Below are 72,089 nucleotides of genomic sequence, written 5' to 3'. Positions count from 1 at the left end.
ACCGCCGTACACACACTTGTCAAAACAGTGTAGGCGTCCTTTTCATTTTTATTTTTATTTTTAATTTTTTAAGCTCGATTTCAATCTTAGGACAACAAAAAAAGAAAGTAGGACGGAATGCTGTTTGTTTGGGGGCGTTTGTGTTGTTAACGATACGTCATAACGTTTTCAATTACAGCTCTTTTGTGTTTGACGTATCGTTATTTGGACATTTGATCGAGACAGGGTAACAGAAAGGAATGACAACCGCTGCCACCAATTATCTAAATGTTACCGACAAGAGTTACGGGTCGTTTATATGAACATTTCTATAGACAGTACAGCACATACCACGGATATCTGAGGCAACAGTCGAGGAGTACTGATTGGGACCAGAAACACGTTTTTGCTGTGTCGTTAAAGGAAACAAGACACATTAATGGTGAAAATGGGAAAAAGAATTGTGATCATAAATTCCTGTGATGTCGTTAAACAAAAACAAAAAGGTTGTAACGGTGTTGCAGTGCCTTCAATGCAAATGGGAAACACAAATCGTGACCGTGTGTTCGGTGTGTTAGATTTTCTGATTTCCAATCTCGTGATAGGTCCTTTTGTTGTGTTCTACTGGCGAGGGACGTGGGAACTGCTGGACATGCATCTCCTCCCGGAATCTCCCAAACTGAGCAATTGGGTTTCGTTAATCATCGGCGTCGTCATAGGCGTGGCATCAGGTCTCCTCCAGTCAGCGTTTTGTCGGGTTTCTCTCCGGTTTTCACCTGCAGTGTTTGTCATATTTTCTCGGGTATACGGCTATGTTCTTGCTTTTGGAGTCGTCAACCACTGGAGAGGTGTATGGCTGCTCCTTAATGCATACACCGGAAATAGCTGGCTCAGCCCTATGTTGTGTTTTGTGATCGGTTCCGGATTACTATTTGCCTTTCGTTCGTATCGGAATGTCCTAACGCCACCTGTCGTTGTTGGTCTCGACATATTTCCCGAAACGTATTTCACAATATCGACAAGATTCAAGCAAAAGGTAAACTATATATATATATATATATATATATATATATATATATAAGCAAAGGGTAAACTATATATATATATATCGCTTAGCAAATACACTGAAACAGTTACTTCATGAATGTCCGATACCAATGGATACATCCTAGATGTTCCGAAATGTCGGTAACCAATTTATTATTATTTAATTCGCAATTCTTGGCAAAGAAGGTTATAATCATTAAAGGGCCACTTACGACACACACACACACACAGCCACACAAACACACATCCACACACACAGCCAAATTCTAACATTGTCCGTGACGTCATTTCACATCATTTCTTCTTTTTCTTTTTTTTTCCTTTCTCGTCAAAGGCGATCGGTCACCAATTCGTTCTCGATCTCCTGTTCTCCGTTCTCGTGATCGCCTCGCTCGTGGTCGTCGTCTGGCGCGGACTCTGGGAGCTGCTCAACATCTACCTCTCCCCCGACGACGTCGTCATCAGCGGCTGCTACTCCCTGGCCATCGGCTACGTCCTCGTCTGTCTACTGGCGCTGGGGCAGCGGCCTTTGAAAGCCATCTGCAGAAAGCTGGGAGACGCCACAACGATCGGCAAAGTGGTCTTTGAAGATTTCGTTTACCTTCTTTACGCCACCGTCGCCATAACTCACTGGAGAGGGTTCTGGCTAATCGCCGATGAGCTTATATTCCCGACCAGTCAGAATCTCAGTCTGTGGCTAACTCACTCGGCAGGATTCGGAGGTCTTATGTTGATGTTCGTGTCCAATTCCGCGATGTCGAGAGGCTGTGTTTTCGACGGTGATCTGAAAGATGGGGCGGAAGTTACCATGGACATTTCGTACCTGACTTACATGATCAGCTGGTGCAAACATAGCAATTCAAAAGAGGTGTGTATGTGTGCCCTTTATTTAATTTTATCTGTATCATGTATATATACAGTAGAATCTCGTTGGCTCGACCTCGGAAGGGTCGAACACGCCGCAACGCTCGAACCAAAAACGAAGTCCCGAGTTTTTTGTCCGGTAAACCCTTATATTAACTGATGATGAGTCGAATACGTCTAGAGTCGACTATAAGCCTTCCCTCGAACTAAAGTATCGGTCCCGTCTGTGTTATGAGCTATATTTCCCTTGAACTGGTGATCCATCAAATATCAAATGGAAAACCACCGAAAAGGACTAACAATATTACGCGCTTTCACAGTTGGTTATTACAACCTTTGGATTATAATAATTTAGGCGGAACGAGCTATAAATAGATCGGAGAATCGCGACAAATGCCAAGCAATCCTTTCTTTGTCATACCTGTCATATTGTGTGTTCAGCCAGCAGCTATCGGTAACAGTATTTCAAGTACAGCTAGTGTCACGTTGCCTTTCCGATGAACCGTGATACCAATCAAACAATTGGCCTCGGCGGGAACCGTTACTCTGAACACGTCTACCAGACCAGTTTTCAATGAAACTAGGGGCGAGGTACTCAGCTGTCATCACTTCAACCACCCATTTAATTAATACCGCATCACACAATCGGAGTAATTTCTAATAAATCCTTTCACTCTGATATTTTGTTATATAACACATTGATAAAAAATTTAAGTTTGCAGTTATCAACATAATATGTATCTAATGCTTTCGAGACGTTTCACCCTCGCTACACATTCGGCCCCAGACGTTTCGGCTCCATAACCCTAGACGTTTCGACCCCGGTTATTGTTGTTTTATAAATCAAATTATTCAGTCGCTTGTGTTTTGTTACTAAATTTTATCGTATGTATTGTAATTTCTTTCTCTCGTTGTCTTTCTTTCTTTCTCTCTTTTTGTATGTATGTATGTGCGCGCAATGAATGTTATTCGACAAATTAATGTTACAAATTTGTATTTTATTTATATTATTACCGGTGTATGTGACCATCTAAAGTGTTACTATACCAATTACAGCATGTATCTGTATACACGAACACTAAATCGCCGTATATTGCATTAGGGTCCGAAACGTCTGGGGCCGAACATGTACTGGGACCGAAACGTCCTGACACCTATCTAATTCAACTTTCTAACTGATGTTACGGAAATATCCGATGTTGACCGAATGGTTCGGTCGAACTACCTGATGGGTCGAACACTTTCTCGAGCACCGACGGGGTTCGAGCCAACGAGATTCAACTGTATATATATATATATATATATATATATATATATATATATATATATATATATATATATATATATATATATATATATAGAGTATGTATATGGAGAGAGAGAGAGACAGAGAGAGAGAGAGAGAGAGAGAGAGAGAGAGAGAGAGAGAGAGAGAGAGAGAGAGAGACAGACAGACAGACAGACAGACAGACAGAGAGAGAGACGGGGGGGGCTCGTTGTAAGATAAATGATATCTAACCGCTACTCGTGTATAGTTCTCTCTCTCTCTCTCTCTCTCTCTCTCTCTCTCTCTCTCTCTCTCTCTCTCTCTCTCTCTCTCTCTCTCTCTCTCTCTCTTTCTCTCTCGCTCTCGTAAAAAAACAAAAACTATCATTATAATCACCTTTGAATTCGACATAACGTTGTATATTTGTTCGTGTTAAACAGGTAGTAGTGTCTTCTAAATAAAAACGCATCTATATTTTTAGATTCCGGGAATGGAAGCTGTCGAAGAGAACTGTGAATCAACCAAAGTTTAATGAGCAGGACTCTAAACGTTTCGCCACACACATGTATCTGTATCTGACACACAAACCAAAGACCAACTCCAGACCGCATCTAATGCTTGGCATACACTAGTTGAGTAACACCGACGCGACACTGGAGTCAGCACTAGTCGCAGAATGTGCGCTAGCGCACTCAAACTGATTGAATTGAACGTTTATTTACATTCAAACCGACTGTACTGTTTTTTTATTTACACTTAAGACAACGAAACTGAACTTTTATTTTCTCTCAAAAAGACCCAACTGAACTTTTATTTACACTCAAACCGACTCAACTTAACTTTTATTTACACTCAAACTGAATCAAGAGACATTTTATTTGCTCTCAAACCGAATCAAGCGAAAAAATTGTTTTCACTCAAACCGACTCAAATGAATTTTTATATTGCACCCTAGCCGTAATTCAACGGCATATGAAGTACACAGTTCAGTGAAACCCTACTAAACCGGACACCCTTGTACCAAGTAAAATGTCCGATTATAAGAGGTGTCCGGTTCAGAGAGGTTATGTTCTATACTGATATTTTAAAAAGGGACTGTGAGAAAATGATCGGTTATGGGGGAATTCCGGTTTACAGAGAGTCCGGTTTTCATAGGTTCCAGTATATAAGTGAATAGAGAATAATTAGTTAATGACATAGGCTATGTTTTATCTCAGTTGCAATGCACGTGCACGCCGTTATCCATTAAATAAACAGAGAATAATACATAAGTGGCCGTTGGATACCATTTATCTCACAAACACTTGTTTTAAAATGTATCTAACGAGCGAAAGCGTGTTTGATATGTTTTTAAACAACCAACTGTTAGATACATGGTATTATATTTCTTACATATCCTCTAAAAGGGGTTATGAGCAAATTTTAACATCGTTATGCACTAAAAGTTATGTACAGCCATTGCACTTGTAGGATGACTTACGCGTCACAGACACACGCTTTTTAGGTTAACTATACGTCACAATATAATCGATTTCCATGTTTTCTTTTTATTGGACGTATGTCATTGGTGACCTGGTCATCACCTAGGAGCAGCCAGTGGTACGTCTTGAAAGTATGTGTCATAAATAATGCATGCTGTTCTCACCAATGGGTGTGTAAGAAACCACATTAACAGATCATTAATTATATATGTTATATTTCTCTATACAATGTGTTTTACATTTATCGGACATTTGACAATCTAATCCTGACAATATCTCACTTTTAATGTGTTTTTACGTCATTGACCATTAAGGATGTCTTATCAATATGCAAAAAATTAACTTGGCAATATATAAACCCAAACCAACCCAAATGACAATTTTTTTTAAAAACAAGTTCAAAGTTTGTTTACATTTAAGTTATTTTCATGCTTATATCCAATAGAGGTTCAAGCACACTCTCCTGGGCGCACACAAGCTATCTGGTCTGTCTGTCCAGGACAGTAGGTTAGTGGTTAGTGAGAAAGGAGAGGGTGTAGTGGTCGTGCACGTCCCACTGAGTCGTTAAAACTCGCTCTTGGTGGGAACCGGTATCGGGTTGCGAACCCTGTACCTAGCAGCCTTAAATCCGATGGCTTAACCACGACACCACCGAGGCCGGCTTTTCTTTACAAATCAATGTACTATGAAATTGCATGGGTTAAATCTTCTTTCATTGTTTTATATACAAGTATGAAAGTAACTGATGCAACAGCCAAACGTATGCACGGTTCAGACTACCAACTGCCAGCACAGAGTTGGCCAACGTTTTGCTCCCACGACTTCTACAACTGTCCGGTTGCTAGTCTGAGCGCTCTTACAACTCGATTCTCGTCGTATAACTCATTAGTTATTAATCAGATCGCACCCGTCGTAAGTCAGGAGTTGGGGAAATTACAACGCGACCGTCGAGTGGGCACACTTCGTCGTAACAGCATAATGCTAGGTACTGACTGTCAACTGTCAGCAGAAAGTTAGCCATCGCGACGGATGCATTGCAATTTCCACAGTTCCCGACATTTAAAAACAAAACTTGCATTTGAGTTGGTATGGGTTTAAAACTTAATAATAATTTTATAATATTTATATGACATTTGACAATCTAATCTGGACATTATTAACAGAACAATGCCTATATTGCAATGTATTTGCACGCAGCAGTTAACCATTAAAGATGTTATATTGCCATAGTGCAATGGGTCATATTTCTCTATACAATATATTTTACATTTATCTGATAATTTAATCTTGACATTTGACTGGATAATTAACTGGACACTATCTAAACTGCAATGTGCTTTCACGCCGTTGATTATTAAACAGACCACGTTAATATATTATTAGTGTTCAAATTGTCATATTTATATATACATTGGATTTTACATTCCATTGCTATCACCAATCATAGGACTTGCTGTGTTCACCTCGAACTTTGACCAAGCCGGAAGTTATTTGGTTTAGTACTACCTGTAGTCAGATGGCTTGACCACTGCACCACTGAAGCCGCTTCTGGTATCAATTACGCTTTGAACGTATTGGTTATCTCCTTTGACGCACCACCGGTTTACTCATATCCAATATCACTTACATGAACATGTGTCGCCGATTAATTGAAGAAGATACTCCTTGAATGTCGTCCCATATAACTACTGTTACACACTAATTCAACTATTACATGATACGCATTCCGTGTGTCCGTGTGTCCGTGTGTACGTTAATCCTTTCTGTCTTTATTTTTATACAAGGGGCGGGACGTAGCCCAGTGGTAAAGCGCTCGCTCGATGCGTGGTCGGTCTGGTATCGATCCCCGTCGGTGGGCCCATTGGGCTATTTCTCGTTCCAGCCAGTGCACCACGACTGGTACATCAAAGGTCGTGGTATGTACTACTCTGTCTGTGGGATGGTGCATTTAAAAGATCCCTTGCTGCTAATCGAAAAGAGTAGCCCATGATGTGGCGACAGTGGGTTTCCTCTGTCAATATATGTGTGGTCCTTAACCATATGTCTGACGCCATATAAGCGTATATATGTGTTGAGTGTGTCGTTAAATAAAACATTGCCCTATTTTTATACAAAGAATAGGGTGCAACATCGCTATGTAATAGTGTCGGGGTTTTTTCATTAAGCGACAGTACTATTTCTAAACATACAAGTTTAAAGTTAATGCTTGTTTTGTTTAACGACACCACTAGAGCACATTGATTAATTAATAATCGGCTATTGGACGTGAAACATTTGGTAATTATGACATGTAGTAAACCCGTTACATTTTATTATTAGCAGCAAGAGGTCTTTTATATGCACTTTCCCACATACAGGAACGTGCATACCACGGCCTTTGACCAGTTGCGTTGCACTGGTTGGATTGAGGAAAACCAAACAATCAGTTCAATGGATCCACTGAGGTGATGTCCTGTGACGTAAGCACCTCGGGCGAATAGACAACCGACTAAGCTAAATCGCGCCCATACACGTTTAAAGTTGTGAGTAAAATCCAAAATAAACAAACCACATGCCCGTAGCATCAGCTTTAAGGAAGGAACGGAATGGTCTATTTAACGACGCACTCAACACATTTTATTTACGGTTATATGGCGTCAGACACATGATTAAGGACCATACAGATATTGAGGAAGGAAGTCCGCTATCGCCACTTCATGGGCTACTCTTTTATATGCACCATCCCATAGACAGGATAGCACATACCACAGCCTTTGATGAACCAGTCGTGGTGCACTGGCTGGAGCGAAAAATACTCTAATGGGCCCACTGACGGGGATCGATCCCAAACCGACTGTGCATCAAGCAAATGCTTTACCACTGGGCTATGTCTCGCCCACCACCAGCTTTAAAGTCGCAGGCCTTAATTTCATCCTGTGAAAATGGACACTCTACAAACCTGTAATGTAGTAGTGTTTGGATAAAATGCTCCTACTGGCAGTAGCTAGTGGCAATTTCCCTATTAGCTCAGTTGGTATAGCGCTGGACTCTCGTAGTGAAAGTTTGTGGTTCGAATTCCCTCGGTGGAGGTTGATTTTTCTGTTACATTTGGAGCCGACGTAGGGACTGGGTGTGTTCTTAATACAAGAATACAATTATAACCCAGTGGGAAGCAGGTTATTTGCTCGTAGCCCACAGCTCCGAGACAGTGTGGTAAAACGACCGTTTCTGGAACACTTTCGCCCATTAACTTAACATGCGAGAGGTGTCACTGTCTCACCAAGAGGGGTGGTGGCATCACAGCCCAGATGAATTTTGATTGGCTTACTACTGGCGATTTCAAAAACGGGGAAGTCCCATACCACGCCAACTAACCAGAAAATACACACACACACACACACACACACACACACACACACACACACACACATAATGTACACCAAGTAACGGGTAAACAATAAGAAACCATTCCATAAACACTAAGTTCACTACCAAGACATGAGTAGTTAGAAAAATGTGTTTAGTTATTAATGGTTTGAACTGCGTCAAAATGAAGATGTATTAGCATAAAAGATGGCTACTGCGATATTAATAAACAACATAAGATAGAAATACGTTTTCACTATTTATTTCCTCATGTTCACCACGAGTGGATCACAGGCGATGGGGATACTGCGCCCACCCTTACAATATATTGATCTAATTCTATGCATGCTTCTATACAATTATTGTAGCATTTACAAGTGCTCAACGTCAGATGCCTTCACCCACGAATTAAATGTGTTGGGGCCAGTTCAACCATTTGACATAAATTTGTTCGGTCCACACACACTTGTCTTTAGATTCTTCTCGACTTTCCAGAGATCGTCTTCGTTCACATCAATCTTTTGGAGTTCAGGCTGGTAGAATGTTCACAGGATTTCAACTCCATTGTAGTCCTTCTCTCGATACAGAGGTAGTCAGCCGTGTAATAGGGTTTGGCTGATGGTGAATATATATCCTGTCCACTTCTCGCCATATTCCATAGTGAACACATTTGTCAGATGAGTGAGTCTCACTTTATGTTTTCACTTCCTCTTTGGGCCAATACATTTTCCATCAAATGTTAGATTCTTTCTCAGCAATGACTTTGTTTGGAGCCATACGATCGTCCTGTGACAGGTGGAGTTATAGCTTTTGGCAAGACTGTTTATACGTGAAGTGCCAGTATACTCTTGTAATGGTGGTTTTTAAAACTCTTTCTGCCACAGCCGCCTTGGTTTCGTTGTTGGTGAGTAGATGTTGGATGTTCCTTTGTTTGAAGAGTCTCTTGACCTCGATCCATGCGAATTTGTTTTGGTCGTCTCCCTTCTTGAAATACATCTTTCAAAGCTCTAGATACTGTCAAGCCTTTCTTATCTCTCAGTGGTCTCAACCATAGGTGTTTGGAGAAAACGTCGATCACCACCAACACAAAGGTATAACGTCTGTTATAACTGGCAAATTTGACCATGTCCATGAGGTCAGCTGACCACTGGTCATCGATTCTAGTACCTACAATTTTGTTTCTGGCAAACTTTCTTCTGATTGAGCATTGTAAACTATAAGGTCCTTGTCTTTGTAACCATTTTCTGATATTGTTTTTGCCGATGACGTACATCCCGGCTCTTCTGACATATCTATACAGTTTATCTGGACCAGAAAAATTAGCTGGGTTGGTTGGATCATAATACATTTCTTTCAAGTAATTTCCCCACATAAATCTAACTCTTGAGTATTGTCAACGATTGTGATACTTATTTACAAACGAGACGTTTTAAGCAGAGTCTAGTTGGTATATTGATCATCAGATTCGCCTTCCTCACTCTCTGATTCCTCATATGGTATGTCAGTGTGGGAAATAACTTTCTCACCCACTGACTTCAGTAGTGGTTTAATTCTTTCGTTGAGTGCAGTATACTCTGTATGACGTTCCATTTTCTCGATTCTAGTTAGAATCGGTTTCATCAGAGAGGATCCTGAGAAGCCCTGAATAAATAGTAGTGTATTAGCTGATGCATTCATATACGTCTGCTCCCATGACTTCACTATCTTTTGATCCACACATTGTGCAGACCTTCTCTTGTCCAAATACTTTTGACGGTATTCAGCCATCTCCGCTTTATAACAAGTGTAGGTGAGCTGCCATAGATAATCCAGCCCAGCTGTGTTCCACTCACCATGGGCGTCGTCATGGCTTTCTTCATGTTTAGCTCTTTTTGAAAGAGGTTCCCCACCATTTTCTGGACACAAGCATGCATTTCTGGGAGCTCTTCTTCACACGTCTGCTCACTTTGAAGGTCTGAATAAGAATGAGACATCTCTTAACTGTTCTCCCCTTTCATATAATTGTTCATCTCTTCGCCAGTGTCAGGAATTTCAGTTATTTTGTCCAGAGCACTGGGTCGTAGCCATTCAGGAGCAGGGGTCAAAGGCTTCAGACCGATAAAGAGGTGATCATATGGTTTATTTCACTGCATCTTCGTACCGATGCATAAACATTTCAGTATGTCCTGGATACATATGTCGGGTAAACATCATGACTTGTTGCTTGTCGATGGGGTTGTCAAACAGCACCAGGTAATGAGAGTTTCTTCTCTGAGTCGGGTCTTTGCTGTGATACAAGTTCTGGTTGATGGCAATCACCGATAGGTTTCTGTGGTGACTTCCTTCTGTGAACATGTCAGTGATGCGAGAATCTTTGCCAGTTGTTGACATCAGGTTGTCCAACATGATGATATTTCTGATTCTGGGATCCAAATAACAATATTTGTCCAAGTCATCGGGTATGCCTTGAACAAATTCGACCCTTACATTTGTCTTGACAATATAATACAGAGGCTGCCAACGTTTGTAGAGCCATACGATGCGTTTTGGAGGTGGGGAGATGTTCCCATATCTCAACAGTCTGTACACCAGGAATGTCTTTCCACATGATGTTGGCCCTAACGTGATCATCGTAAAAGGATGTAGTAACTCTTGAGGAGGAGGATGGAAATGAGGAGGAGGAGGCGGAGGGAAATGAGGAGGAAAACGAGGAGGAGGAGGAGAAGGAGGGAAATGAGGAGGAGGAGGGAAATGAGAAGGGGGAGAGAAATGAGATGGGGAGGGAAATGAGGAGGAGGAGGAGGGAAATGAGATGGGGAGGGAGAGAAATGAGGAGAAGGGAAATGAGGAGGTGAGGGAAATGAGGAGGAGGAGAGTAATGAGTAGGGGAAGGAGGGAAATGAGGAGGAGGAGGAAAATGAGGAGCAGGTGGGACGTGAGGAGGGAGTGGGGAGGAGGAGGAGTTAAATCAGAAGGAGGCGGAAAAAGGGGGGGAGAGGGGAATGAGTAGGAGGGGAGGGAAATGAAGAGGAGGGGAAAATGAGCATGTAGTAACACTTGAGGAGGATGGTGGAGATGAGGAGGAGGAGGCGGAGGAAAATGAGTAGGAGGAGGGGAATGTGGAGCAGGAGAGGAGGGAAATCAGGAGGGGGAAATGAGGATGTTGTAACACTTGAGGAGGAGGAGGGAAATGAGGAGGAGGAGCGAAATGAGATGGAGGGAAATAAGGAGGAGGGAAATGAGATGTTGGAGGGAAATATGGACGAGGAGGGAAATGAGGACGAGGGAAATGAGAAGGGCGGGGAAAATTAGGAGGGGAGGGATATGAGGAGGAGGAGGATGGAAATGAGGAGGAGGAGGCGAGGGGAAATGAGCATGTAGTAACACTTGAGGAGGAGGAGGGAAATGAGGAGGATGAGGAGGGAAATGAGAAGGAGGGAAATGAAGAAGAGGAGGAGGGAGATGAGGAGGAGGAGGGAGATGAGGAGGAGGAGGAGATGAGGAATGGGAGGGAAATGAGGACGAAGACGGAAAAGGGGGGAGGGAAATGAACAGGGGGAGGGAAATGAGGAGGGGGAGGGAGATGAGGAGGAGGAGGAAGAAAATGAGGAGGAGGGAAATGAGGAGGAGGGTAGGGAAATGAAGAGGAGCGGGAAATGAACATGTAGTAACACTTGAGGAGGAGGAGGAAAATGAGGAGGAGGAGGAGGGAAATAAGAAAGAAGGGAATGAAGAAGAGGAGGAAGGAAATGAGGAAGAGGGTAATGAGGATGAGGAGGGAACTGCGGGGGAGGGAAATGAGGAGATGGGAGGGAGATGAGGAGGAGGAGGAGTGAAACGAGTAGGAGGAGGGAAATGAGGGGGACGGAAATGAGGAGGAGAGAGGGAAATGAGGAGGAGGAGAAGGGAAATGAGATGGGGGGGGGGGGAAAAAGGAGGGGAGAAAGGAAATGAGGAGGGAGGGGGGGGGTGGATGAGAGGGAAATGAAAAGGAAAGGGGAAATGAGGTGGAGGGAAATGAGGAGGAGAGAAATGAGAAGGAGAAGGATGGAATTGAGGCGGGGAGGGAAATGAGGAGGAGGAGGAAATAAATGAGAAGGAGGAGGGAAATGAGGAGGAGGAGGAGGGAAATGAGGAGGGGAGGGAAATGAGGAGTAGGGAAATGCGGAGGGGAGGGGAATGAGGGGAAGGGAAATGAGGAGACGATGGAAATGAGGAGTAGGAGAGTAATGAGGAGGGGAGGAGGGAAATGAGGAGGGTATGGTAACGAGTTGGAGAATGAGGGAAATGAGGAGGATGAGGGTGAGGATGAGGAGGGACATAAGGAGGGGAAATAAGGAGGAGGGAGGAAATGAGGAGGAGGAGGGAGATGAGGAGGGGAGGGAATCGAGGAGGAAGAGCGAAATGAGGAGGAGGGAAATGAGGAGGAGGAGGGAAATGAGGAGGAAGAGGGAAATGAGGTTGAGAATGAGGGAACTCATGAACAGGGAAATGAGGAGGAGGAGGAAAATGAGGAGGAAGAGGGAAATGATGTTGAGAATGAGGGAACTGATGAAGAGGGAAATGAGGAGGAGGGAAATGAGGAGGAAGAGGGAAATGAGGTTGAGAATGAGGGAACTGATGAAGAGGGAAATGAGGAGGAGGAAAATCAGGGGGGGGGGGGGAATGAAGAGTAGGGAAATGAGGAAGGGAGGGAAATGAAGAGGAGGAGGGAAAAAAGGATGAGTGAAATGAAGAGGTGGAGGGAAATGAGGAGGAAGAGGGAAATGAGGAGGAGGGAAATGAGGAGGAGGGGGACATAAGGAGGGGGAGGGAAATGAGGAGGGGAAATGAATAGTAGGAGGACAATGAGGAGGGGAGGGAAATGAGGAGGGGTAAATGGGGAGGAGGAAGAGACAAGGGTAAAGCAGATTTATGTCTCCTCATATTATCTTATCTGGTAAATAACTTCCCACATTCAGGACAGGAGTTCTTCTCCATGTTGTTATCATCTTGAAGAAACATTCACAAATGAATAAATATTGATGGTTCTTCTCCTATTTATAATGTTTATTGCAACGTATTCTGTGTAATTCTCCAGTGACCATACATGTGAGTGGTAACACCATCCTCAAGGATATACCTCTTGTCATCAAAGGGGGAGAGTCCCACTTTGTTGAGTTGGATGGTGTACAGTTGGTGGTCATGGCTACTGATCTGTGCCATGTGAGACATTTGCATCTCCTTATCAAAGAGACAATGTTTATAGTGTTGGTGTCTAGTGTGATTTGTAATGACACTTTTACTTATTCCTTTGGCTGTCTTCTTTTCTATTTTGCTTACTTCAGACCAACAAATCCATGAATAGGAATGCCATGCATTTCGTCTTTCATTTTACCTAGCACCTTCTTGTTTGTGGTATCGTAAAGTGGATGGCTAGTGTCATAGTCAGAGGTTTCAAATTGGTGACGTTCTTCCAGGATATATTGGTTAATGTTTTGTTTTGGGGTTGTTGTTTTGTAATATTGTAGCACTATGAATCAGTGTCAGTAAACAGGAGTTGGACTATTGATTGTAACATTTGCAACTCCCATAAAACAATAGTTTCTTTCTTAATCATTTAGCACTCCCTTGTAAAGGCTGCAGTGTAAATGTTTCAGAATTTCTAACTAATCTGGCAACATCAAAACAAAGGAACCTACATGTAGCAAAGTGTTCAATTGTACTTTCTGCTACAATGATGACCTCGTAGCATTCGATAATTACATGACGATGGCAGCAGTTCACCTTGAGTTAGGAACCGAAGTTAAAAATAAAGGCTTAACAACGAAAAGTAATCCTGTTCTTGATCTTTATATAGGTATTCAAGTTGAAACTGGCTTACATATATATCAAGCAATATTATTCTGTTATTTTTGGCATAGAAGTTGCTTTATTATGCTGGTTATTTGCAAGTATTTCTAAACGTTTTACCGCCAACATGTAGATGCCATTTTGATAATATGATGCATCAGTGACCAAAATTAAATGTGATGTAATACCTTATGCAATACTTTTTTTTCTGAAACTGTGTGAGGAAAACACCTGTACTCTTTTAATGGGCGGTGATTCGTGGTGATACTATTTTTAAGATGGTAATGCGTTTCGCGAAAAAATTCATATAAAAGATCCCTTGCTACTATTAATGGACAATGTAGCGGGTTTCCTCTCTTAGACTATTTGTCAAAATTACCAAGTGAATAATAAATCAATGGGCTCTAGCGGTGTCGTTAAACAAAACGTAGTTCTAAGGTGTATGTACCTTTTCTGTTGCTAAGGTTATTATAAGCAATTGCCGAAATATTTAACATACACATCGGGTAAATACCCTTAACTCTTGTTGTGTGGTAGAATTTCATTACCTTAAATAATAATAATAATAACTGTCGTAACAAAAATACAATCTGCAAACTAGTCGAAAATTATTGTTTCAAAATATCAATTTTTAACTTCCAGATGCCAGGAAAACGCGTTTTAGGCTTTCAGATTTCATTTTTGTCTGGGGGAGCATGTCCCAGCAAATACCTAGTCGAACATTTGTAATTTAAGTTAATTTAACAGATATTGGTAGAGATTCCCCTTTGGTGTTGCTGTTATTCGGCTGAAACAAAGCTTTTTAAATGTGACGCATATCCTTTCCTTAATTATATTATAAATATTATTATTAACATGTGTTAAATCCCATATATAATTTAGGCCAAGCTCATTTAGTTCCTGTTTAATATTCATTAACCAGTTATCTTCATATATATTCATTACCTCGTACAGACATTTAGCATTAATAACAGGGCTTTGCATTCTTGTTCAGCAGCTCGTTCTGTGTACGACTAAATGTACCATTATAGAAAAACTATAATCCTAAATAAACAAATTCATTTACTACCTCTAATTCGTAATCATTATGTATCCCCTGCTAGTTCATGACAAAACACGACTCGGGTTTCGAGATTCTTTTCATTCCCCATAGGGAAAAACCTATAAGGTTTATAAAATATTATAAGATAGTATTTAACAGTTCAAATAAACTATACAACAAATTTATCTTGTATTTGTTGATATTGAATCCAGTCTTCATATTCTGGTGGTATACGAATGCGTTGTTACCTTGCCTCCAGTTGCTCTGGTATTTCCACTGATTCGTTTGAAGCACTATCAGCTACATCATCTTGATGCTGTATATTAGCATCCGGTCCAGAGTCATGGACGGTTTTTAAATCCAATTTGATATCATCTTCCCTCAGAGATGAATTCTCTGGGGTAGATCAGAATATAATCAACAACAATTAGACAAGTTTTTAAATCCATTTCACCCATACATTTCTCCATCAGTCCAAAACGTTACAGGCGCATTAGTTAGTCCATATCCCATTCTGTTACATTCATAAATATCTAACTTGCCTCCGAAAAAGCTGTCTTTTCCTTATGATCCGATTCTTCCATTTCAACTTATCAATATCCGGAACGAAGATCCAACTTGGAATAATAGTTTAAACCAACAAGAGTGTCAACAACATCATTAAAATGTGGAAGCATCTAACTACCCTTACGTTTTCGTGAATTCAAAGTTCTAAAATTCAAACAAAATGATAATGAGCAAATACACTATTTGAAGAATAAGGACTACTTGACTCTAATAATCCCTGCGTCTAACATGTTCTTCACATTCTGTCTCACTTCACCATACATGCTCAGTGGTATTCTCCTATATGGCAACTTGGACGGTCACTCGTCATCAAGATGTATTCTATATTTGACAAGATCAGTCTTACCAAGATCATTTGGACCTGTCGAAAATGCATCTTTCCATTTAAAAGAACCTGTTTAACTTGCAACAACTGATCTTCACTTAGGCTACTGCTATCTATCTTTATTCCAAGTTCTTCTACCACGGATGTAACAGAATTCTGATCTTCATTGGGTAAATCACATTCTCATGTAATACTACCAACTACCTTGACTTCCTGAATACTATCAAGTTCTGTTCTTGGTTTAATGATAACAGGTTTCTCAGACATATTATAAATCTTTATTGGAATGCTAACACTTGTCTTTCACTGACTCGACTTAACAACTCTAGGACAGACTGTATAGATAGAACTATATGTAAGAGTCTCTGTAACCACATCAGAAATGTTATGATCAACGTCTTTCGCCATTCCACTTATGATTTTAGTTTGATAGGGATATACATGTATCGGTTTCCTATTCAGTGATTTGACAGTGTAAGTATTGCAAATAATACTATCCATGGCCAGTTTACATGCTCTAGGGACATCCAAATTAACCACATCCTTTGAACTAAACTCTGGACACAATCTGATTACATTAGTTCCAATTATAACAGGACAACATGCAGTAAAATATGTGTTATAGACAACTAACAGTGGAACACTGAAGTCTGCATCCGATAAAAATGGAATACCAATGGAACATTCTATGTAGCCTGTATACTTTATTGAAGATCCACCTGCAACTGGCACTGGAATACCCAATTCGTCAATATTATGTAAGTGTGGTTTCTCTGTTAAACTGTTAAAACTTTTTTTTCTGAAATGGTAGTCACCATGGATCATTCACTGTCAATCAGAGCTTTAATATACTTTCCCTGCATATAAATCATTCATTCATTAGACAATCTAATCAATCTTTCTACAACGGTTTGACCTAAGGTATCATCCTTGGCCTCCCATTGGCCCTCATCAAAGGTCACTACTCTTTTGGGTTAATGTGACCCCTTGCATCACCAAAACCTCTACTTTGATGCATAGAAAAATGTCGATCCTGGCCAAAATGTCGTAGACTATTTCGCTGGTTGAAATTTTCTCTACCATGCTGGTAACTGAAATTGCCTCTACCAATACCATGTTGATTACAGTTTCTTCTACCATAATTTCTGTAATAAACGTGTGACGTAATAATTCATTTTTAGCTCCTCTGTCTAAATATCCACTATCAATGGCAATTTGTAACATTGATTCAAGTCTACATCAAAAGTTGTAAAATTGTCATCTGGTTTCTGATAGGAATTAAAAACGTCTTGCATAATCATCTCATTTGTAGAAATAACACGTCAAATTTGCACAAGATATCCTTCACACCAGCCCTTTCTCCTAACGGAATCAGCATTTTACGAGCAGTTCCCTGTAAAGATCTTCTAATTGCTTGCACCAGTATACTATTACTCATATCTGGATCAATGGATAAGCACAGGATCTCAAATCTCCATTCTTTGTATGTAACATCACCTTTCTGGTGTAGATCATCCCCTGAAAACACTGGAATCTTAGGACCGTATGTCGATTTATTAACATTACTTCCATTTGCTAAGCTGAAACCATGCATCTCATCTCTATTCTGATTAAACACAGTCTCTTTTACAACTTCTATAAGTGGTGTACGTCTTGCTAAAGGTGTCCTTTCCTCCTTAGTCTTACCATCATATCTTCCACTAGCCTCTAATAGTTCAGCCATGTCCTGCATGGACGTGCCATGAACCATTATGTTTGCAAACAAGCAACTGTAATATCAAACTCCAATAGAACTAGGTACAACGCTAAAACAGTACAAATAAAACAATAGAACTGTATATCCGCCAGTCTCAACTACTTACATAACAATATATACAATAACGTCAACACTATCCACAACTATATCATCAACACCTAACCATCTATAGCCAAGATGACAGAAATATAAAACTGTCTTACAACTGGGTTTTATATAAGGGGAGAAAAAAATCAAAGGACAGTCTCAATCTACAACCAAGTAATTGTATACTAAGTCTACTTCAAAGAGAAAATAAATTCCACTGCTCGATCACAAGTATACAAGTATCTGTCTTTATCTAATGCAAGATAACCAATCACCTGTGCATGGTTAGAAAGGAAACTGTATGAATGAACAGGGCCTAACTAAAAGAAAAAGAAATTAAACAAAATCATCTGCACCTAACTGTAGCCTAAGCCTTTCCTACAAATAATATCTAATATTTACAAAATAATATAAAGCTGAAAACCAGAAACGTTTCACTATGAAAATGAATGGCGAGAAAAAGAACCCACTAAAATGCACCAATGACTGAAACACAAATGTAAAAAACCCAAAAAAACTATACAGTATGTAAATAATTAAGCAAATAAACAAAAATAAACCAATTAAATGAAGAAAGGAAAAACAAATCAAGAAAAAAAAATCAATTCATGTAGACAGGTAACAGTCTACACTAATATCCAAATACCCCTAACAAGAATGTTCTCAATAATAGGCCTATATAAAAAATATCTTATTATTAAATGAGAATATAATTTAAAATAGTTATTTCAATTTTCAATGGAGGGGGAAAACACCGTAATCATTTCATGTTAATATGAAGTAAAATATCCACCCCCACCCCCCACCTCCAACAAATAAAAGCAAGAAATTATTCAAGAACAATTTCTGCAGAGTGCGAGAAAACAATTAATAGTGTACACCCAATAACAGTCATAAATACTTGGAAATGTTTGGAATGTTCCGGAAATCAGACAAATATGTCCGAGGATTAATGATGTAACTATTCTATGCAAATATCACTTGCGCAAAAACTAAAATACCAAGTCTAATAAAATAACATAATATTCATCATAATTGATATTGATCATCTAAAAAAAATAGTTCAAATAAAACAAGTATATACAACATACAACACATTCTATGCACGCTGTCAAATGTCAATAGATGTGGGTCATCCGCACGTGCACTTCTCACAATTCTACTGTTCAATCCCACAACAAAAGTACAGAACACCTGTAACGTTGTTCCATTACAGTTCCAAGCAGAATATATATCGACTTTGCAATCAACGCAGACTGTTTAATTAGCAAGGTAGCAAATGTCACACCGCACGACACATCACACATCGGAAACTACCAACAAACCCGCCGTTTTTCCGAAGGTTCCCTAATGTTCGGCATTTTCACACAGCGAGTTGACGGTCGAAACGGGGCTTGGTTCAGGGCTGAATCATCGGTCCTGGCTGTGATGCTTGGTCTCTCTGGGACGAAAACGTTGGGCTCCAATTTGTAACCCCTGCTAGTTCATAACAAAACACGACTCGGGTATTGAGATTCGTTTATTCCCGTAGGGAAAATATATAAATATATGAATGGAACACTTTTTATAAGGGTTTTCAACATTATCACAGTAGTACCAACAGCACTACTTTTCCAGACCCCACTTCCCCCATTCTACATTTTATCAGTTCGTCTTCGTTGTTTTTTTGGAGCTGCTTTCTATTCATTTTGATCACTCTTTACAGTTTTCTGTCGTCCAGCATTCTGTCGTTCACGAAAACATACGCATTAATAAAATGTTCATATAGATGGCCAGGCGTTTTATGAACAGTTGTCGGCAATTGAGATACAAATTTTAACACTTCGGCGTAAGGATCTGTAAAATAATCGTCCGCCATGTTTACATCTCAGACTGTATCCGGTAGCCTGCATGTGGCGCAAAGGATGTTGGGATGTTATGATGATGGTCAGCTCAAAACGCCGGACTTGGATGTATAAAGCCCCAGATCAAGATCGGCAGTATCAAAACTAATTTCCAAATCCAACCAAAAATTCTACATTTTATTAAACTACAAAAGGCGTACGTACTTTTGGATCGCTGCTATGTTGACCATAGTTTACAAACAGAATCGTGTACGTCATGAAAATGATTTTAAAAGTATTTGGTTTTTTTTTAATAATTCTGAGTTTGTAGATTTGTTTCGTTTCTGAAAATGATTGTAAAACGTTTTTCAGATTATATTTTTGTAAATAATTTAACATGTTACCTTGTTGATCCGTGTATTCTCGTTTTAATGTGTAATGTAAGCGCTTATATATGTTTTTGTTTCTTTAATACTACACATATTTAATAAACTATCAATATTTTCATAAATTTTGTCAATAACATCTTTGTTATTTTCATCATTCCATTTTACACCGGTGGTTGTCTGTTCGTCTGAAATCTCGTCCACGGAATCCTTGATTGTGTAAGAAATAGTAAAACAAATGGGCGAATGATCAGAGAAACAATTACACTTGCCAGACTCGAAATATTGGATTAAATCAGTTATTTTAAATTTTATAACTGTTTATCCACATTTGATTCAGAAAATTAAAATTTATCAAACCCTATGTAAATCATTATTATGAATCGGGGGTTTGACGGAAAAAAACGAATGTAACTTTCTAGGGGAATTCCCTTATTTGTGTATTGATACAGTTGTAAATCATTGTGGAATAGAGTTCGATTGTGTTTTTTAATATAGTTTTGTATAATGGCAATATTAATGCATTTTGAATTATAACAATTGAACGTTATATTTTTGACGCCATCCACACAGTGTGTAAAACGGTTTTGGTGTTTGTCAACGCATGAACGTCAAAAATATAATGTTCAGTTATTAAATAAATTCTAAAAATCAGTTTCTTTGAGTTGATATGGTAGTGACCTGCACACGTTCCACGGTCGACTGGATAGAATGGACAGTCATACCAGGTGCTGGTTGTATCGTATTTAGTTTCGTCTCCATCTCTAACCTTCCACTGTATGGTAGCTGCAAGAATAAACAACAACAAAACAATTAATTATATAAATATATCAATAAATATATAAAATCAAATCAAATAAATAAATAAATAAAATAAAAAATTATAAATATATGGATACATATATAAAATCAAATACAATAAACACATATAAATATAAATATACATAAATTAATAAATAAATAGATAAATCAATCAATAAATCAATAAATAAAAAAAAAAAAAAAAAAATATATGAATAAATAAAATAAAATAAAATTAAATTAAATTAAATTAAATTTAATTAAATTGAAATTTTTTAAAATAAAATACAAAACAAAAATTAATAATAATAATAATTAAAAAAATAATAATAATAAATAAATGGAAAAAAACAACAACAAAAAAACAAAAAACAACTGATTTAATTGTACCTGAAAACTGCAACCTCGACAGACTCACAAATGTTTAAGTGCCAAACACGTCCATAAACTGGTACATCATAGCCGTGGAGAAGTGCATATAAAAAAAGCATGCTGGTTTTCTTAGTACGACAAGCCTGGGGATGTAGAGGTTCCATATATTTGTCTTTCGACCAAGAGTATTAGATACAAAACGGCCGTAATTTAACATGTGATGAGATGTCGTTCGAGAAATTTTATAAAGGTAAATTTTGTTTTGTTTAACTAGAGTCGTAGAACACATTGATTTATTTAATCATCGGCTATTGGATGCCAAACATTTGGTAAGATTGACATATAGTCTTTGAGATAAAATCTGCTAAATGTTTACCATTAGTAACAAGCGATCTTTTATATGCACCATCGCACAAACAGGATAGCATATACCACCGCCGTTGATACACCAGTTGTGGTCTAATGGCTGGAATGAGAAATAGCTCAATGGACCCACAGTCGGCAATCAATGCTAAACCTACCACGCACCAAGCGAGCATTTTACCACTAGGCTGTGCCCTGTCCCTTGTCGATCACGAGTGGAAATAAACCACATTCAGACACAAAACAACCATAACCTATGTGCTATGGTGCCGTATAAACCACATTCAGACACAAAACAACCATAACCTATGTGCTATGGTGCCGTATAAACCACATTCGGACACAAAACAACCATAACCTATGTGCTATGGTGCCGTATAAACCACATTCGGACACAAAACAACCATAACCTATGTGCTATGGTGCCGTATAAACCACATTCGGACACAAAACAACCATAACCTATGTGCTATGGTGCCGTATAAACCACATTCGGACACAAAACAACCATAACCTATGTGCTATGGTGCCGTATAAACCACATTCAGACACAAAACAACCATAACCTATGTGCTATGGTGCCGTATAAGAAGTAATGCTTTTCTTACCAAACTTACCATTTCTTTCGAATTCCTATCCCTGAACCACTTGACGATAACAACTGCGTACGAAATGGACATCGTAACTCCCGCCCCATTCATCTGAGCACCATCTATCAAGATGTCTTTTGACAGCGCTGAATTAAGCGTGCAGGTGAGTAGAAGCCCTCCAGCTCCTATCGCGTGATTCAGCCAAAGACCAAGCTTTTGATCTGATGGGAAGAAAACCACGTTGAGGATCAACCAAAGCCCTCTCTTGTGACATATGGTCACGACGGCCTGCGCAAGATATATGACGTCATCAAATATCACCTTCCCAATCATTGTAGAGTGTTACAGCTTCTTGGAGATGGTTTGTAGAGGTTTCTCTGCGATCTGGATGAGGAGCACGAGGGTGTAGGAAAAGATGAATGCGCAGTAGCCACTCTTGAGGGAGTCGTCTGGAAACAGGTAGAGGTCGAGAAGTTCCCACAGTCCTCGCCAGGTGACGATGACGAGAGATCCAATAATGACGACGCTGAACAGAACGTCCAGGGTGAACAGAACATTACTTTTCTGAAACAGAAAATACAGGTGTATAAAGTTTGTTTTGTTTAACGACACCACTAGAACACATTCATTTATTAATCATCGGCTATTATATGTCAAACAGTTGGTAATTTTGACGTATAGTCTTAGAGAGGAAACCCGCTATATTTTTTATATTTGTAGCAAGGGTGTTTTACCACTGTGCTACGTCACGCCCCCTAAATATATAATTTATTACCCCAGCAGACATTCATAATAGGCCGTGGGCTGAGCCCAGATATCGTTCATTTCATTCAAGTTACCTTGGTTGCTACTCTTCATTCTTTGATAATTGAAGACTATGTATTGCAGTATACTAAACCACATTTTTCATGCGAAAACAGGTACGCGAAAAATCATTAAAAATCAATAAAATTAATGTTTACCAGTACTACCTCCCCTTAAACTCTTTTGTGTTCTCTGACATAATATAATTAGTTTTAGACTTTTCAACCAGTCAAATATTTTGTACTTGTTAAGCCCGGTGCTGAACTAAAATGGCAGCCCCCAGTACATGTGTGTGTCACTTACTAAAGAAAGAAAACCAATCGAAGATTCACGTTTTTACTGCCAAAACGTGGCAAACATTTGTAAGTTGTGCGAATCAGTGGGTATCTTTAGATAGCTACGAACAGCACTGTGCTGAAAACACATAAGCAAAGCTGTAAATGAGCATAATGATCAGAACGGCCTTCACTTGAAATGTTACCAACGTTTCACTGATAAACAGAGACTGGCTTACGCTGAGAGGCGCAGGGAAACGGGTAGTTTGAAGAGAATGCATGAAAGTGATAGGGATCTTGATAGTTTGGAACCCCAAGTAAAGAGAACAACAAGATCTGAAAATGAAATTTTTGCTGACCAATCAACCCCGTGTTACACACGAAAATGTTATACTGACAGGTTCTCAGGTAAAAGGTTTACTGAAAAATTAGTATCATGTGAGACTGCATGTAACGGTGTATCACAGAGAGGATTTGAAGTGCTTTTAATGTTTTAATTTTTTTTTGTGAACATGTAATTGAAAAAAAAGATTTAAAAACTGTAAAGAAACTTTACCAATGTCAAAATTACATTCATCATTTGTCAGAACTGTTATGGAGACCGAACAGCTAGATGCATCAGGTTACACTAACCAATGTTTAAAACGGAGGATTTTGAAGAGATATCCAAACATTAAAATCTTGCAAGGTAGTCGAAAAAATTAATGTGAAGTGGTGGTTTTTATCATGAAGTTCTCATAGATAACTTTGAACTGAATGGTTTGTCATCTGAACTGAATGAAGAATGTGAATCAGAAATTGCAGATATTCCGCAAATTCATTCATCGTTACAGTCTGATTTACGACATGCATTTTCATTCTTCATCATTCATAACTTCTTAGCATAGTTAACTGGAATCTCGTGCGACACCACATTTGAAAACCATGTTCAAGTAGGCAGAGATACTGAACGAAAATTACTTGCCATTTGTCAAGACATCATTCACTTAGGAAGCAAAGGAAGGAAACATGTGGCACTGGTAATGACTGTAAGACATTTGACAGGTTCTTCCACTCTGCTACAGGTATTAAACAAACTTGACCACAGTGTTTCACATTCTTCCATTCTGGAACATGATACAGCTCTTGCATTGCGTCAAAGTCAAAATAATGATTGTATACCACAAGGTTTTACCAAAAATATATTTACTACTCGTTTGGGACAATAATGATTTTGAAGAAGAGACATTAACTGAAAAATTTACCGCACACAATACTAATGGAATCATCATACAATCATCCAGAGAAGACTTACAAGAAATTAAAAAAGGCTCACGAGCTAGTATTCCCTGAACTTCCTGAAGAACTCTTGACCATCCTACATTGGATGTTAATGAATATGTCGGTGTCAAGAAGCAAGGACCCACACTGTCTGCTGAACATATCAACTTGCATGCGGTAGCTTTGAAACATGTACAGGTAAATATGCTGGTATTACATTAGACAACTTTCAATTAATTTCAGGAGCAGATCAAGTATAATGAATTGGGGACTTGACCAATGAATCATCGTTTGTACATTTGCATATACATATAGTAAGGCATATATTGAAAGGCATATATATGAGAGCCTTACTGGCAGTAGGTTCTCTGAATGTATATATATTTTAATTTTTATATTTTATCTAATTCACGTTATTAAAAATGTTCAATGATGAAAAATACCTTTAGTATAAATAAAGATACAATTTTGATTTTCAAAATGCTGACAAGATTTATTTTAAAATGTTGACTATTAGTGGATTTACAGGCTTGTTGGATGAATATGGAAGAGTGGAAGAATACATACGTATAAATTATGTTGGATGTAATAAAAGTGACAATACTTTGTTAAAAATGTTTTGTACATGTACCTGGGATATCTGCAGAAATGCGTTTGTGTGTGCATATATATATTATTATTATTATTATTATTATTGTTATTATTATTATTATTATTATTATTATTATTATTGTGTTTACTTTCTTTCAGGAAATATACCAAACTCTAGATATGGCCTTTTATTTCTTTACTTCAGCAAATTACCTGAAATTCATGATGGGGAGAAACTACCAAGATGGACTTGCTTCAATTCCATACTGTAGAGCTGTGTATCTCAACAGCCCCAAAAGAGCAAGGTATCTTTTGTGTAAATAAATAGTTAAAATAATACTACAAAATATTCGGTTTAATATGAACAAGTATATTCCAACAATTTACATTTTCTAATATGCATGTTCATGAAACTAATATTTAAACTCAAAAGATGGGGAGGGGGTTATATCACAACAGCTGTTTGTAACTTTCCGTTTGCCGCTGTCCGTTACCATATTCCTATGTAATCAGGTCTTTAATTTAACTAAGTCATGCAAAAAAAAAACCCCACCTCAATCTTAATTTTATATTTTTATTTACAGGTTGGTTATTTGCCTATTATTGATGCAAGTCCATTTCAGATGTCAACAATCTCCACAATACTTCATCACAGCATAGCCATTGCTAATAGATTAGAACTAAACAATTTGGTTGTTGTCTTTGGTCAAGCCATATATGCAAAGGCACAGCAGCTGCGTTGGCAAGATCCTATTTTTCAGCAACGTCTGATTATCCGATTTGGGGAATTCCATTCTTGCTGTAATTGGAAAAAAGGTTTGCTGATGCTGGCCTGCAATATGTACTTGTTGAATTTGGTGTTGTAGCAGAAGGGTATGTAAATGGTGTTCTTAGTGGTCACTTCTACAACAGAAGCATCAGATGTCATAAATTATTGACCGAGGCCATGCATCGACTTAGACTGCCTTTTTGGATCAACTATAAATCGACTGGCAGATGATCGGGTCAGTGTCTTGGACATAGCAAGAGATATTAACACTTCTTTTCCATCTTCATTTATTGACAGAGTGCAAAGCCAGAATACTCGTCGTCTGTTGATAAGTGTAGACACTTTCACAGAATCAAAATGTAAGAGCTGTCCAACATTTGTTTTCTGGAATTCATATCTGGATCTTGTTGAAATCTTGCTGCTCTTTATCAGGGCCACGAGTGAAGGGATTTGGTCCTTACACCTGTCATGTGTGCGATATATGATTCCATGCTACTTTGCATATGATTGAGTGAATTATGGTAGATGCATGCCTGTATATTGGATGAAAATGATGGATTTGGAAAGAACACACCCAGAAGTCTTGCCTTTCCTTCAAGACGGACAATGTTCTGTACAACAGCAGAGTGATCATGTGTTCTCCAAAACCGCCTGTGATCAGGTAATAGAGCAAACGTCAACCGGAATAAATTTAAACAAGGGGGCAGTTCATCAATGGATATTAAGTCATCACGCTCGAGCTGCCATTGGTAAAGAATGTTTCGTGATGGCCGGAATAGAAGAAACCTCTAGAGGCCACAAAGATGTGGACACATCTAGAATTCAAGTTGATGAAGCTGCTGTACATAGTGTGACAAAAACTATCACATCAATGGTTAACCCCTTTGTCTGCCACGACGATGACCAGATCTTGAGTCAACTACTTTTCATTGGTGAAAGGTACAAATGCAGAAGGATTGACTTTGTTGTAGATACGTATTCTGATAAGAACATCACAATGCATTAACGTGACCGACGAGCTTCCTTAGGATGGCAAGTAATTCATATCTATAGTGCTGATCAAAATACACCTAAGCAATTCCGAAAGATCATATCATGTGGGGGAAAAAGAGGCCCTCATTGAGTTCCTATTTCCACAGTGGAAGAAACAAATTCTCAAAGAAAACGTCTGCAGCGTTGTCACTCATGGCACAGAATGTCACTGCATTAAAAACATCACTGGTGCCACAGTAGTACAGGAAGCTCCTGAACTTTATTCAGATCATGAAGAAGCTGACACCAGAATGTTGCTCCATGCCAAACATGCAGCTCAGACAAGTGACACTGTCATTATTAAGAGTTCAGACACAGATGTAATCCTGTTAGCAATTGGACATTCCTTCTCCATTAATGCTGAACTATTTTTGCTAGCAGGAACCCTCACAGATTTAAAACTGCTCAGCATATCAGCATTCATGAAACACTTTGGGGAGAACAAATGTACAGCACTAGCAGAATTACACATATTTACAGGTTGTGACTCGGTTAATGCCTTTAAAGGAAAGGGAAAAGCAAAAGCACCTGACGTTGATGCTCAAAAATGAATCCTTCACCACAACCTTTTGCACATTACGCCAGTCGTTGTTTCTACCTGAAGATGGATGTATTGGGCTGGAACCTTTTGTTTGTTTCTTGTGTGGTCAACCCCAGTGCACAAGTACCAACCATGTATGATACAATATGTTTCACACTGGCTTAAGTAATGACAGTGTTCTCCCACCCAACAGAGATTCTTTAAGACAACATTCACTCCGAGCCAACTGCCAGTGTACTATCCATCGCTTGAGTCTTGATGATGAAATATGTGCACCATCACCACTTAACCATGGATGGACAGAAGAAGACAACATTCACTCCGAGCCAACTACCAGTGTACTATCCATCCCTTGAGTCTTGATGCTGAAATGTGTGCACCATCACCACTTAACCGTGGATGGACAGAAGAAGACAACATTCACTCCACTCCCCTTGAGAGCCCAACCACTTACCAGTTCACTCCGAGCCAACTACCAGTGTACTATCCATCCCTTGAGTCTTGATGCTGAAATGTGTGCACCATCACCACTTAACCATGAATGGACAGATGAAGACGGCCATCTTGCCTTCACATGGATGACACTTCCGGTGGCCCCAAATGTTATAATTAACAATGTTCAGTGCAAATGCAAAACATCTTCATGTTCCACCAACAGAAAAAAAGACATGTTTTATTTAACGACGCACTCAACACATTTTATTTACGCTTATGTGGCATCAGACACATGGTTAAGGTTCACGCTGATATTGAGAGAGGAAACCCACTGTCGCCACGTCATGGGCTACTCTTTCTGATTAGCAGCAAGGAATCTTTTATATGCACCATTCCACAGACAGAATACCACATACCAGTCGTGGTGCACTGGCTGTGACGAGAAATAGGCCAATGGGCCCACCGACGGGATCGATCCCAGACCGACCGCGCATCGAGCGAGCGCTGTACCACTGAGCTATGTCCCACCCCGTTCCACCAACAGATGTTCATGTCATAATGCCAGACTTAAACTGTACTGAAATGTGTTTGTGTCAAGATTGTTTGACATATTATCAAGGGTAATAGAACAGTTTTCAAGTAGCCACCTTTTCGACATGAACGAAACCATTTTCTAGGCCTCCTAGAATTTACAGCCCATGACCTATAATGGGGAAAATAAAAATCATAATTTCTCACCGATAAATTATCATGCATTGGTCTAACGAAAATACTATTGTATGATTTGGCGATTTGAAGCTTACAAACCAATGTCCTTGTCGGCACTAAATATGACGTCATCGATTTGGCAAAGACACAATGACGTCATATAGTTTAAAGAGTTTGCGTTTACGGCTGTCTGTTTTTGGTGTTATATTTATAACACAATGCCATTTTAATGAATTTTATTATAGATTTTGTACCAGAATAAAGACAATTTTCGTTTTAAAAATTGTCTATGAACATGATTAAACTACAAAGTTATAGCAATACTCAGAACAGTGCATACAGTGGTTTATATAGTTTTTATACATGTACGTACATGTGTGTTGAAAATAAAGGCTTTTGGAGAAAAAAAAAATAACTCAGGTAATAAATAGAATAACAAACACGGTACCATTTATTATCACATTTATGTCCCTCTTGAACTAATTTTCATTTGTCACTCGCTAAAGCTCCTGACAAGTGAATATTATTTCAAGTGGGACATCAATTTGATAATAGCTGGCAACTCGTGTATTATCCTATATATATCTTCTATACTTGTTATAATAGCTGATAGTTGATTGGTTGATTGATTGAATGAATACCTGACAGAATAATTGATTCAGTTTTTGGTTGGTCCATTGATTAAAACCAAGCGCATAGGAACTGAAGACGGGAGTGGAGCACTTGAGGCACCAGAACATTTAGGAGAAAACGAAGTTCGAGACAAAGAAACATATACAAACATACTTCGCATCATTGAACATTCTTCGCTAAGTAAAACCTTCAAAGCCAAGATTCTTACCACTTAACACAAATCAAAACATTAATTATTTTATGATGGTTTACACGTCAAGTGTACTGGACAATATCACAGTGGCCCCCTGTGGGTACACTGCCCCCACCCCACTCTCACCCCCACCCGCTACCGACCCTATTCGAGCTGCTGGCGCTGTCTTGCACTTTCTAGCCCGGGTCGTTCCTTCTCCCACCCACCCGAAACCCTTTCCTGTCTTGGACGAAGGAGCCGATGTCGGCCTACACCTGCACCTATGACAGGCGTGCACTACAGCAGCTTGTTCTGAATGTGCACATTACGCCCTATGACATGACCTGATCAGACACACTGGGGCAAGTTCGAAACCATTTTCCTGAAATGATAGTATTGCTACTTTACCTTCTTTTTGAATATTGTTGTATGATGAAATGAGTTTCTGGAAATATGTCCAGAACGACGACGACAGGGGGCGCTAGGACATTCCGAAACGAGCGAAGAGCAAAGAGCAATCCTGACCCGACGATCAAGGACACCATGGCGCTGATCCAGCCATTTCCGGTGTACGCATCCAGTAAGAACCAGACACCTCTCCAATGATTTGCGATCACCAAACCTACAATATAGGTGTACGGTCGAGAGAAAACACCAAATCGAACACGGGAAGATCTGACTGAAGCGCGAGAGAACACAAACTGGATAAGGTTGGCAACTGTTACCATGGTAACTCCAAATATAAGAGAGATCCAAGAACTTAGTTTGAACGATTCCGGTAACAGATACAAGCCCATAAGTTCCAACGTTCCTCTTCAGTATAACAAAACGAGAGGGCCGATAACAAGATTGGAAATCAGAAAATCTAAAACGCGGAGAACGAAATCACACTTTACTTTTGTCATATTGCTGTGTTTTGCTTGAATTGTGTATATCTAAACTCGAAATCGAAAAATCTATAATGTAGAGAGAACAAAATCACACTTTTACTTTTACATACATATTCTCATGACTTGCTTTCTTTGAAATCACACAAACATATAGAGAACAAAACAACACTGTTCCTTTTTTCACATTCCAATTTTTTCCCCGCCTTCTACACTGCCTGATGAGGTTATGTCGAATACCAAATTCAGTTTGTTCCAAAAAGCCCTGAATGCTGTATTCCTACTGCGAGCGAATCAGGGAGGTTACATCGTCAGTTCTCCAGGATAAAACCAATCGAACCAGTCTTCACATAACGCATAAGACGATTGTTTATGGAAGTAATCACGACCTTGTCAAAACGCCCTTTGACTTTGCCTGATGCAGAGATGTTATTTTAGGTTACAGCAAAGGGTTGATCGTTGAGGTGACTTAAGACTAGTTCAGATTTAAACATCATGGATCTTGCGTTTAATTTGTTCGAATCTGAAAAATAGAGAGAACAAATTTTGGGAGAACAAATATCAAATTTAATTTGTTGGAATCAGTCGTGGATGTGGTATTCTCCCGTGAAAACGAAGTTCGAGACAAAGAAACAGACACAAACATACTTCGCATCATTGAACATTCTTCGCTAAGTAAAACCTTCAAAGCCAGGATTCTTACCACTTAAAATTGTGGATAATATACTGCATCCCTCCCCCCCCCCCCCCCCCCCCCCCCCCCGCTACCGACCCTGTTTGAGCTGCTGGTGCCCTCTTGCACTTTCCAGCGCGGGTCGTTCCTTCTCCCACCCACCCGAAAGCCCTTCCTGTCTTGGACGGAGGAGCCAGTGTGGGTCGAGACCTGCGCCCATGGCAGGCGTGCACTACAGCAGCTTGTTCTGGCTGTGCACATTACGCCCTATGACATGACCTGATCAGACACACTGGGGCATGTTTGAAACCATTTTCCTGAAATGATAGTATTGCTATTTACCTTCTTTTTTAATCTTGTTGGTATGATGAAATGAGTTTCTGGAAATATGTCCAGAACGATGACGACAGGGGGCGCTAGGACATTCCGAAACGAGCGAGGAGCAAACAGCAATCCCGAACCGACGATCAAGGACACCATGGCGCTGATCCAGCCATTTCCGATGTACGCACCCAGTAACAACCAGACACCTCTCTAATGATTTATGATCGCCAAACCTATAATATAGTCGTACAGTCGAGAGAAAACAACAAATCGTAAACGGGAAGATCTGACTGAAGCATATGAGCATGTTCTACTTTTTCTGAATTTTAAGAAAAACAATATGTAGAATAAAGAGATAGATATGACAAATCAAACATTAAATATTAAATATTTGACCTTATGGCCCGATCACACTGGCCCGAATGCTATTCCGTTTGTTTTCCGAATAGGAATTTGGGTGTTCGGGGAGCGAACGGATCATATTCGGGAAGCATTCGGTGTGTTCTAGGGCATACTGGCTGTTCGGCTCCGTACAGATGCATACGGAACGGCATTCGGTAGCTCCAAAAAATTGTTGTGCATGTTCAAAATAATTGTCATCGACCATCCGAATGTTGCGTCCATGTGTATTCGGGAAGTATTCGGGAAGCATTCTAGGAGCATACGGCATGTACGGAAAACTTTCGGGAAGCATGCGTCTAGTTCTTGATGCATTCGGAATGAAAATTTGGAGGTGCTGGGTTCCGTATGCTTTCCGAACACCCCGAATGGACCTAGAACATGACGAATGCTTTCCGAACGTTTTCAGTATCCATTCGGAAAGCGTGCGGAAAGAGTTCGGTCCATTCTAGGTCGATTCGCCGTGTTCGGAAAGCATTCGGAAAGCATACGGAAAGCGATCGGACAGGAAACCTTTCGAAGTCAACATGCGGGAAGTATTCGGTCTATTCTGAAAGCATTCTGAAACCATACTGAAAACATTCGGAAAACAAACGGAAAGCATTCGGTGATACATTGGGGAAAACACATTCGGAGGGACATTCGGCCAGTTTAAAAAATCACACCACTTTCGTATACAGAAAACAAACGGAAGCTCATTCGGGCCAGTGTGATCGCCCCATTAAGATATGCATATCTACGGCAAACTGCATACTTTCGATACTGTGACATTTCATTGGACACAAGCATATGCAAATATTTCGAAACATAGCAATGTTAAAGCAGTTTAATGTTTCACACAATTATTTTGCGCAAACAATATGTCAAATATGATTTTATTCAGGAGATTTAAGGTAATGGGACGCAAACATTATTGCGTAAGAACGAACACTGACGGGTGTGTATATAGCTTCAACGTAACTATGTTCCAGTGAAACAGTTATGCATTTCGGTGATAACAGCAACGCCCGTACTCCTTTATTTCAAAACATATGTTTTCTTTTTAAAAGGAATGTGTCGTCAATATGTGTATGCTATGCGTACATGCGGTAAATACATATACACACTAAACCAAATGATAATAAACCTTACACTGATTTTTTGTTATTTCTTTATTTTCGCAAATACCAACTACCTGCAAAAACACACACATGAGTTGCCGTTAGTTAATGCTAGGCTCAAACTACCAAATACCTGCACAAAGTTGGCCAACTCGATGGTTGCGTTGTAATTTCCCCAACTCCCAATTTACGACGGGTACGCTCAGGTTAACAAATAATGGGTTATACGTAGAAGTCGTGACAGCAGAAAGTTGACCAACTTTGTGCTGGCAGTTGGTAGTCTAGGTCTAGCATTGAACGACGAGAATCGAATTGTAAGAGCGCTCAGAGTAGCAACTGGACAGTCGTAGATGTCGTGACAGCAGAAAGGTGGCCAACTTTGTGCTGGCAGTTGGTAGTCTGTACCCTGCAATTAAACGGCTTTGCCTCCATCACCTCAATCCACCGAACATCATTAGCTAGATTCTTAATCAAAGGCCGGATCTTGCGGGGAGGGGAAGCATGGGGTGGGGGTGTGGGGAGGGGGGGGGGGGGGTCGGCGGGAGGCATGAAGATACTAGATGTTACAGCTTAATTATTAAAACTATACTAGAAATTATCACTTTAAATATTAAAATTAAAGGGACATACCCTAGTTTTTAAACACTAAGGCATTAAGCTGTTTTTGATAACTGAAATCATACTTTACTTAGATGTTATTGTTTAGATTATCCAGTTCCGTACATTGGAAGTGTGTTTGGTCATCCTGGTGTTTTAAATTCAAAAAATGCATTTCTCATATTTCTAAATGCGCACGTGCGTCTGAGAAGTAACAGTTATGGAGTCGAGTTTCAGTCTGTTTTTAAAGGTTATTTCACCATGTCAAAGTTATAGAATCATGTTTCACTCAGCTATAACTTTATCCAAATGTGTTTCACGTTTGTAGATTAACTAAACTTAGTGCGCGTTTTCATGGGCTGAAACTATATTACACTATACCTTTAAATATAATTTTAAATTTTAAAAATATACTAAAACGTAAATGTATTTTATTGAAAATATATGAATGACTATGGCTTTGAATATTAGAAATTAAAATATACTAGAGGTTATAACTTTAATTGTTTTACATTTTGACTGAACTAACCACCTGCGTACGCGACAGAGGGGCAGAGGGGTCTAATTGCACCCCCACAGCCCAGTCTTAGAGAAAATCCTTAAAATCGGGCAAAAATTATAGAAATATTCGGACAAAATGAGCTAGCCTGAAACGATTTCACCATATCTTTCCATCACTATCCCCACCATACTAGTTGTATGTCTTGTAAAAATGCCTTGTGATTCGTTTTCAAAGTAATATAGCTGTTCGACAGTACTAGTACAATGAATAAATGTTGTTATCCAGATTTGGGCAATTTCATTTAATTCAGGCAGATATCGGCCTCCCCCACACCTAACACCACTAGAAAAACGGAAGCACTTAGCTTTATGGGAATAGCTACGCTAATGTCATAGCAAAGTAGTACATTATCTTTTCTTTCTTTTTTTCAATACCTTTGTTGTTGTTGTTTAAAACTTTAACGTGCATATATACCACGAGGGTTTCACGCACGCCTGTTCTGGGCTTAGTCTCTGGCCTTTGCCAGTGACTGAGTCCAGGACAAGGGGGGGGGGGGATGAGTTTGAGGTGGGCGGAATTTTGAATAAGTATTTAGTAGCGTCCAGCGACTGCGCGGACCGACTAGTAGACACCGAAAATGGGCCGTGTTCTGACTGGCTGAATTTCGATTCCTTCGGGTCTAACTAGAAAAACCTAAGTCTACGGAGAATACCTGCACCTAACATCATGTCCGGACTAAGAATTTAAACCCAAAAATAAGTTTGATTGCTCGGCCGAAAAGGTTTTAAGGTGATTTGAGCAATTGAACGGGCGCCAAAGTAAAGTGCGTTGGACTATTTATAAAAAAATAAACATAAGAATTTGGAAGCTCGATCGAAACGTGTTTAAAGTCCAACTAAGCCCAAAAAGGAGGTTACCTGTTCTAGTTAAGGTTGGCGCAGCAGGATTCATGGCGAGTTGATGGACTGTTCAGGCTTGAAGTTGGGGAGTCCTTCGGTCAAGACCTTGATGTTGCGGTCGATGGCTCCTGGGTAGATGTCTCGTAGGACAATCTTTAAGATGCGATGAATGGTCCCATTTGACATCCCTGGCATCAGGAGCCCCTGCCTGTACAGTCCTTCCTGCTGGGCTGTCACGTAGAGTTTATCGGAATTTAGGGCACCTTGCAGCTGGTACTTCCCTTGTCCGGTTGGAAGTTGGCGCCAGTACTTGTCGTCCCAAGGTCCCTTCAGGTATTTGGTATCGGTGAAATCACCGATAACCGCCCCCGTGTACTTGTGCGGCAGCTTGTCGCAGACGAGAATCCAATCAGGATCATCAGACGACAACGGTACGGTGACCGATGACATCTTCCTCTTCTTGAATTCTCGCTGGTCTGCCGCGGTCTCAGCTACAACAACAACTGCCGGAGGTGGTGGTGGGCTCGCCGGTGGATCATGGGTGACCACGTGGCCCGTCTCCATCGTTGTCGGTTCCTCAACAGAAGGGACCGCCACTGTCAGTGGAGCTGACAGCTTTGGTCCCCCCTGGATGGTTCCTGGCGGGTGTTTCGGCTTGGTTGCTTGGTGCTGCGCAAGTGAACCGCCCCCGGTGGTTTAGCCACCGGGTTTGGATCGCCCCGCGTCACTCCAAGTCCAGTCCTCCTCTTCGGAACAGGTGGGACCTGGCGGTTGAGCCGCCAAGTTTGGTCCCCCCTGTGAAGTCCTGGGACGCCTCCTCCGTCTTCTGCTGGTTGTAGGTTGCTTCCTGTCACTGCCATATAATAGCGTGACGGTCGCCGAGTCGCCATTGTGCTCGATTCGATACTTGGACAATGGCCCAAGCGATCGAAGCACAGCCCCTAGGGTGGGGGGGGGGGGGGGGGGGGGGGGGGGGGGGGAGAGAAATCTCCACGCTCTCTAAACACAACTTCATCGCTTGAAAGTCAGGCAGAAGTCCTCAATACCTTTGTTCCCGTCTTTTAAAGTATACTCTTCAAAAAAAAAAAAAAACTTGACATTGGTAAAAATAAATTTATCAGAGTATTTTTACAGAATCAAAGACATTGTAAAGAAAATCAAGTACGTAAGCTAATGGTGATGCAAAAACAATAGAAAACACGCGCGATTCGCATACTCGTAGCCATAGTCAACGTTTGTACCGAAACGCAAAAGCGCAATCGTCAGAGAAGCACGTGCATCACGAAGTTCTGTAATTTTGCATGCCGAATCCTCCGTTGGTGTGGCATAAAAGGCCCAATCAGCAGAGATTCAAACAGACCGTATAAGATTGATGTCAGCTCAACGCAATAAAGACATTGGGAGATTGCAAGGGGGGCAACTCAACAAGTTGTGGCAAGGTATTTTGACGTCTCCAGACAGACCACGTCTGCTTTATGGGCACGGTACAACACCACTGAAAGTGTTAATGACAGGTCATGGTCAGGTCGTCCATGAGAACCACCGCCGCTCAAGATCGATACACCGGGTGTGTAATCTTCGAAATCGAACAACAACAGACACAAACACAGCGACATAAATCCCTGGACTACGTAGAATTTCTGACCAAACAGTTCGTAATCGGCTGAATGAGGAAGGGATGTTCCCTAGAAGATCAGTGCGACCTAACGTTTTGACCCCATGTCACCTACCGGAGCGTCTGCAGTGGTGCCAGTAGAGGGTGAGATGGACACGTGCCAGCTGGAGGACTGTTTTGTTCTGAGGTGAGTCTCGTGTTCTCATGTCACGTGCTGATGGACGCACACGTGTCCATAGATGTCAAGGGGGACGTTATGCTCCAAACTGCGGGCAACAAGTCGACCGTTTTGGTGGTGGCAGTGTCATAGTGTGGGCAGCGATCCAACATGGTGGTAGGACGGTTCTTGTGCACGTGACAGGTGCACTGGCGGGCATCAGATATTGAGACGAGATCCTGCAGCATCACGTCAATCCGCATACAAACATCAACGGTGGAATGTTTCAGCATGGCAATGCCAGACCACATGTTGCACATGGTATTCAGGAGTTTCTGCAACATCACACCGTCCAGACATTACCTTGGCCTGCCCGTTCGCCGGATTTAAACCCAATAGAACATATATGTGATGTACTGGATCAGCCTGTGTGCCGGAGGAATCCACCACTCCAGACACTTCCGCATCTTCTTACGGCACTGCAGCATGAGTGGCAGAACATTCCACAGCGTGTTGTGCAACGTTTGATTCCTTCCATGCGTCGCCGTTGTGAAGCTATCATCTGGGCTCGTGGTGGTCATAACCGATACTGACATTTTGCGCACACCTATGTCACACATATGCCTGTGTACATGTTGCAGGTGGATTCCCAGAGATACTGTTTCGGACATGTACAGAGTAATCCCCTTCCCATGGCGTCTTGATATTTGGTTGCTTGTATCAGTTGTGTTTTTGTTTTTTTAAATTAAACTTTGAAAAGTTTCTTTTTTTTGAAGAGTATACATTGTGCTTAATATGTGTATGCTGTGCATTCATGCGGAGTTTAAATGTATTCGCTGAATAAAAGAAGAACGTTGACAACATTTTTTTCTTTGTTTCTTTATTTTCGCCGACATGATTTTGGGTTATTTAAGAATCCCTTGACTTGAACGACTTCTATGCATTCACAATATTATTATGAACTAGATTATGACAATAACAGAAGTTTGTTTGGTTTTATAACACCACTAAAGCACATTGATTTCTTAACCATCGGATACATACATACATACATAGTGTGGGTTCCCCCTCCCACACACACACCCTGATATAAAATTCGGGCTACCCCAGTGATAATATATAGTGCGTGTTGCCCCTTCCTCCAATAGTGTGGGTTCCCCCTCCCAAACACACACACCCTCATATAAAATTCGGGCTACCACAGTGATAATATAGCAAGGAGAAAAATTACAGTTGGGGCTGGACGTAGTCCTGTGGTAAAACGCTCGTCTGATGTGCGATCCGTCTAGCAGTAGCATCGATCCCCATCGGTGGACCCAGTGGTAAAACGCTCGTCTGATGTGCGATCCGTCTAGCAGTAGCATCGATCCCCATCGGTGGACCCAGTGGTAAAACGCTCGTCTGATGTGCGATCCGTCTAGCAGTAGCATCGATCCCCATCGGTGGACCCAGTGGTAAAACGCTCGTCTGATGTGCGATCCGTCTAGCAGTAGCATCGATCCCCATCGGTGGACCCAGTGGTAAAACGCTCGTCTGATGTGCGATCCGTCTAGCAGTAGCATCGATCCCCATCGGTGGACCCAGTGGTAAAACGCTCGTCTGATGTGCGATCCGTCTAGCAGTAGCATCGATCCCCATCGGTGGACCCAGTGGTAAAACGCTCGTCTGATGTGCGATCCGTCTAGCAGTAGCATCGATCCCCATCGGTGGACCCAGTGGTAAAACGCTCGTCTGATGTGCGATCCGTCTAGCAGTAGCATCGATCCCCATCGGTGGACCCAGTGGTAAAACGCTCGTCTGATGTGCGATCCGTCTAGCAGTAGCATCGATCCCCATCGGTGGACCCAGTGGTAAAACGCTCGTCTGATGTGCGATCCGTCTAGCAGTAGCATCGATCCCCATCGGTGGACCCAGTGGTAAAACGCTCGTCTGATGTGCGATCCGTCTAGCAGTAGCATCGATCCCCATCGGTGGACCCAGTGGTAAAACGCTCGTCTGATGTGCGATCCTTCTAGCAGTAGCATCGATCCCCATCGGTGGACCCAGTGGTAAAAACGCTCGTCTGATGTGCGATCCGTCTAGCAGTAGCATCGATCCCCATCGGTGGACCCAGTGGTAAAACGCTCGTCTGATGTGCGATCCTTCTAGCAGTAGCATCGATCCCCATCGGTGGACCCAGTGGTAAAACGCTCGTCTGATGTGCGATCCGTCTAGCAGTAGCATCGATCCCCATCGGTGGACCCAGTGGTAAAACGCTCGTCTGATGTGCGATCCTTCTAGCAGTAGCATCGATCCCCATCGGTGGACCCATTGGCCTACTTCTCGATTCAGCTAATGTGCCACAATTGGTGTATCAGAGGCCATGGTATGTATTATCCTGTCTGTGGGATGATGCATATGAAAGCACCCTTCCTGCTAATCAAAACGAGTGGCGACAGCGGGTTTCTTCTCCCAATATATGTGTGGTCCACCATCATATGTCCGACGCCATACAACCGCAAATAGAATGTGTTGAGTGCGTCGTTAAATAAAACATTTCCTTTCTTCCTATAAAGATTCTTGCTGAGTCATCGGGTTTCTATAGGTAGTACGCTATCAAAATTAAGAGCATCTCGGCTGGGTCAACGTTCAACGTTCACCGAATAGAGGAGTTAATGACTACAATTATTACAAGAATATACAAAACAAAAAATATTCAAGTATAGTTTTATGTAGGCAATCGATGGAAGCAATTTTAGTTGATGCAGTATCAGTGTCAAGCACACCTGTGCCTATAATATACATGGGGTGCCTGTAAAACTAAGCACTACCATCGTGTGCGGAATTGACGGGACTTGTAACAACATCCTGTAAAACTAAGCACTACCATCGTGTGCGGAATTGACGGGACTTGTAACAACATCCTGTTATCTCGAAAGTGAGCCACGAAAGTTGCCATTTAACTCAGTTATTACTTTGGGTCAGGTGTTGTAGAATTCATATCTATGGTTCATATTGTGGTTGATACGTTACATATAGTAGTTTTCGGCTAATAGCTTAACCCTGACACGGTGTCACCTATGGGATTTATATTTTGTGTAGTCTAACCTTTAGGGAAATATACTGATCACCAGAAGATACGGGTTCTATGGAAGTTACAGTTTCCATGATGGAATGGCTCACATGCAGGTATCTCGCTACTTCTCTCTTGTGCCCACGACAGGCGTGCGCTACAACAGCTTGTTCTGAATGTGCACGTAAAACCCTATGACATGACTTAAACTGAATCAGAAAAAAATTGGGTGTGACGCTGCTCATTTCAGAGATAACGGGTAGCGTCTATGACTACCCTAGTTCCGCACAAAATGTGAGTACTTGTTTTACAGGTACACCATACATGGCAGATGTAACTAGTGAACACTCTCCGAAGTAGTCAGACTAAGCCCATAGCTTATGTCAGGTGTGAGGCACGGATAACTAACTACAAGAGACAAACACCTGTTGCGTTTGGAGAGACAAGGGCTGGGAATCGTTAATTAACGGACGAGATTATGGTGGGATGTAAGGAGCCAATCATTGCCACGATCAAGGGCCATACCTCTGTCAAGAATGGGTAAATCACAATGAATATCAAACTTTATCTGTAACAGTATAATATATACAAAAATTAATTTCCGTATCTTTAGGTATTGCAAAAAATCTAAAATCTAATTTTCGTATCTCATAAGTTCAAGGGTCATATGTCTATAAACAATGGGTAAATTGCCATGGGAGTCAAACTTTATATGAGAGAGTAACATAAAGCTATACACAAAATGTCAGCTCAATATCTCGAAGCATTGTTTATTAGTAGTTTGACATATTATTAATGTCCATTTTATGTTGTTCGTAACTTCATATTTGGATTTACCGTAGTTTGACACACAATGACCGATCTATTTTTCTTGCTTTGTGGCATTAACCATCTATTCTATTCCTATTCTGTGAAAAATAAAACAATATCGAGACGGTCATTTCATTTCAACTTACTTTCGTGCCTAAATCCAATTAAGGTTCAAGAACGCTGTCCTGGGCACACACCTCATCTATCTGGGCTGTCTCTCCAGGACAGCGAGTTAGGTGTTAGTGACTGTCAATGAGAGAGAAGAGGGTGTAGTGGTATTACACCTACCCATTGAGTCGGTAAAACTCGCTCAGGGTGAGAGCTAACCGGTACCGGGCTACGAACCCCGTACCTACCAGCCTGTAGTTCGATGGCTAAACCATGACAGCACCGAGGCCGATCCATTGAGAGGGTCACGTAGATACTAGTTTCAGGGAGTACTCTCCCTTGATAAGAACTTTGTAAACATTCAACACGGGGCCCACCACGAAAGTTACTGTTCAATTAGCCACCCTAATACCAGAGCACCGCCTCGAGTTGCTGTCATACAAACGGCAGCATACCGCTTACACAGCTGTTATCAGTTGGTTCTAAACATAACAACTTCAAACTTTAATGGGTTATTTAAGTACCACACTGGTCAGCCTACTTGTAACCATCAAAGAAATAGTTCAAAGGGCACCTCAGAATGGTGTTGTTGTTGTTGTTGTTGTTGTTGTTGTTAAATGAGAACTATTTCCTAAACCGGATTGTATTAAGCGGACTATCCTAAGTGTGTAGCCATTGTAAAAGGTTTCCATTGTAAATAATCATAGTCATGCATTGCCTTTGTTTGTGCTGTAGCGTCGTTAAACATTTATACATTCATTCATTCATTAATTCTTTCTTTCTTTCATTTATTTATCTATTCGCGCCATATTATATTACCTGAAAAGACCTATATATATCGGAGTCATATCTGTGTTTGGTTTTGTGTCTTATTGCTAGTTGTTTGTATGGGGTTTTTAATATATTTGTTCATTTAAAACGTTATCGTAACCGCATGCCTTATTTTTCTTTAACTGGTATATTGATTCGGATGTCTATTTAGTTCGTTAACATTTGGATCGCTGGTATACTGGTCATAGCCTACGTCATGGTTATTATTTGGATCGTCCATAGCAAGGTTACGAATATTATTTTAAAAAGTCATTGTTCCGAGTTCGTAGATTGTTTTCGTTTGTGAAAATTATTGTAAAACGTTTCCGGATTATATTTTCGTAAATAGTTTAACATGTTACCTTGTTGACTCTTGCATTTCCCTTTTAATTTGTAATGTAAGCGCTTATATATATATATATATATATATATATATATATATATATATATATATATATATATATATATATATATATATATATTTAAACGGAGTAGTTCAGTGTGATTCTCATTGGTTTTGTTAGCGTTCAAAATGTGTATTGCTTGTTTGTATTCTTTATACCGTTGTTTACATAATTCATTTAACCAAGGTTTATCCTCACATATAGATTTATCCTGTTTGTCTTGTATAGTTGTATAAGTGGTAACAGAACAATATGGAATAATAAGGGTATTACGTTCTTGTGTGAATGTATTTATGCGTGTATTTATATTTTCCTGACTGTTTTTATTTATACTACACATATTTAATAAACTATCAATATTTTCAGAAATTGTGTCAATGACATCTTTGTTATTCTCATCATTCCATTTTACACGGGTGGTTGTCTGTCCGTCTGTAATCTCGTCCACGAGATCCTTGATCGTGTAAGAAATAGTAAAACAAATGGCCGAATAATCCGAGAAACAATTAAACTTGCCAGACTCGAAATGTTGGATTAAATGAAAGCATGATTCTTTAACAGGTACATAGTCTATGAGGCGAGTACCATTTGCATTTTAAAAAACATGGTATTACCATTTGGGTCTCCAATATGTCTATATAGTCTTAGAGATGAAACCTGCTAAATATTTACCATTAGTAACAAGGGATTTTTTATATGCACCATCACACAAACAGGATAGCATATACCACTGCCTTTGATACACCAGTTGTGGTGTAATGGCTGGAACGAGAAATAGTCCAATGGACCCACAGTCGGCAATCAATGCCAAACCTACGACGCACCAAGCGAGTGCTTTACCACTGGACTGTGCCCTGTCTCCTGTCGACCAGGAGTCGATAAACCACATTTAGGCACAAAACATCCATAACCTAACATGTGCTGTGGTGTCGTATAAGAAGTAATGATTATCTTACCAAACTTACCCTTTCTTTCAAATTCCTATCCCTGAACCACTTGGCGATAACAGCTGCGTACGAAATGGACATCGTAACTCCTGCCCCATCCATCTGAGCACCATCTATCAAGATGCTTTTCGTCAGCACTGAATTGAGCGTGCACATGAGTAGAAGACCTCCAGCTCCTATCGCGTGATTCAGCCAAATACTAAGCTCTTGATCTGATGGGAAGAAAACCACGTCGAGGATTAGCCAAAATCCTCTCTTGTGGCATATGGTCACGACGGCCTGCAAACGATATATCACGTCATCAAGCATCACTTTCCCAGTCATTGTGGTGTGTTCCTGCTTCTTGGAGATGGTTTGTAAAGGTCTCTCTGCGATCTGGATGAGGAGCACGAGCGCGTAGGAAAAGATGAATGCACAGTAGCCACTCTTGAGGAAGTCTTCTGGAAACAGGTAGAGGTCGAGAAGTTCCCACAGTCCTCGCCAGGTGACGATGATGAGAGATTCAATAATGACGACGCTGAACAGAACGTCCAGGGTGAACAGAACATTACTCTTCTGAAACAGAAAATACAGATATACAAAGTATGTTTTCTTTAATGACACCACTAGAGCTCGTGACAACAGAAAATTATTTCATAATAACTGATAACTCGTTTATTATTCCGTTTATTACCCCAGCTATTTGGGGGTTTTAAAAGCCTTTATTTTCGATATAGCCTACATCGGCTACACGTCCATGTATATACTTGATATAATAGTTGATAGTTGATTGGTTGAATGAATACCTAACAGAATGATGGATTGAGTCATTGGTTGGTCCTTTGATTAAAACCAAGCCCATAGGAACCGCGGACGGAAGTGAAGCCACTTGAGACATCAGGACATTTACGAGAAAACGAAGTTCGAGACAAAGAAACATATACAAATATACTTCGCATCATTGCACATTCTTCGCAAAGTAAAACCTTCAAAGCCAAGATTCTTACCACTTAACAAAAATAAAAACATTAATTATGTTATAATTGTTTACACGTGAAGTGCATTGGACAATATTATAGCGGCCTCATGTGGGTGCACTGACCACACCACATCCCCACCCGTTACCGACCCTGTTCGAGCTGCTGGTGCTCTCTTGCACTTTCCAGCGCGGAGGGCAGGGGGGTGTCCTTCTCCCACTCACCCAAAACCATTTACTGTCTTGGACGGAGGAGCCAGTGTAGGCTGACACCTGTGTCCATGACAGGCGTGCACTACAGCAGCTTGTTCGGAATGTGCACATTAAGCCCTATGACATGACCTGATCGGACAGACTGGGGCAAGTGTGAAACCATTTTCCTGAAATGATAGTATTGCTACTTTACCTGCTGTTTGAATCTTGTTGGTATGATGAAATGAGTTTCTGGAAATATGTCCAGAACGACGACGACAGGGGGAGCTAGGGCATTCCGAAACGAGCACACAGCAGTCCCGAACCGACGATCAAGGACACCATGGCGCTGATCCAGTCATTTCCAGTGTACGCATCCAGTAACAACCAGACACCCTTCAATGATTTATGATCGCAAAACCTAAAATATACGAGTATGGTCGAGAGAAAACAAATTGTACACGGGAACATCTGACTGAAACGCGAGAGAACACGAACTGGAGAAGGTTGGCAGCTGTTACCAAGGCAACTTCAAATAGAAGAGAAATCCAACAGCTTAGTATGAAAGATTCCGGTAAAAGGATACAAGTCCACAAGTTTCAATGTTCCTCTCCAGTAGAAAACACCAAGAGGGCCGATAACAAGATTGGAAAGCAGAAAATCTAAAACGTGGAGAGCGAAATCACACTATTCTTTTGTCATATTGCTGTGTTTTCCTTTCATTGTGTATATCTAAACTCGAAATCGAAAAATCTATAATGTAGAGAGAACAAAATCGCACGTTTCCTTTTACATACTTATTCTCATGGTTTGCTTGCTTTGAAATCACACAAACATATAGAGAAGAAAACAACACTGTTCCTTTTTCACATTCCAATGCTTTGCCCGCCTTGTACACTACCTGATGAGGTTATGTCGAATATCAAGTTCATTTCGTTCCAGTCAGCTCTGAATGCTGTATTCCTACAGCGAGCGAGTCAAGGAGGTCACATCATCAGTTGTCCAGGACAAAAAACAGTCTTCACATAACGCATAAGACGATTGTTTATGGAAGTAATCACGACCTTGTCAAAACGCCCTTTGACTCTGCCTGATGCAGAGATGTTATTTTAGGTTACGGCAAAGGGTTGATCGTTGAGATAATATAAGACTATTTCAGATTAAAACATCATGCAGAATCACTATCCGTCGTCTTACGTATAATTTGTTCGAATCTGTAAAAATACAGAGACATTTTTGGGCAGAACAAATATCAAGTTTAATCTGTTATTATTACATAATGAAAACATATATGTATTCTTATTGGTCAAAAACCAGTCACATGACCGTCCGTAAATAGTGATATTGCCCTGGGACGGTCTCACCGGTCCATCAAAAGTGATATTGCCCTGACCAATAAAAATAAAGATGAGACAAACGTAACGTAACGTAATGCAACGCCAACTGCTAATGTCAGTGTAAACAAGCACAAACTTGAGACAACACGCTTTGCTGTCCTTCAGCAAAAGGATAACATATTTAGTCATACCGTGTTTATTTCCGCAAATACGACAAAAACAAGGTCAGTAATCGTCAAATTGTGTATGGAAAATATCGCAGATTTAGAAACGTACAAAATACATCAAAATGTAGTTGGAATCGACACTCAGGAGTTTATGTTACAAATAAAAAATGGATTTGAAGGTAATCGGTAACTGTTCAGTATAAATATATGTTCAGATTTGTCACATTTTGTGTTTTTATTTTGCTATTAATATGATTTTGGCACTCTTGCTGGTTATAATAACTCGAATTTGATTTTTTTCTTTTTCTTGGTAATGTTTCAACTGTTTATTTCCGCATTCCTCTGCGTGTCATACAATATCATAGGTTGACGTGACGTCACTAAATCCCATCAGTTTTAACGTATTGCGGGAAATTATAAGCGTTGGCGTATTTCGATTCTGATAAACAAAGCAGGGATGTACGAGTATTATGGATGACATTATGTAATAAAACAATTATTGACCGCATTTCGGGCAATATCATGTTGGCCTCGGTCAATATCAATTTCTTCGGTCCATAAAACATGATATTGACCGAAATGACGATCAATAATTGATAAGAATCAGTCCTGAGTGTGGTATCATGTTGAATATTATGCTCATATGGTTAGTGTTTTATGCTGATCTTTGAAACTGTCAAACCAAATGGGTCTTTACGGTGCCGTGGCTAACATTTGGTTGTAGGATACCAAATGGGTCTTTACAGTGTCGTAGCTAACATTTGATTGTAGGATACCAAATTGGTGTTTACAGTGTCGTAGCTAACATGTGATTGTAGGATACCAAACGGGTCTTTACGGTGTCGTAGCTAACATTTGATTGTAGGATACCAAATGGGTGTTTACAGTGTCGTAGCTAACATGTGATTGTAGGATACCAAACGGGTCTTTACGGTGTCGTAGCTAACATTTGATTGTAGGATACCAAATGGGTCTTTACAGTGTCGTAGCTAACATGTGATTGTAGGATACCAAAGTAGCTAACATGGTTGTAGGATACCAAACGGGTCTTTACGGTGTCGTAGCTAACATTTGATTGTAGGATACCAAATGGGTCTTTACAGTGTCGTAACTAACATTTGATTGTAGGATACCAAATGGGTCTTTACGGTGTCGTAGCTAACATCTGATTGTAGGATGTGGTATCAGCTTTGACCTCAATCAGTGTCAATATGATTTATTATGACATGATATTCAAGGATGACAAGAAGAATTGGTTAAAAATATGTACTCTGTTTGCCAAAATGAGAAACGTCCACTACTTAACCTTTTCTTTTAATATTGTTTTAATATTGGGGTGTGGGTTCGTACACGAAATAGGAAAGATGCAAAGGTATATAAATTTAAATAACTAAATAAAATTGCATTATTTTCTGGTAATATATTCAGGCGTGTGTGCGGGGATGGGGGGGGGGGGTCGGGAGGGATGAGGTCTTGGATCATGCCACCCTGTAGAGCAACTGTTCTCTTCGTCAATGCATTTTCCGGGGAAGACTGACTCGACCCCCTATAAACTTGGCTCGCCACAGTCTAGATCCCTTCCTCGTTAGACGTCTGGTGTATGAAAGGCCGTGGTATGTGCTGCATCGTCTGCGACAGGAAGAACACGACAGATTCAACGAAGAGGATGAATAGTACAATCCAACACACCTCAGAAGAGCGCTCTAACCAGAGAGCCACATTTGGCCTTCGAATTAGGTAAAACTGGACATTATTTTATAGATGTTACTATAATCCGTCTCAACCTCCTACAAGAAGGAGCGACGTAGCTCTGTGGTAAGAGCTCGCTTGACGCGCTGTCGGTCTAGGATCGATCCCCATCTGTGGGCCCATTCTCTTCTCTCTCTCATTAACCACTAACCAAATAAATAGTTAAAACGAAAACTGATGAATGTGTATTATATTATAGATTTGAGTAGCCCAGAAATAGACCAGCGGTGAAGCGCTCGACTGGTGCACGATCGTTCTGGGATCGATATCACTTCGGCCGGGTGGGGGTCGGGGGTCGGGGGTCGGGGGTGCATTGGTATCATAGCTTAAAACATTAACAAATATACTCGAGTTTATTGTTTAACTATGAATACATGTATAAGAGTTTATAGCGTTGCTATTATAGCTTTAAACATTAACAGATGTATTCGAATTTATTGCTTAATCTTGAAACATGTGTTAGAGTTTATAGCATTGCTACTATAGCTTTAAACATTAAGAAATATATTCGAATTTATTGCTTAACTATTAAAATGTGATAAGAGTTTATAGCATTGCTATTCTAGCTTTAAACATTAACACATATACTCGAGTGTGTTGCTTAACCTTTAAAAATATGTTAGAGTTTATAGCTTAAATATTGGAAATGCACTGGAGATTATACCTTTTAGAATTTAAAATATATTAGAGTTTATAATCCAACTATCGAAAACTCATTAAAATCGTATAGCTTCAACTTAACTACGCACCAGTGAAATAGTTAGACACTTCGGTGGTAACAGCAGCAACGCCCGTACACCTCTTTTAGAAAACATATTTTCTTCTTTAAAAAGACTTTGTCGTCAATATGTGTATGCTATGCGTTCATGCGGTAAATATACTAAACAACATTAAAAATATCAATGAATAACTACTATACTACCTGTGGTTCCTGATTGGCAGGTGTATATTTAACGGTCCCCAGACACTGTGACTAGACATTCTAAAAAGACGTGCCTCTTTTATTAAGATCACAGGGTATTGTGTGATAACCGTACGGATACCACTCAAATCAGCCGTCCTGCTTTATTACTGTAAGTAAGTTTGTAAAACCCTTGATTAAGTACACTTTCCCATCTAAATTCACAAAACTTACCAATTACGTCGATAGGCCTAATAATATGCATTTTTTCTTTGGACTATTAAAAAAAAAAAAAATACTATAACTCCATTTCGTTCTGTTGATGCAAATTGAAATATATTTAGTTAAATAGTTTATTATTCTATCAAGTCATTTGTGTTGTTTTACAAGTAAGGTTGATGAAATTGAAGCGCCTTGTCGTAAATTAGAGCGTTTGTTTACAATGTGCATAGAGGAGATGGATGGAGCTGACGTCACTTCGCCCCAAGCTATACCACCGGACGTCACAAAAACTAAACAAAATGGCTGATCCCCAGTTAGCAGGAATAATCATGCTTTTATTAACTCTAAAATTACGCGTTTTTCATTTGTTAAAGTGTCAGTATGTGTTGGTGGTCCGGGTATGCATCTTTCCAACACGTAAGGCTCTTGTTTGAGTTGAACCTACCTTTAAGGATGGTGTATGGAGTGTGTTCATCACTGAGAAGCGTGCTGAAGAAACGTTCAAAGGATATTGTACACCATGATCTTGAAGGTAGTACTAAACCAAATAACTTCCGGCTGGGTCAAAGTTCGAGGTGCACCCAACTTTTGATAGAGAAGTGAACACCACAAGTCCTGTGACCAAATCAAATCCCATAGACGACAATAGTAGCATATGTGGCTGAGACTCCTATCTGCAGTGCATCAATCGACAGAAATACCATGGATATAAATACTGACACCCCTCACCCTTAAAGTGAATCAGAAACAAAATTGGGTGCGAAGCTGCTCATTTCAGTGATAACGGGTAGCGTCTATGACTACCCTAGTTCCACACATAATTTAAGTACCTTTTTTTACAGGTTCCCCATACATGTTTCAAGAAAAAGGCTACTTGACACAGAGGTACTAAATGAAATAAAATACCATACATGTTTTGCACAGATGAAACTTTTGGGTTTTTTTACAACCAACACACTCACATTTATCACGTATCACAGGACTCGTGGTGTTAACTTATCTATCAAAAGTCGGGTGCATCTTGAACTTTGACCCAGCCGGACGTTATTTGGTTTAGTACTACCTGTATGTTTTACTATTCATAATGTGATTTTTAGTCTCTCATAGATCTGTTATGACTAGACTTTATATTCTTGAAAAATCAATAATAAAAAAATGTTTCTGATATATTTTACTGTGTGTATATTGGGTGACACTTCAACAAAATATATGCCTGTCTAGCTGTATATCTGTCTGTCTTCCTGTATATCTGTCTGTCTACCTGTGTGTCTGCCTGTCTACCTATATATCTGCCTGTCTGCCTGTATATCTGCCTGTCTACCTGTATATCTGTTTGTCGGTCTACCTTTATATCTCCCTGTCTGCCTGTATATCTGTCTGTCTACCTGTATATCTGTCTGTCTACCTGTATATCTACCTGTCTACCTGCATATCTGCCTGTCTACCTGTATGTCTGCCTGTCTACCTTTCTGTCTGCCTGTCTACCTGTCTGTCTGTATGTCTACCTGTATATCTGTCTGTTTACCTGTCTGTCTGCCTGTCTATCTGCCTGTATACCTGTCTGTCTGTCTGTCTGTCTACCTGTATGTCTGTCGGTCTACCTGTATATCTGTCGGTATACCTGTATATTTGTATGTCTACCTGTATATCTGCCTGTCTCCCTGTATATCTGTCTGTATACCTGCATATTTGCCTGTCTACCTGTATATCTGCCTGTCTGCCTGTATATCTGTCTGTCTACCTGCATATCTGTCTGTCTACCTGTATATCTGCCTGTCTACCTGCATATATGTCTGTCTACCTGTATATATGTCTCTCTACCTGCATATCTGTCTGTATGCCTGTATATCTGTCTGTCTACCTGTATATCTGCCTGTCTACCTGCATATCTGTCTGTATACTTGCATATCTGCCTGTCTACCTGTATATCTGTCGGTCTGCCTGTATATATGTCGGTCTACCTGTATACCTGTCGGTCTACCTGTATACCTGTCGGTCTACCTGTATACCTGCCTGCCTGCCTGTATATCTGCCTGTATGCCTGTATATCTGCCTGTCTACCTGTATATCTGTCGGTATACCTGTATATATGTCTGTCTACACGTATATCTGTCTGTCTACCTGTATATCTGTCTGTCTAGCTGTATGTCTGCCTGTCTACCTGTCTGTCTGTCTGTCTACCTGTATGTCTGTCTGTCTATCTACATGTATATCTGCCTGTCTACCTGTATATCTGTCTGTCTACATGTAGTTCTGCCTGTCTACCTGTATATGTGTCTGTCTACCTGTATATATCTGTGTCTACCTGTATGTCTGCTTGTCTACCTCTATATCTGCCTGTCTGCCTGTATATATGTCTGTCTACCTGTATGTCTGTCTGTCTACCTGTATATCTGCCTGTCTGCCTGTATATGTGTATGTCTACCTGTGTGTCTGCCTGTCTACCTGTATGTATGTCTGTCCACCTGTATGTATGTCTATCTACCTGTATATCTGCCTGTCTACCTGTATATCTGCCTGTCTACCTGTATATCTGTCTGTCTACTTGTATGCCTGTCTGTCTACCTGTATATCTGTCTGACTACCTGTATATCTGCCTGTCTGCCTGCATATATGTCTGTCTATCTGTATATTTGTCTGTGTATCCGTATGTCTGCCTGTCCACCTGTATATATGCCAGACTGCCTGTATATTTGTCTGTCTACCTGTATACATGCCTGACTGCCTGTATATTTGTCTGTCTAGCTGTATATGTGTCTGTATACCTGTATGTCTGTCAGTCTACCTTTATATCTGTCTGTCTACCTATATATCTGTATGTCTACCTGTATATCTGCCTGTCTACCTGTATATCTGCCTGTCTACATGTAGTTCTGCCTGTCTACCTGTATATTTGTCTGTCTACCTGTATATATCTGTGTCTACCTGTATGTCTGTCTGTCTACCTGTATATCTGCCTGTCTGCCTGTATATATGTCTGTCTACCTGTATGTATGTCTGTCTACCTGTATATCTGCCTGTCTGCCTGTATATCTGCCTGTCTGCCTGTATATTTGTATGTCTACCTATATGTCTGCCTGTCTACCTGTATATCTACCTGTATGTCTGTATCTCTGTATGTCTCCCTGTATATTTGCCTGTCTACCTGTATATCTGCCTGTCTACCTGTGTGTCTGCCTGTCTACCTATATATATATGTCTGTCTACCTGTATGTATGTCTATCTAACTGTATATCTGCCTGTCTACCTGTATATATGCCTGTCTACCTGTATATCTGTCTGTCTACCTGCATGTCTGTCTGTCTACCTGTATATGTGTCTGTCTACCTGTATATATCTGTGTCTACCTGTATGTCTGGCTGTCTACCTGTATATCTGCCTGTCTGCCTGTATATATGTCTGTCTACCTGTATGTCTGTCTGTCTACCTGTATATCTGCCTGTCTGCCTGTATATTTGTATGTCTACCTGTATGTCTGCCGGTCTACCTGTATATCTACCTGTATGTCTGCTGTATATTTGCCTGTCTACCTGTATATCTGCCTGTCTACCTGTGTGTCTGCCTGTCTACCTGTATGTATGTCTGTCTACCTGTATGTATGTATATCTACCTGTATATCTGCCTGTCTACCTGTATATCTGCCTGTCTACCTGTATATCTATCTGTCTACCTGCATGTCTGTCTGTCTACCTGTATATCTGTCTGACTACCTGTATATCTGCCTGTCTGCCTGTATACATGTCTGACTACCTGTATATATGTCTGACTACCTGTATGTCTGCCTGTCTACCTGTATATATGTCTGTCTATCTGTATATTTGTCTGTCTACCTGTATGTCTGGCTGTCTGCCTGTATATATGCCTGACTGCCTGTATATTTGTCTGTCTACCTGTATATATGCCTGACTGCCTGTATATTTGTCTGTCTACCTGTATATCTGCCTGTCTAGCTGTATATGTGTCTGTCTACCTGTAGGTATGTCTGTCTACCTGTATATCTGTCTTCGTTGTTGCAACATCTATCCCTTTCTTTATATATTTTGACATTGTTGTGGCTTGTACCATTTTTCAACTTAATGCCATAGTACAATACTTGTTAAATATTACTTTTTATCAACTATTCCGGTTCTTCGTTAAACGATGTGAATATTCTGTGTCCATTTTCTCTGAGTTGTCCACACCATCACCAACCTGTCTCAACTTCCTCCACGGGTGCTGTATATCTGTACTTCCCTTCACCCACCTGGCATCCTCGTGCTCTGTCTCTAATAACGCTGGTCTGATCCACGGCACTAACTAACGACCGCCGGTAGTAAGGTGTGTATCAGTTGGTTGCAAGTGCCTTTTAAAAATGGCAGGTGTAACTAGTGAACACTCTCCGAAGTAGTCAAACTAAGCTTATGACACGTGTGAGGCACGGACAACTAACTACAAGAGACAAACGCCTGTTGTGGGTGGAGAGACAAGGGCTGGGATGTTGACAAATACGAAGAGTTACCATCAATCGTTAATTAAAGGACGCTATCATAGACTATGGTGGAATGTAAGGAGCCAATCATTGAGATTGCCTCAAAGCGTCACCAATAAAACAAAATGGTGTATTAATATATTATTCTGGAAGAGGTTTTTGTTTTTGTTTTGTTTTGTTTAACGACACCCCTAGAGCACATACGTCCTTTTGCCAACGCTTTGAAAATGATGGAACTAACAAACGTCCTATTACCAAGGCTGTGAGAGTGATGGAACTAACAAACGTCCTTGTTCAAGGCTTTGAAAGTGATGGAATTAGCAAACGTCCGTTTGCAATGCTTTGAAAGTGATAAAATTAACAAAGGTCCTTATTCCAAGGCTTTGAAAGTGATGGAACTAACAAACGTCCTTCTTCCAAGCCTGTGAAAGTGATGGGATTAACAAACGTCCTTTTCCAAGCCTTGAATGTAATTATCTTGCTACTGCTATCTTCCAAGATTAACTGAGCTTCCATTTTTTTAATTGATCCACCGAGGTGGTTCGACCCTGAGACATAAGCACCTCAGCCGAGCGCTGAACTGAATGAGCTAAATCCCACACGGGTCATTTTAGAGACAGCATCGCTTTTCAAAACGCAAATTCAAGATAACAAATTTAAAAGCTATAACATTTTATTGTTAACTTTTGGAAACTAGATGAACTAACACACATAAAATCATATCTGGCCACGCAACACTGCAATCGGCCTGCACATGTAGATATATCTTACTCTTTGAACAAGCTCAATATGTCATTGATGTCAGATATTTCAGCACTGTGATCGGCCTGCACGTGCAGACATATGGTACTCTTTGAACAAGCGCATTATGTCATTGGTGTTATTTGACAAGTGGGATAGTTCAGGAGTGTAATCCAATTGGTTTACAGTGATGAAAAACACACGGGTGTGCTATTTGGGTGTCCTAAATAACATATTTGGAATAACTTTAGCATTAAAACTATCCAAGGGTGTAATTTTGCATTTGTACACAGATATTCTATATGTGACTTAAAATTATGTACTCTGACAGTTTTAATTGTTTACAAATATGGAGTAAATGTCATCAAAGTCATAAAGGTAGAAGCTATGCTTTCCTTAATAAACAATTTAAATTTAAAAAATAGTTTCTAGAGAAATGACAGTGAATATATTTTTGATTAACACCAATGACATAAAAGTAACACCAATGACAATGTGTAACATCATTGACATTCAAGACTGTATCCATGAAACACTATTATTCGTGATATATTCTTGATTAACACCAATGACATAAAAGTAACACCAATGACAATGTGTAACATCATTGACATTCAAGACTGTATCCGTGAAACACTATTATTCGTGAGACTACCACTGATAATCAATGACATTCAAGACTGTATCCGTAAAACACTATTATTCGTGAGACTACCACTGCTAATCAGCAAATGTGACTCAGACACAGCAGAAGCAATTAGACATGGGGTGGTGTGTGTGGTGGGGGGGGGGGGGGTAGACTGACTGAGAACGAGGGCACAAAGCAAAGTTTCTAATGGGTTTGGAGGTATGCTCCACCGTAAAAGTTTGAAAACGTGATGTCCTAAAATGCAATTTCCTGCATTATACATGTACAAGTAAAATTCATCTCCGTCTTAAAATGTACTGCCTGTAATCAATATTTCCTTAAATTTGTTTTGTTTGGGGGGGGGGTTTGTGGGTTTTTTTTTTAACATAAGTGTGTATATCTGGGACCATATTGATAAAAGTTAGATACGGCCGGTCAGACAGTTTAAAAAAAAAATCAGATACTGACTTTTAATTAAAAAAATTAAATATTAATTTAAAGATCCATTCATTCATTTATGTAGTATTAAGGATCAAAATCTATTTTACTGTATACTTTGTATTCCACACGAGTAAAACGTATTCATTCTACGTTTGCTTTCACGTAAGCGCTGCAAACATCTACGCTAAATGTTCCAATTTGTTTTTGAAAACAAGGTGGCCTAATAAATAAATAACGTATTTGTAATGTTTTCATTACATATACTAAACAGAAAATCAAACAAATTATGTCATCATTCAAGATACAAAGCACACGTAATACGTCATTATTAAATACGTCATTATTAAAAAAGGTTGATATTTTTTCCTTCTAACTAAACAACTATTTTACTGCAGAATCTTCAAATTTTTTTAATATTAAAATTTAAATAGCCTTTATTGGAAATGAAAACATACATAATGTAATATTCTGATATTTGACTACAACTTGGTCAATACATTTTCGATATGATTTCAACGCTCCTTTATCATAAAGTTAACACTTAAACAGGAAATGTTGGTAGTTTATAAGTGCGTTCAGGCACATATCCATTTGGAAAAGTAACCTTTCGTCATTTTCAATTTTCAAAGCCATTACATGATGAAATATATGTTTCTCAACTATGCACAATGAACGAACAATTTGTTTGATGTTGTTGGGGTTTTTTTAAGGAAAAATTCAGTTTACAAGTCCGGCGTTCCGGTCCGGTCCGCGTTTTACCAAAACCCATCGCTAACACTTAAAACGTAATGTTCGTGCCAGTGAATAGATTGTAAAAGATCAATTTTCTAATGTATTGATTCTTAATTAACATAATTTATACTCAAAATTATTTACAGTTGTTACAGATGGATTATATGTCTGCTATTCACTAAATTCGAGCCTCAAAAATGTAGCATGCCTTTTCCAGATAGAATATTAATAACTGTAAACAAATACTAACAACAGGAAGCTTAAACGTCATAAAAATTAAATGATTTGGCCTTGTTGATATGACACGTGTTAGGTCATGTGACTCGCACCAAATGTTAATTCATCTTCTTCTTTTTCCAAGTCAATTTCAACGAGTCATGTTGACCCGATATCGGTAAGTTTAAGGAATAAACAGAAACGACTTAGTTACATTAATGGTTTTATGGTTTATAAAGTTTTGTATTTAGATACTTGCTTGTCTGACCTTTATTGTAAATGTAAATGTTCACGAACTGTGAAGGAAAACCTCGCAAATTAATGACAAGCAGACGACAACAAATCAAATGTTAATTGCGCGAACCGAGCACAAGTAAACAAACAGAACGGAGTTGGAAGCATAACGCAGTTAGGGACGTTGACGATAATATTCTTTATATTCCAACAAAACATTTCTTTTACCCATGCCATTATGCTACTTTAATGCTGCACAAGTCCCTTTAATTTTCAAATCATCTTCAGAAATATCCTTCAGCGAGCAAAACGGCATCCAAGTAAAACACATTGTTATTGGTGTTACTAATGGTCATTAGTGTTACTCAGTATCTGGTAACACCAATGACTGGTAACACCAATGACAAAATGAGTACATAATTAATTCATGCTCTCTGAAAACGTGCATTTTGTAGCAGACATACGATGTCTATAATAACATACAAAACAGTTCTTACAATGATTAACCATTATATAAATATAATAGTAACACCAATGAATGAATAAACCTACTTTTATATGTTGACAACACATTCATGACATTTAAATAAAACCACTCACAATTGTTCAAACGTATGCTGTTTTTGACAAATAATTTTGATGGCCGATATCTACTGGTGGAATGTTCAGAGAGCATTTAGTTTCTTTGTATATATATATATATATATATATATATTATTATATACATATATATATATATATATATATATATATATATATATATATATATATATATATATATATATATATATATATATATATATATCTGTATTCTTATTGGTCAAACACCAGTCACATGACCGTTCTTAAATATGATCCCTGAGACGTATTAAAAGTGATATTGCCCTGACCAATGAACATAAAGATGAGATAAAATGTTATCCAATTAATGACGTAATGGAACGTCAACTACTAATTATAATGTAAACAAGCACGAACTTATGACAAAACGCTTTGCTGTCCTTCAGCAAAAAGATAACATCTTTAGTCATATCGAGTTTAATTCCGCAAATACGACAAAAACAAGGTCAGTAATCGTATGGAATATATGGCAGATTTAGAACATGATACATCAAAATGCAGTTGGAATCGACACTCTCGGGATTTTATGTTACAAATAAAAAAAAATGAATTTCAAGGTAATCGGTATCTGTTCAGTATAAATGTATGTTCAGATTTATCACATTTTGTTTTTTATTTTGCTATTAATATGATTTTGGCACTCTTGCTGGTTATAATGTCTCGAATTTGATTTTTTGTCTTGGTGTATTTCCGCATTCCTCTTCGTGTCATATAACGTCATAGGATTACGTGACGTCACTAAATCCCATCATTTTTAACGCATTGCGGGAAATGATAAGCGTTATCGTATTTCGATTCTGATAACCACAGTACGAGTCTTATGGATGACATTATGTAATAAAACAATTACTGACACGTTTCGGGCAATATCATGTTTTATGGAACGAAGAAATTGATAGTGATATCAATCTCTTCGGTTCATAAAACATGATATTGCCCTCAATGACGGTCAATAATCGTCGGCGGACCCATTGGGGTATTGCTAGTTCCAACCAGTGCACCACGACTGGTATATTAAAGGCCGTGGTATGTGTTATCCTGTCTGTGGGATGGTGCATATAAAAAATCCCTTGCCACTAATGGAAAAATTAAGCGGGTTTCCTCTCTAAGACTATATGTCAAAATTATCCAATAGCCGATGATTACTAAATCAATGCGCTCTAGTGGTGTCGTTAAACAAAAACAAACGGTTTTTTTTTTTAATTACATGAGGTAGTTTTGCACTTAAGGTGGTGTCAGCGCTATGATCGCTTTGTGAAACGAACCATGGTTGACGAGAAAGTGTTATCATTATTTGTGAAGACGTGTTCATAAAACCAGGTCACTGTTTAAAGTCACAGTCTATGGTTACCATATTATAACGTCATGTACATATATGAAATACAATCTCAAATGCATTTTTAAAAACTCTTGTGTGTTTGCTATGAACGGAGATCGTCAAAAGTATACGCTCGATTCGTCGCCTGTGCCGCCATTGCTCGGCAAAGCACAAACGACAGCCTGTTGTCAGTTTCAGTTAACACGTGCGTTTGCCGATTTCAAATTGTCTCAAAAAATTAAATGAGAAATATTGCGTTGTACGAAGAACGTTCGGTTGAAGATACGGTACTAGAGTGTTTCGTTAAAAACGGTTTGATCTTGACAACGTATTATCGACAATCGTATCTTCCAATTTCAGAATTGATATTTTATAAAGTATTAGTATAACTTTCAAAGTTTATTTTGTATACTAGTAACACATTAATCATGTATATATTTTTTAAATAAAATATACTAAAGCAGACAATGAACGTTTTCACTTCTTAATTTTACGCGTGTTAAAATCGACAAATTCAAATAAATATTCTTTCGTTTGGAAAGGGTAAAGTTAGATTGTTTTTTGGTTTTTTAACGACATCATTGTTAGAGCATATTGATTTAATAATCATCTGCTATTGGATGTCAAACATTTGGTTATTTTGACATGTAATCTTAGAGAGGAATCGGGTGCATGTCCAGGGGGAGGGTACTGGAGGTCGAAACCCTTACCTGTCCAGCTTAAAAAAAAAGAAATATATTTTCTGGGGGAGCATGGCCCCACATAAACTTCGCTCAACACAGTCTATAACCCCAACCCCGCTGAAATCCCTGCACACGCGCATTGGAAACTCGCTAAAAAAAAGTTTAGCAAGGGATCGTTTATATGTACCATCCCACAGACAGGATATCACATACCATGGCCTTTTATAGATCCTAGACTGACCGCGCAAAAACACCTTTTTAGGTCTAAGTGATGAATAAAAATAACAGTCTTGAAAAATGTTACGTAAATTGAACACAACACCCTTACTCTACCCCTAGAGCGTTACGTAATTATTAACACCCCCTAACATGTAACGCGTATGCTAACCGCTGGCCACTGTCAAACTTTCAAGTCAAATCCCCCACCGACCCCTGGGAATGTTTTGTACCATACATCATGTTTTGGAGATATGAGACGACCCCTCAATCAAGACAGTTAAATTTGTTCAAAATCACGTGAGAAGCTCAGCGCTTACACAAATCACGTAAAGTCCTAATTCTACTGGCGTCCCGCTAAATGAAGAAAAACAAAGCTGACCATTGCATTTGTAGTTGACCTAGATAATGTAGAAACTATAGCGATGTGATGGACCTTTTATGTACCAAACAGAACTGGATCATCTATTCTATAAATTAAATAATAAAACTATTCCAGGGACTGCAGCTTTAAACTTGGTTCTTCGTGTTGTCCTCTGTATCAGACAGCTGCTCCAGCTGTTGGATTAAACGTAATTTGTTCCTGCTCCATCTCTACCTTTTCAGTGGATGGTTGCTGCAAGAATAAATAACGATTAATTATATAAATAATGTAACAATAAATCAAATTAAATCAAATTAATTAAATTAATACATAAACAAATAAACAAAAAACAAAAAAAATATAAATATATGGATAATTTACCACGTACCGAGGTGTCGTATAAGAAATAAGGATTCTCTTACCTTTTCTTTCGAATTTCTATTCCTGAACCACTGGACGATAACAGCTGCGTACGAAATGGACATCGTAACTCCCGCCCCATCCATCTGAGCACCGTCTATCAAGATACCTTTCGGCAGCGCTGAATTAAGCGTGCACATGAGTAGAAGCCCTCCAGCTCCTATTGCGTGATTCAGCCAAAGACTGAGCTCTTGATCTGATGGGAAGAAAACCACGTTGAGGATCAGCCAAAGCCCTCTTTTGTGACATATGGCCACAGCGGCCTGCAAAAGATATATGACGTCATCAAATATCACCTTCCCAGTCATTGTGGTGTGTTCCAGCTTCTTGGAGATGGTTTGTAGAGGATTCTCTGCGATTTGAATGAGGAGGACGAGCACGTAGGAGATGATGAATGCGTAGTAGCCACTCTTGAGGGTGTCATCTGGAAAAAGGTAGAGGTCGAGAAGTTCCCATAACCCTCGCCAGGTGACGATGATGAGAGATTCGATAACGACGACGCTGAACAGAACGTCCAGGGTGAACAGAACATTTCTCTTCTGAAACAGAAAATACAGATATCTAAAGTGTGTTTTGTTTAGATACACCAGTAGAACACATTGATTTATTAATCATCTGCTGTTGGACGTCAAACAGTTGGCAATTTTGACATATAGTCTCACTGAGAAATTAGCATGCATTGGTCTAACGAACAATACTATCGTATGATGTGACGCTTACAAACCAATGACCTTATCGGTACTAAATATGACGTAATCACGAGTTGACAAACACACACCATGGCGCCATGTAGTTTTAAGAGTTTGCGTTTACAGCAGTCTGTGTTGTGGTGTTAAATTTATAACAAAATGTAATTTTTATACATTTCATTATAAATTGTGTACCAGAAGAATGGTAACTTTTGTTTTTGAAAATTATTTATGAATGTGATTAAATTACAAAGTTATAGCAATACTCAGAATAGTGCATAAAGTACTTTATATATGTTTCTATACATGTACGTACGTGTGTGTAGAAAATAAAGGCTTTTGGAGAAAACATACCTCGGGTAATAAATAGAATAACAAACTCGGTACCACTTATTATCAAATTTATGTCCCTCGTGAAATAATGTTCATTTTCACTTGCTAAAGCTCGTGACAACTGAAAATTATTTCACTCGGGACATATATTTAATAATAACTGGTAACTCGTTTATTATTCTCTGTAAGCACTACGTAGTTTTGACCCTGTGTTTTATACTTCGCAAGTTATTGTGAACATTTCATGAATACCAAACGCAGAATTTAATATTCGTTCTATACAGGGGATATTGTCAAAAATTAACAGCAAGTAAGACTGTCATTACAACAATGTATGGTAATATATTATGCATCTGGAATCGCACTGATGTAATTCTCAAATATATTTTGATGGATTACGCGGTATGTGCTTTTCTGTCTGATGGAAAGTGCACATAAAACATCCCTTGCTGCTAATGGAAAAATGTAACGGGTTTCCTCTGATGACTGTCAGAATTACTAAATGTTTGACAACCAATTGCTGATTATTAATTAATTAATGTGTTCTAGTGGTGTCGTTAAATAAAACAAACTTTTAACAAATCAAATTTATTCACGCCATCTCGTTAAAAGCCAGTAGATACAGGGTATGTAGACACTCTCAATATCAGGTTTAAACACCGACAGCATGAACAGTTACTGGTAGGCGTCTTTTAAGCTGCAACATAATCCAAGTGGCACTTGATTAATTTCCATTTATATAATTGGTATAATAGTTGATACTTGATTGGTTGATTGATTGAATGAATACCTGACTTGATGATTAACTGAGTTATTTGATTGGTCCATTGATTTAAACCAAGCCCATAGGAACCGAGGACGGGAGTGGAGCCACTTGAGGCACCAGAACATTTACGAGACAAAGAAACAGATACAAACATACTTCGCATCATTGAACATTATTCTAAGTAAAACCTTCAAAGCCAAGATTCTTACCACTTAACACAAATCAAAACATTAATTATTTTATAATTGTTTACACGTGAAGTGCACTGGACAATATCACAGTGGCCCCTGTGGGTTCTCTGCCCCCACCCCACTCCCACCCCACCCCACTAACACCCCACCCCATCCCACCCCACTCCCACACGTGAAGTGCACTGGACAATATCACAGTGGCCCCTGTGGGTTCTCTGCCCCCACCCCACTCCCACCCCACCCCACTAACACCCCACCCCATCCCACCCCACTCCCACTCCCACCGCACTCCCACCCCACTCCCGCCCCACCCCACTCCCACCCCACTCCCACCCCACTCCCACTCCCACCCCACTTCCACTCCCACCCCACTCCAGCCCCACTCCCACCCCACCCCACTCCCCCACACTTCCACCCCACCCCACTCCCACCCCACTCCCACTCCCACTCCCACCCGCTACCGACCCTATTCGAGCTGCTGGTGCTCTCTTCAACTTTCTAGCCCGGGTCGTTCCTTCTCCCACCCACCCGAAACCCTTTCCTGTCTTGGACGAAGGAGCCGATGTGGGCCGACACCTGCGCCCATGACAGGCGTGCACTACAGCAGCTTGTTCTGAATGTGCACATTAAGCCCTATGACATGACCTGATCGGACAGACTGGGGCATGTTTGAAACTATTTTCCTGAAATGATAGTATTGCTACTTTACCTGCTGTTTGAATCTTGTTGGTATGATGAAATGAGTTTCTGGAAATATGTCCAGAACGACGACGACAGGGGGTGCTAGGACATTCCGAAACGAGCGAAGAGCAAACAGCAGTCCCGAACCGACGATCAAGGACACCATGGCGCTGATCCAGTCATTTCCGGTGTACGCATCCAGTAAGAACCAGACACCTCTCCAATGATTTACGATCGCCAAACCTACAATATAGGTGTACGGTCGAGAGAAAGCAGCAAATCGTACACGGGAAGATCTGACTGAAGCGCGAGAGAACACAAACTGGAGAAGGTTGGCAGCTGTTACTATGGTAACTCCAAATATAAGAGAGATCCAACAGCTTAGTTTGAACGATTCCGGTAACAGATATAAGCCCATAAGTTCCAGCGTTCCTCTCCAGTATAACACAACGAGAGGGCCGATAACAAGATTGGAAATCAGAAAATCTAATGCACGGAGAACAAAGCCATACTTTTCTTTTGTCATATTGCTGTTTTTGCTTGAATTGTGTATATCTAAACTCGAAATCGAAAAATCTATAACGTAGAGAGAACAAAATCACACTTTTCCTTTTACATACATATTCTCATGGCTTGCTTTCTTTAAAATCACACAAACATATAGAGAACAAAAAACAACAAAATAACACTGTTCCTTTTTTCACATTTCAATGTTTTGCCCGCCTTGTACACTGCCTGATGAGGTTATGTCGTATATCAAATTCAATTTGTTCCAATCAGCCCTGAATGCTGTATTCCTACTGCGAGCGAATCAGGGAAGTTAAATCGTCAGTTGTCCAGGATAAAACCCATCGAACCAGTCTTCACATAACGCATAAGACGATTGTTTATGGAAGCAAGCACGACCTTGTCAAAACGCCCTTTGACTCTGCCTGATACAGAGATCTTATTTTAGGTTTCGGCAAAAGGTTGATCGATTAGATGACTTAAAAGAATCGCTGTCTTGCGTAAAATTTGTTCAAATCTGAAAAATAGACAGAACATATTTTGGGAGAACAAATATCAAATTTAATTTGTTGGAATCAGTCGTGGATGTGGTTTTTTCTCCTGCGAGCGAGTCATGGAGGTTACATCGTCTGTGCAGCGTTAAATTTATGAAACCAATATTCAGTCCCCATGTAGACAAAGTACAAAATGATTCATAGTAGGAATCACGACCTTGTTAAAACTTCCCTTTGGTTCTGCCTGGTGAAGAGATACGATTTTGTTTATTATTCAAATATCAGGCTTGCCGTTCTTTTGATATAACGATATTAAATTAAAATTTCATACAAACAGCCTTAAGATGTAGTTTAATGTCGAGCGGAGTGGCGGTCCTTCTGTAAATCAAGCACATAGCAGCGAATCCTGGAAACAGTCACAACCCTTGTCATAAACTCCAGTAAAGGATCTCCTCGGGAGTGGCTGTCCATCTATACACTAGCAACTAGATAGAAAGAGAATCAACCACTAGTTTGTCAAATGCGCATTCCACTATGTGTTACGGTTTTATCGATCTATCTATCCATCTATCTTTATATATATATATATATATATATATATATATATATATATATATATATATATATATATATATATATATATATATATATATATATATATAGATAGATAGATAGATACATATAGATATATATATATATATATATATATATATATATATATATATATATATATATATATAAACCACTAACAAACGAAGACCTTGTATCATGTTGAATATTATGCTCATATGCATAGTGTTTTATGCTGATCTTTGAAACTGTCAAACCAAATGGATCTTTACGGTGTCGTAGCTAACATCTGATTCTAGGACACCAAACCGGTCTTTACGGTGTCGCAGCTAACATCTGATTCTAGGACACCAAACCGGTCTTTACGGTGTCGCAGCTAACATCTGATTGTAGGATACCAAACCGGTCTTTACGGTGTCGCAGCTAACATCTGATTGTAGGATACCAAACGGGTCTTTACGGTGTCGCAGCTAACATCTGATTGTAGGATACCAAACGGGTCTTTACGGTGTCGTAGCTAACATCTGATTGTAGGATACCAAACGGGTCTTTACGGTGTCGTAGCTAACATCTAATTGTAGGATACCACACGGGTCTTTACGGTGTCGTAGCTAACATCTGATTGTAGGATACCAGACGGGTCTTTACGGTGTCGTAGCTAACATCTGATTGTAGGATACCAAACGGGTATTTACGGTGTCGTAGCTAACATCTGATTGTAGGATACCAAAACGGTCTTTACGGTGTCGTAGCTAACATCTGATTGTAGGATACCAAACGGGTAGTTACGGTGTCGTAGCGTACATCTGATCGTAGGATACCAAACCGATCTTTACGGTGTCGTAGCGTACATCTGATCGTAGGATACCAAACGGGTATTTACGGTGTCGTAGCTAACATCTGATCGTAGGATACCTCTTCTTTTAATATTGGCGTGTGGGTTCGTACAGGAAATAGGAAAGATGCAAAGGTATATAAATTTAAATAACTAAATAAAATTGCATTATTTTCTGGTAATATATTCAGGCGTGTGTGCGAGGATGGGGGGGGGGGGTCGAGAGGGAGGAGGTCCTGGATCATGCCACCCTGTAGAGCAATTGTTCTTTTCGTCAATGCATTTTCCGGGGAAGACTGACTCGACCCCTTATAAACTTGGCTCGCCACAGTCTCGATCCCTTCCTAGTAGGACGTCTGGTTTATGAAAGGCCGTGATATGTGCTCCATCGTCTGCGAAAGGAAGAACACGACAGATCCAACGAACAGGATGAATAGTACAACCCAACACACCTCACAAGAGCGCTCTAACCCGAGAGCCACATTTGGCCTTCGAATTAGGTAAAACTGGCCATTATTTTATAGATGTTACTATTATCCGTCTCATCGTTCTACAAGAAGGAGGGACGTAGCTCAGTGGTAAGAGCTCGCTTGACGCGCTGTCGGTCTAGGAGCGATACCCATCTGTGGGCCCATTGGGCTATTTCTCGATCCAGACACGGCACGAGGACTGGTATAGCAAGAGCCGTGGTATGTGCTATCCTGTCTATGGGATGGTGCGTATAAAAAATCACAAGCTGCTAATGGAAAAATGTAGCGGGCTTCCTATCTAAGATTATATATCAAAATCTATGCACTCTAGTGGTGTGGTTAAACAAAACTAACGTTTTTTAACCTTCGACAGAATCTGTTTTTGTAAATAGTTTCAGTTTAGTTTGACGTAACAAGAAACGTAAAATTATTTTGGAAATAACAAAACCCGACTATTTTTGTACACAATTTAGAAAAGCAATCGGCTAAGAAACAAATAACTTGTAGTAAATTTAACAGTATGGAAAAAAGCACTTCTAAAGGGCTCATTGGGTAGGTACAAGGCCACTACACCCTCTTCTCTTTCTTCTCTCTCTCTCTCTCTCTCTCTCTCTCTCTCTCTCTCTCTCTCTCTCTCTCTCTCTCTCTCTCCACTAAACAAATAACAATTAACCCACTCTCCTGGACAGACAGCACAGATAGCTGGGTGTGTGTGCGTGTACGTGTATGTGTGCGTGTGCGTGTGTGTGTATGCACGTGTGTGTGTATGTGTGTGTCTGTGTGTATGTGCGTGTGTGTGTATGTATGTGTGTGTGCATTGTGTGCGTGGGTGGGTGTGGGTGTGTGTGTGGGTGGGTGTCTGTGTGTGCGCGTGTGTGTGTATGTGTGTGTGTGTGTATGTCTGTGTGTGTGTGTATGTATGTATGTGTTTGTGCAATGTGTGCGTGGGTGTGGGTGTGGGTGGGTGTGTGTATGTGTGTGTGGGGGGGTGTATATGTGTGTGTATGTGTTTGTGTATGTTTGTGTGTGTGTGTATGTTTGTGTGTGTGCGTGTGTGTGTGTATGTGTGTGTATGTGTGTGTGTGTGAGTGTATGTGTGTGTATGTCTGTGTGTGTGTGTGTGTATGTCTGTGTGTGTGTGTGTGTGTTTGTTTGTGTGTGTATGTCTGTCTCTGTGTGTGTGTGTGTGTGTGTGTGTGTGTGTGTGTGTGTGTGTGCCCAGGACAGCGTATTTGAACCTTAGTTGGATATAAGCTCGAAAATAGTTAAAACGAAAACTGATGAATGTGTATTATATTATAGATTTGAGTAGCCCAGACATAGACCAGCGGTGAAGCGCTCGTCTGGTGTACGATCGTTCTCGGATCGTGTGTATGTCTATGGTGTGTGTATTGTGTGCGTGGGTGTGGGTGTGGGTGGGTGGGTGTATGTTGTGGGGGGTGTGGATGTGTTGTTAACGTTTTTGTGTGTGTGTTTGTGTATGTCTATGTGTGTGTGTGTGTGGTGTTTGTTACGATTTGTGTTATGTCTGTCTCTGTGTGTATGTCAGTGTGTGTGTCGTGTGTGTGTGTGTGTGTGTGTGTGTTTGTGTGTGTTTTGTGCCCAGGACAGCGTATTTGAACCTTAGTTGGATATAAGCTCGAAAATAGTTAAAACGAAAACTGATGAATGTGTATTATATTATAGATTTGAGTAGCCCAGACATAGACCAGCGGTGAAGCGCTCGTCTGGTGTACGATCGTTCTCGGATCGATATCACTTCGGCCGGGTGGGGGTCGGGGGTGCATTGTTATCATAGCTTTAAACATTAACAAATATACTCGAGTTTTATTGCTTAACTTTTAATAATGTACTAGAGTAAAATAGACATTCCTAAGCTTGCAAAATGTTTCCAAACTAATAAACTATTTAAACGTGTTAGTTGATAGCTTAGAATGGCAGTGGCGATATTCAGTTTCAGTTTCTGAAATCGTGTTAATATGCGTAAAAACCCCACAATGAATTTTGTCATCAAATAATTTTAGTAAATAAAATTAAATTTAACCTAGTACAAATATTAGAACGACACTTCGGTGGTAACAACAACGCCCGAACACCTTTTTTTATTTCAAAACATATTTATCCTTTTAAAAGGACTATGTCGTCAATTTGTGTATTATATGCGTTCATGCGGTGAATACATACAATATACACTGAACCAAAGAACAAACCTTGACACATTTCTTTATTTTCGCAACATGTGTTGGCGTTATTCAGTGCTAGGCTTAAACTACCAACTGTCATCAGACAGTTGGCCGACTCGATGGTGGCGTTGTAATTTCCCCCAGCTCCCGACTTACGCCGGGTGCGCTCAGATTAACAACTATTTGACGAGTAACACGACGATATTCCAATTGTAAGAGCACTCAAACTTAACTAGAAACTGGGCAGTCGTAGAAGTCGTGAGAGCAGAAAGTTGGCCAACTTTGTGCTGGCAGTTGGTAGTCTGGAGCTAGCATTAAACGACGAGAATCGAGTTGTAAGAGCACCCAGACTAGCAGCTGGACAGTCGTAGATGTCGTGAAAGCAGAACGTTGGCCAACTCACTGCTAGCAGTTGGTAGTCTGAGCCTGGCATGAAACGGCTTTATTAATCAAAGAACACACTTTACGGGTGGAGGAGTTGGGGAGGCAATGTAGATACTATATAGATGCTATAGCTTAATTATTAAAACTATACTAGAAATTATAATTATAAATATTACTTTAGATTAGGGCCTATAGCTTTCGAAATTAAATATATACTCTAAAGATATAGCTTTAAATTAAAACTATACTATAGATTATAGCTTTATAAATTAAATATACACCAGAGTTAATAGTTTAAATGTCTGAAATATATTAGACTATAGCCTTAAATATTAACAGTAAACAAGAGTTCTTAATTTTAAATATTAAAAATATGCTAAAATGTAAATGTATTATATTGGAAATATATGAGGGACTATGGCTTTGAATATTAGAAATTAAAATATACTAGAGATTACAACTGTAATTGTTTATCATTTTGACTGAACTAGCCACATGCGTACTCAACAGAGGGGCAGAGGGGTGCAACTGCACACACCCGCCCAGTCTTACAGAAAATCCTTAAATTCGAGCAAAAAACGATAGAAATATTCCGACAAAATGAGCTAGCCTGAAACGATTTCGCCATATCTTTCCATCACTATCCCCACCATACTAGTTGTATGTCTTGTAAAAATGCCTTGTGATTCGTTTTCAATGTAATATAGTTGTTCGACAGTACAAGTACAATGAATTAATGTTGTTATCCAGATTCGGGCATTTTCATTCAATTCAGGCAGATATCGGCCTCCCCCACACCTAACACCCCTGGAAAAACGGACGCACTTACCTTTATGGGAATAGCTACACTTATGCCATAGCAAAATAGTACATCATCTTTTCTTTTTCTTTCAATACTTATTTTTCGTTTTTAAAATAGGCTGCATTGTGCTCAATACTTGTATGCTGTGCGTTCATACGGGGTTTAAAGGTATTCGCTGTATACAGTAAGAACGTTAACAACGATTTTGTTCTTCGTGTCTTTATTTTCACCCACATGATCTTGGATTATTTAAGATATCCCTTGACCTCGACCACTTCTATGTACCAACAATAAAATTAGTATTAACTAGGTTATTTATCAAAGTTCACACACATTCATGATGACAATAAAAGGAGTGTGTTTTGTTTGTAACACCACTAGAGCACATTGGTTTCTTAATCATCGGCTAATGGATGTTTATAAAAAAAGAAAATGATCACTGAATCCCATAAACAAAGATAGGTGTATGAACATGAAGAGTGCAAATAAAAACATTAATCACCATAATAGTTAATAATAATATACAGTGGTCTAGCGAGGAGGGTGGGGGCACGGGGCAATGCTCTCCTCCAAAGAAACCTCTTTTTTTTTAGAGTATTAAATTTTATAAAATCATGCATACATACATGCATACACACACATACATGCATACATACATCAATGATTCGTGTGATAAAAAAACAACAACAAAAAAAAAAAAAAAAAAAAAAAAAAAAAAAAAAAAAAAAAAAACTTCCCCCCCAAAAAAAACACACAAACAAAAACAACAAACAAAACAAACAACAACAACAAACAAACAGAAAATCCCACAAAACTGAATAAATGAAGAAAATGTTTTATTTATCGACACACTCAACACATTTTATTTACCGTTATATGGCGTCGGACATAATATTATGGTTAAAGACCACACAGATATTGAGAGAGAAAACCTGCTGTCACCACCTCATGGGCTACTGACCTCTCCTAATAAAACCTTGTTTTACTCTATTAAACTTTATAAAAGCATATATAATATATATATATATATATATATATTATATATAATATATATATATATATATATATATATATATATATATATAGTGCGTGTTGCCCCTTCCTCCAATAGTGGGTCGGTCTCCCTCCCACACACACACCCTCATATAAAATTCGGGTTACCTCAGTGATAATATAGCAAGGAGAAAAATTAAAGTCGGGGCTGGACGTAGTGTTGTGGTAAAACGCTCGTCTGATGTGCGATCCGTCTAGAAGTAGCGTCGATCACCACGGTGGACCCATTGGCCTACTTCTCCATTCAGCCAATGTGCCACAATTATTGGCTTACCAAAGGCCGTGGTATGTACCATCCTGTCTGTGCGATGGTGCCTACAAAGGTCCTCTTAATCTCGCTGCTAATCGAAACGAGTAGCTCATTGAATGGCGGCAGCGGGTTTCCTCTCTAATGTGGGGATGGACGTAACCCAGTGGCCAAGCGATCGCCTGATGCCCGGTCAGTCTAGGATCGATCCCCGTCGGTAGCCCCATTTGGGCTATTTCTCGTCCTAACCACTAACAACTATCAACTAACTCTCTGTCCTGGACAGACAGCCCCAATAGTTTAGGTGTGTGCCTAGGACAACGTGCTTGAACCTTAATTGGATGTAAACACGAAACTAAATTAAAATGAAATGAAATGTGTACTTCGAACTTTGACGCGGAGTGATTTACTGTTACCTGTAGAGACTCTTGCTGAGTCATCGGTTTTCTATTGGTAGTACTCTATCAAGTATTACGGGGCGGGACGTAGCCCAGTGGTAAAGCGCTCGCTCGATGCGCGGTTGGTCTAGGATCGATCCCCGTCGGCGGACCTATTGGGCTATTTCTCGTCACAGCCAGTGCATCACGACTGGTATATCAAAGGCCGTGTATGTGCTATCCTGTCTGTGGGATGGTGCATATAAAAGATCCTTTGCTGCTAATCGGAAAGAGTAGTTCCATGAAGTGGCGACAGCGTGTTTCCTCTCAATATCTGTGTGGTCCTTAACCGTAATTAAAATGTGTTGAGTGCGTCGTTAAATAAAACATTTCTTTCTTTCTTTCTATCAAAATTAAGAGGCGGGACGTAGCCCAGTGGTAAAGCGCTCGCTTGATGGGTGGTCGGTTTAGGATCGATCCTCGCCGGGGGACCTATTGGGCTATTTTTCGTTCCAGCCAGTGCTCCACAACTGGTGTAACAAAGGCCGTGGTATGTACTATCCTGTCTGTGGGATGGTGCATATACAAGAACTCTTGCTGATAATCGACAAGAGTAGCCCATGAAGTGGTTCATTTAAGAATTGAACGTTATATGTTTTACGTTCATGCGATGATAAACACCAAAACCGTGGTACACACTGTATGAATAGCGTAGCGCGTTTGATTTTATCACAGAGAAGCATGCTGAATAAACTTTCAAAGGATATTGCACACATTGACATTCAAAGAAGAGCAATGACGGACGTAGATAAAGAGTGGGGCACGGAGATATTTGCGTTCACTTCTTATCACGGAGAAGCGACTATTTACAGCTGGGTGGTCCCAGTGTTGCGTCGGCGGCCATGCAAGACGTCTGCCAGTCCTGTGAGAATGTTATTCAATTAATCGAAAAGCTCCAGCACACCTGATGAGTAACATGTATATTGTATAATAAGAATGTTTTGTGTATGTATTTTATTGCATATGCATGTATATTACGGTTTTTTTTTATGCCTATAGGGTCTATAACTACCAAATCAAATCCCATAGACGACAATAGTAACATATGCTGCTAACACTCGTATCTGCAGTGTATCAGTCGACAGAAATACCACTGATATAAATACTACCACCCCTCACCCTTAAAGTGATTCAGAAAACAAATTGGGGGTGAAGCTGCTCATTTCAGAGATAACGGGTAACGTCTATGACTACCCTATTTCCGCAAAAAAAATGAGTACCTTTTTTTACAGGTATCTCATACATGTTTCAAGAACAAGGCTACTTGGCACTGTGGTACTAGATGAAATAAATACCATACATTTTTTTGCGCATATGAAACTATTTTTTTACAACCAACCTACTCGCATTTATCACCAATCACTGGACTCTCGTGTACCTCCAACTTTGACCCAGCCGGACGTTATTTGGTTTAGTACTACCTGTATGTTTTACTATTGATAATGTGGTTATTACTCTCTCATAACTCCATAATGACTGGCCTTTATATTATTTAAAAATCAATAAAAAATGTTTCTTACGTATTTTACTGTGTGTATATTGGGTGACACTTCAATAAAATATCTGCCTGTCTACCTATATATCTGTCTTTTTTGTTGCAATATCTATCACTTTTATTATATTTTCACACTGTTGTGGCGGCTACCATTTCAAACCTAATGCAGTAGTACAATACGTATTAAACAGTACTGTTTTTTTAACTATTGCGGTTCTTCGTTAAATGATGTGAATATTATGTCTGTCAATTTCCTCCGACTTCTGAGCTGTCCACACCATTACCTACCTGTCTCCAACTTCCTCGACGGGCGTACTCTCTGTGTACTCCTTGCACCCACCTGGCATCCTCGTCCTCTGTAGCCAATAAAGCTGGTTTGACCGACGGCACTTTACTTTCTTTTCTTTCTTAACTTATTTCCGTGCTTATATCCAATTAAGGTTCAAGAACGCTGTCCTAGGCAAACCTCGGCTATCTGGCTTGTCTCTCCAGGAGCGCCCACAACACTAACTAACGATCGCCGGTAATACTGGTGTATAGTAGGTGGTTACAAGTGTCTCTTAAGGTAGTACTAAACCAAATCACTTCCGGCTGGGTCAAAGTTGGAGGTGCACCCAACTTTTGATAGAGAAGTGAACACCACAAGTCCTGTGATTGGTTATAAATGTGAGTGTGTTGGTTGTAAAAAATAAGTTTCATCTGGGTAAAAAAAATATGCAATTTTATTTCATCTAGTAGCAATGTGTCAAGTAGCCTTGTGCTTGAAACATGTATGGGGTACCTGTAAAAAAAAGTACTCGAATTTTGTGCGGAACTAGGGTAGTCATAGACGCTACCCGTTATCTCAGAAACGAGCAGCTTGACCCCAATTTTTTCTGATTCACTTTAATCTCTGTACATGGCTCTGAATGGAGTTTGAATCAAAGTTCATAACAAT

The 72,089-nt window shown here is 39.8% G+C and overlaps 3 protein-coding genes across 4 annotated transcripts in view; 1 reads left to right on the top strand and 2 right to left on the bottom strand.

Moving 5' to 3' along the window:
* LOC121386388 overlaps positions 1 to 3,887 on the top strand; it is a 4,617-nt gene extending 730 nt beyond the window's left edge. Inside the window, exons 2-4 of the mRNA XM_041517266.1 lie at positions 179 to 1,015; positions 1,361 to 1,894; positions 3,639 to 3,887. Coding sequence (XP_041373200.1) covers positions 419 to 1,015; positions 1,361 to 1,894; positions 3,639 to 3,689 — 1,182 coding nt within the window. The 5' untranslated portion in view covers positions 179 to 418 and the 3' untranslated portion in view covers positions 3,690 to 3,887. The remainder of the gene's footprint in view (positions 1 to 178; positions 1,016 to 1,360; positions 1,895 to 3,638) is intronic.
* Positions 3,888 to 20,304: 16,417 nt separating this feature from the next.
* Positions 20,305 to 35,071, bottom strand: LOC121386583. Its single transcript, XM_041517534.1, has 5 exons — positions 34,613 to 35,071; positions 31,029 to 31,220; positions 29,535 to 29,996; positions 21,934 to 22,470; positions 20,305 to 20,566 (listed from the first exon to the last, which is right to left on the bottom strand). The coding sequence occupies exons 1-4, from the start codon at positions 35,069 to 35,071 to the stop codon at positions 22,249 to 22,251; spliced, it is 1,335 nt and encodes a 444-aa protein (XP_041373468.1). The 3' UTR covers positions 20,305 to 20,566; positions 21,934 to 22,248.
* Positions 35,072 to 58,627: 23,556 nt separating this feature from the next.
* On the bottom strand, positions 58,628 to 71,678 carry LOC121386669. Of its 2 annotated transcripts, none has more exons than XM_041517655.1 (4): positions 71,441 to 71,678; positions 61,704 to 62,699; positions 59,018 to 59,554; positions 58,628 to 58,847 (listed from the first exon to the last, which is right to left on the bottom strand). In XM_041517655.1, exons 2-4 carry the CDS (start codon positions 62,199 to 62,201, stop codon positions 58,773 to 58,775), a joined length of 1,110 nt encoding a protein of 369 aa, XP_041373589.1. In that variant the 5' UTR covers positions 62,202 to 62,699; positions 71,441 to 71,678; the 3' UTR covers positions 58,628 to 58,772. The 2 variants fall into 2 exon arrangements, with proteins under 2 accessions (XP_041373589.1, XP_041373590.1); XM_041517656.1 differs by having other exon boundaries at positions 61,704 to 61,918.
* Positions 71,679 to 72,089: the final 411 nt, after the last annotated feature.

The sequence above is a fragment of the Gigantopelta aegis genome, chromosome 12, assembly GCF_016097555.1.
Source record: "Gigantopelta aegis isolate Gae_Host chromosome 12, Gae_host_genome, whole genome shotgun sequence".
NCBI classification, from domain to species: Eukaryota; Metazoa; Mollusca; class Gastropoda; order Neomphalida; family Peltospiridae; genus Gigantopelta; species Gigantopelta aegis.
The sequence above is the reverse complement of the archived record's forward strand: the minus strand, read 5'-3'. Positions and strand labels throughout refer to the sequence as shown.

Coding starts and splice junctions, on each gene's coding strand:
- LOC121386583 (XM_041517534.1), bottom strand. CDS start 35,071: ATGGAGACGGGCCACGTGGTCACCCATGATCCACCGGCGAGCCCACCA. Junction 29,997..31,028: donor CAACAAGATTAAAAAAGAAG/GTAAATAGCAAT, acceptor CGTTCTCCGCGT/TTTAGATTTTCTGATTTCCA. Junction 22,471..29,534: donor CAACAATATTCAAAAAGAAG/GTAAAGTAGCAA, acceptor TTTCTGTTTCAG/AAAAGTAATGTTCTGTTCAC.
- LOC121386669 (XM_041517655.1), bottom strand. CDS start 62,201: ATGACAAAAGAAAAGTATGGCTTTGTTCTCCGTGCATTAGATTTTCTG. Junction 59,555..61,703: donor CAACAAGATTCAAACAGCAG/GTAAAGTAGCAA, acceptor TTTCTGTTTCAG/AAGAGAAATGTTCTGTTCAC. Junction 58,848..59,017: donor ATAGAAATTCGAAAGAAAAG/GTAAGAGAATCC, acceptor TTATTCTTGCAG/CAACCATCCACTGAAAAGGT.